General features: G+C 48.2%; 1 protein-coding gene and 1 pseudogene across 5 annotated transcripts in view; one reads left to right on the top strand and one right to left on the bottom strand.

Moving 5' to 3' along the window:
• Nucleotides 1–8,320, top strand: part of DAPK1 (death associated protein kinase 1) — a 177,018-nt gene extending 168,698 nt beyond the window's left edge. For 4 of the 5 annotated variants that reach the window (XM_040620163.1, XM_040620164.1, XM_040620162.1 and 1 more), the window contains exons 25-27: nucleotides 2,673–2,861; nucleotides 5,791–7,019; nucleotides 7,496–8,320. In XM_040620163.1, the coding sequence (XP_040476097.1) occupies nucleotides 2,673–2,861; nucleotides 5,791–7,019; nucleotides 7,496–7,529 (1,452 nt within the window). In that variant the 3' untranslated portion in view covers nucleotides 7,530–8,320. Of the gene's footprint in view, nucleotides 1–2,672; nucleotides 2,862–5,790 lie in introns of all 5 variants that reach the window. The other variant, XM_040620166.1, reaches the window with a different exon arrangement.
• A 23,528-nt stretch (nucleotides 8,321–31,848) lies between these two features.
• On the bottom strand, nucleotides 31,849–37,840 carry LOC103682228 (annotated as a pseudogene).
• Between the last annotated feature and the right edge of the window lie 33,605 nt (nucleotides 37,841–71,445).

The raw sequence follows: 71,445 nt of genomic DNA, 5'->3' as shown, positions 1-71,445 counted from the left end.
AACAAGGAGGTGGCCTGGAGATGAGGGGGGTTACGGGCACGGGGGCTGCTTAGTGTCGATGGGATTCTGACAGTTTTAGTGGCTGGTCTACGAGTAACAGGGCCTTTTACAAATCACAAAAGCTACCCAGAAGTGACTTATTGTGAAACATTTAGAAAATGCAGAGGGGCATCTGCATGGCTCAGTCAGTTAAGTGTCCGAACTAGGTTTTGGCTCAGGTCTTGATCTCGTGGGTCATGAGATCTAGCCCCACATCGAGCTCCACGCTCAGCCCGGAGTCCACTTGAGGATTCTCTCCCTCTGTCCCTCCCCCCACCCTCTCTTTCTCTCTCTCTACAATAAGTTTATTTTTTAAAAGATTTTATTTATTTATTTAAGACTGAGAGAGAGAGAGAGAGAGCTCGCACACTTCCGTGAGCGGGGGGAGGGGCAGAAGCACGCTCCCCACTGAGCAGGGACCCTGATGCCGGGCTTGGTCCAGAACCCATGACCTGAGCCGAAGTCGGTTGCTTAACCCACTGAGCCACCTAGGCGCCTCTATAAATAAATAAATTTAAAAAGAAAGAAGGGCTCCTCTTAGTACAGTTAGTACAGTTCTAGCATACATCTTATGGGAATGAGACAATTGGGTTGGGTTTTTTATCTTGAAATTTCAATGGAAGAATAAATAAAACATATTATAAAGGCTGTGTAATTAATAAATCCAAAATCAAAAAAATCAATAAGTGCAATAAGCGAGTGTATAAGTAAATCACAACATCTACAGAAATTTAGTAGAAAACAAAGGTGTTATTGCAATTTTGGGGAAAATGTGATTTCATCCATGATCTGACACAACTGGCAATTAGTCTAGAATGAAATGAGATTGAATTCTACTCACTGCGAATCCCAGAAATAAATTCGAGGTGGATTAAAACTATTAAATGTAAAAAAGAAAAAGTAGGAGAAAAAAACCCGCAATACCTTGAATGTGTTTTTAAAATAACTTGGTACTGCTTCTGAAAACCTTTTAGGCAATATAGAGAACCCTAGGAGTTTTCAAAGAAAGTATACCTATTTGACAACTTAAAAACTAAAATTTCTTTCCTGGCAAATATCATGAACAAAGTTAAAAGGTGAAATAGACTGGAAAAAATATTCTCAGTGCCTCTGACCTGTAAAAAGTTGCTACTCTTTAATATTCGAGAAGTTCTCCCGAGCTGCTGCAAAAGGGTAAACATCCCAAGGGCAGAATGCTCCCTGGAAAGTTCTTGCTGCCCGAGCCTGCGTGTGAATAAGGAAGCGTGTGTCTGTCCCTCCCCTGGTGGCGGGTGGGTGGCCCCTCCAGTTAGAGGTTCCTGCTTCCCCGCTGGGACACGCCCTCATTCACGACACCAGGCTCCAGTTCCAGATATGCTGTATGAATCTTCAGGAAAACTCTGGACTCTCCTGAAGGCCAGTGCTTGCCTTCTGATGGGGGTCCCAGGAAAGCACAGTCAGTGAGTGCGGAGTAGTCTGGCGGGGGGGTGGGGGAGGTGCTCAGAGGAACCCGGGTACAGAAACCAGTGGGCAGCAGTCGGGGAGTGTGGTCTGTGAAGGACCCGAGCACCTCCCCACCGGATGGCATTAGGGCCTCTGCTCCGGGCTCTAGAGAGTCCCCGAAGCATTTTGAACGGGGGTGTGGTGAGAGAGTCTGCTTCACATTCCCCAGCCGAGCAGTTGGAACCCTTCAAACAGACTGCCTTTTTGCCTGGGAACTTTATTTTACGAATAGGGAGTGGAATTTAGCCGAGATAAAGGCAGGATTCGAGAAGGGACTGCCTGATTAATGATGCAGGGCAGTGTATGGCTGGGGTTGTTTTTAATTAGGCTGGTGTGCGGATTATCTGAGTCTGTCACATAGATGATTCATCGAATCAAATTTAAAGATTAAAAACCTATTTCAAGGGGAGTGGGGGGATGGGCAAAGTGGGTGAAAGGGGGGTGGGAGATACAACTTCCCAGCTTTGGAGGGACTCAGTCACAGGAATAGAAGACACAGCACAGGGAATAGAATCAATAGTGTTGTAACAGTGTGTGGTGACAGTAGTAGTTACACTTGTGGTGAGCCTAGCATAACCATGGACTCGTCCAGTCCCTGTCGCACCCCTGAAACTCACATAACATTGCGTGTCAACTATGCTCAAATACAATGTTTGGAAATAATTTAAGAAAGAAATCTATTCCAAGCCCATTACCAAGAATCAGTCTAATTTAAATTGTACGTCCACAACAGTCCCACGAATACCTAATTTACTGATAAAAACCCACTGTAATATTGCTAATGACGGCAGTTCATCTTTTCCTCTCCCTTTCTCGTAATGTGACCATCTTCCAGCTGAAAGAGTGGCTCCAGGGGAGGGAGGGAACACACAGCATTCAGGGTTAGAGGAGCCCTATGATTCAGTCCCTATTTCAAAACCGTTGTTTAACCGGTAGCAATAGAAATGAAAGCATCCGTACCATTTTACGCTTGTAAATGGGTTTCCCGGGAGAGGCAACACTTTAAAAAAAAAAACTAACCCAGCAGGCCCCCAAAAAAGCACTAACTTCCTCCCGAGTGTTTCTTGCAACGGGGCGGAAAAGAGCACCGTCCTCTCCACCTGGGCTTCTCCTCGGCCACAGGTTGACCCGTCCTGCCCTGCGTGTTCTAGGTGTGCCCTCCAATGACGCACCTGTGTGAGAAAATCATCTCCACGCTGCCTTCGTGGAGGAAGCTCAACGGGCCCAACCAGCTCATGTCGCTGCAGCAGTTCGTGTACGACGTGCAAGACCAGCTGAACCCGCTGGCCAGAGAGGGAGACCTCAGGCACATCGCCCAGCAGCTCCACAGTGCTGGCGAGGTGGGGGCTGGAGCCCTGGCGGGGGTGTGGGAGGGGCTCCAGGGGCGTGTGTCTGTCCCCTCTCCCAGGGTGCTTTGAGCCTGGAGAGGCGGAGTGGGAACTGCCCGACCACCCATAACCTATCCAGACATGGGGCTGTCACGCAGAGGCGCAGGTGATTTTCTGACCTGCGGTTCTTGGCTCCCTCAGCGCCCCCCCCCCCCCGAATGCTGTCCTGTGGTTGTGTTCAGATTTGTTCGTTTTCCAGCTCGTGGGAGTTAGGGAGCACAGTTCCTGCTGCACCGGGCGGCTGGGCCTCTCTTCTCTCCTCCCGGGGCACCTGGTGCTCAGCTGTGATTCCTGCAGCCTCTGGATTCTGCTCGGCATGGGCTGTTATCTGCTCCAGACAGACCTTGGGGCGCACAGATGACCAAGAAAAGGCAGTGACGAGAAGATGTCCGGAGACACTACGACCCAACATACAGTGTCCCCAGAAATGACTGAGAAATGGGGATCTTTGCCCTGGCGTGTGTGGCATTCAGCATCAGGGTGCAGCTTGGGAATGCTGTTCTAGTTGCCTCCTCTGCCTGTCCCCAGAGAGGGGACATAGCCTTCGCTCTTCTCCATCCGGGGACATCAGGGGACAGTTAGGCTAGGCTGGGCCACGAAGAGCAATTCTGAACACGAAAACCCAAAGGCAGTTCTGAGAATTTTAGACCCCAGGAGCTTCCTGTCCAGTCCCGGTGTCCCCCTGACTCGAGGCCAATTTGTGTGGATCAGGGGGGCTTGACATTACCACTGAATCCAGTGACCCTGAAAGCTAGCGCGTCAAGCAGTGAGAGCGGGAGCCGCTGAACTCCGCTGCACTACCGGTAATCTACAGGCCCCTCCAGCTGCACTTGAAAGTGATTGAATCCAAGGACTGGAATCCAAGCTAAGATTAACCATAATAATAAACTCATTCCATTGGCCCAGTATTTTCTTGCCTTCTGGTATTTGACCAGCAATTTCTAGAGCAAGGATATAATCCACTTTATTCTGCATCACACCCCTCCTTGCCCTTGAGTAAGTGAGTAAGTGAGGATCTGATGGTAGGGGTAAGGAAGGGGAATCGGCCACTCTGCTCGGCCACCAGCCCCTCCCCCGGTGCTGTTACTGCCGCTGGTGAGGAAGCTCTTAGGCACATGTCACCTGTTGTCCTGATGCCGGTTTCTGCTCCAGGACCCCTCACTGCACAAAGCCGTCTGTCCCCTTAGTCTTCTCCGGTGTGGCCAGTGTCTCCGTCTGTCTTCCCTGACCCTTAGGGGACAGCAGTGTCCCAGGGCTGATCTGCAGATGGTGTCCCCCATCCCCCATATGCCTTATCAAGGAATAGATGTGCTCTGCCCTCCTGGAATTGTCAATCTGAGGATTGGTTGGAACAGACTCGTAGGCAGAGGGGGTCTCAAAGCTGTAGCTGGAGTGTGGACTAGACAGGAGTCCTGGTACCAACAGTCAGGAGCCTCAGCCTCCGTGTGAGAAGGGAACCCCCCGTGGGTCCGCAGAATGTGCAGGACTGGCCCGGAGTGTGGAGGGAGGAGAGGAGGGGAGCGCTGCGCCCAGACCACAGCTGCCTCTGCGTGTGGTCACGTTTCTTTCTTGCAGACTTTTGCTTTTTAAAGAAATACAGGTAATAGGTAACACTCCAGGTCCCCCGCAGCCTCGTTCCTCCCTCCTCCTCCCCAGCATCACTTTTCCTACGGGCAAAACTTTCCAGACCTTTTCTTCTGTGTGTGTTAAACTTTTACATGATGGAATAATATAAGAGTTGGAATCTTTTTTGAAAAATGTGAAGCCTTCAGAGAAGTGGTAAGAATAGCTCAAAGTCATCATCTGCTTCACACTTAAGTTGACCAAGTGTTTACATTTTGCTCCATTGGTTTTTCTCTCTCTTCTATTTATTTGCTTATTTATTTTGCAGATATGACATTTCACCCCTAAATAATATAACCTCTAGCTCCTAAGCCATGGGGTATTCTCCCACTGGTACAGGGTGGAGGGACAGTAAAGTAGCCCCAAACTGAGACCAAAACACGAAGCAGGCGTCTCCTTGTCGTTTGCACAGTTTTTGGGGGACAGCCTACAAGCAGGGGAGATGGGGCGGGCAACGACCCAGCCATGCTGCTGTTCTCCACAAAGCCTGGATGGTTGTCTACAGATCTTATGGAGCGAGGGGATGCACGGAAGGGCAGTGAGAGCAAAGGGTCCGCATGCCCCTCACTGACATCTAACATTGAACTGGGTCCCATGGCAACACGTGTGTGTCAGGAAAGGGAGAGACTTTGTTCTTTGACAAATTCATGAAGGACCAAAGCAAGCTTCCCCCACTCCAGGCCGTGGTGGGTGCTTCTCAGGTTGGTATATTACTCTGCAAGAGTCCCCGGCCCACGTAGCTGAGGGCGTCAGCGAGCGGATGTGAACAAGACAGAGGGCTAAGGATGGAGTCCCGCACGTTACCACAATATAATTATGTTCTAGCAACACAGCAATGATGTAATACTACGAGTGACTAAGTAGTCCTCGTTTGAGTGTTTGCCGCTTGTCCCAGTCATTTCTTTCGTAGCTGTTTTTATTCATTTGTGTGTTTATTTGGGGATGTGGTACCCAGTCAAACCTTACTCCTTGCGTTTGGCTGCCATTTCTCTCTCTTTTTTGTCTTTCATTCATTACGTTGACCTTTTTTTTTTTTAATGGTCAAAGGTAGGCTTTTCAGTGTCTCCCGTAACCTTCTCCAGCTGGTGTTTCAGGTCAGTGTTGGACTTCCAAGATCCGTCCACGTGGATGCCCTGGGTCAGTTTTTGCAACATGTGCAGAGATTTTATCATTGCTCGGGTCATCTAGCGCTCTGAACAGCTGGCGCGTCTGGCCGTCTCGGTCCCCATGTGTGACCTCCTGTTGTCCCTCCTGGCAGATCAACATCATGCAGAGTGAAACCGTCCAGGACGTGTTGCTCCTGGACCCCCGCTGGCTCTGCACCAACGTCCTGGGGAAGCTGCTCTCCGTGGAGACGCCACGGGCCCTGCACCACTACCGGGGCCGCTACACCGTGGAGGACGTCCAGCGCCTGGTGCCCGACAGTGACGTGGAGGAGCTGCTGCAGATCCTGGATGCTATGGACATCTGCGCCCGGGACCTGAGCAGCGGGACCATGGTGGACATCCCTGCCCTGATCAAGACGGACAACCTCCACCGCTCCTGGACGGACGAGGAGGACGAGGGGAGGGTGTACGGTGGCGTGCGCATCGTCCCCGTGGAGTACCTCACCCCCTTCCCGTGCGGCATCTTTCACAAAGTCCAGGTGAACCTCTGCCGTTGGATCCACCAGCAGAGCGCCGAGGGGGACGCGGACATCCGCCTGTGGGTGAACGGCTGCAAGATTGCCAACCGTGGGGCCGAGCTGCTGGTGCTTCTGGTCAACCACGGCCAGGGCATCGAGGTGCAGGTGCGAGGGCTGGAGACGGAGAAAATAAAGTGCTGCCTCCTGCTGGACTCCGTGTGCAGCACCATGGAGAACGTCATGGCCACCACGCTCCCGGGGTTGCTGACAGTGAAGCATTACCTGAGCCCCCAGCAGCTGCGGGAGCACCACGAGCCCGTCATGATCTACCAGCCGCGGGACTTCTTCCGGGCACAGACCCTGAAGGAGACCTCGCTGACGAACACCATGGGGGGCTACAAGGAGAGCTTCAGCAGCATCATGTGCTTCGGCTGCCACGACGTGTACTCGCAGGCCAGCCTGGGCATGGACATCCATGCCTCGGATCTGAACCTCCTGACCCGGAGGAAACTATGTCGTCTCCTGGACCCACCCGATCCCATGGGGAAGGACTGGTGCCTTCTCGCCATGAACTTGGGTCTCCCCGACCTTGTGGCAAAGTACAACACCAATAACGGGGCTCCCAAGGAGTTCCTCCCAAGCCCGGTCCACGCTCTGCTCCGGGAATGGGCCTCCTACCCCGAGAGCACGGTGGGCATCCTCATGTCCAAACTGCGGGAGCTGGGGCGTCGGGATGCGGCAGACTTTCTCCTGAAGGCGTCCTCTGTGTTCAAGATCAACCTCGACGGCAATGGCCAGGAGGCCTATGACTCAAGCTGCAACAGCGGCACATCTTATAATTCCATTAGCTCCGTCGTGTCCCGGTGAGGGCAGCCTTTGGCTTGGGCAGGGTCTCCTTGGACTGCAGAACGGGGGACGCGGCCCCTCTTTCCCATTGGAAATTCCGGGTGCATCCCTCCCCGCGCCCACATACTGAAGGACGCCACCCTCCCTCCTGCTTTACCAATTTCTCTGCCACTACCTCCCTCCCGCTCACACACTCCACTGTATGTGAATGGTCTTTCTAGTTTCAGAGCAGACCATGCATACCCTGTCCTTTGGCCATTTGAGAAACTAGCGTCCCTCTTCTCTGTGTTCTGGATCCATCTCCCATCCTCCAGCACCTTGCTTCTTGCTGATAATTTTACTGGAATTCCTAACTTTCAATGAAATTTTTTAAACTACTGTATGGATTGTCCTTTAAAGAAAAAAAAAAGCACACATTTATCCAAAATGTGTATTTCTTATACTCTTTTCCTTGTTAGACCATGTCCTTAACCTCTCTCTATGATATTTGTAGGAAAGACTCCCATGGATGGAATCCCACTGTCTGACTGATGAACAGACAACATGTGAGTGCCTTTGCAGAAGGGGGTGTGTCTGAGACCATCCAGGTCAGCCAGGAGCTGTCGCGACGGACACGCTCCCTCTCTGTCCCTTGCTGTCTGCTGATCAAAGCCAGACGTGCTTTACCCTGAGTTTTTTTTCCCCAGTAATTTCTGTGTTTCACTTGGCAAGGAAAGGGGAGGAAGGAATCCTCTTCTAGAGTCATTTTTTGGCCAGTGTTGTTTTCATGGAAAGACGTGTCTTTGTTGCTCTTGTTTAAACGTCAACGTGCTCGTCCCCGTGGCACCTGCGGACGGTCCCCCTGCATCGTTCCTGCGCATCTCAGGTAGAAGGTGCCGCAGCTGCAGGTGAGGAAGGCCTGTGGGGAACTCGGAAGACCCCTGACCCATGATTTGTGGCAGTCCGTTGTCATTGGTGCATAGCAGGTGATTTTCCCATGTAGATCCTGGTTCCATAAGTCGGTATACTTGAAGTCCACCAAGATAAAGGAAGCCAGTTTCCTCGCAGTGATTTTAAATTGTGATAGAGTTTTAAGTTGATATGAGGGAACGTGTCCTAATTCTTCTGTCCTGAGGAGCATGTAATTTAAATGTTACATTACACGTGTGTATATGTGTGTATATATATATATATATATATGCGGTATGTATATACATATATATGAATACAAGTATTTTTACTTAATCTATACAATGTAGTAAAAAGATGTTGGGTTTTCTTTTCTGTTCTCTTTTTTCTTTTCCCTTTTTTTAATATAAATAAACTATTGCTTGTTGCATTCGATTGTTGGTCTTTCATTCAAAAGGGATCCTTTATCTCTGTTTCGTTTTCACCCAGCAGCACCCACAGAGCAGGACAGACCACACTGAAGTCCAGAAAGTCCATGAACCTGAACCCGGGTATGGAAACACCCAGCTTATTTGGGGGAGGGGTGTTATTACTAAAAGTGGGAAGGGTACAGGGAAATGCGAAGAGCCCAGATGGTTTCCACGTTTGTTCTCACTTGAAGAAGGAAGCCCCTTCCGTTGTCCTTGTGTGACCCAAACACACATGGAATCCTGGAGTCCCGGCGCGGGCACACGGGGAGCTTTCTCTGTACAGACGTGCGGGGAACGGCCCGCAGGAGTGAGAAAAACCTACCATTGAAGACGCATGCTCCTGCCCTTCCTTCCGCACAGAGCCCACGGCCCCGGGCTGGAAATGCCAGCTTGACCTGCATGGTAGCGCTAAGTGACAAAACCTGCATTTAGGGGGCGCCTGGGTAGCTCAGATGGTTAAGCATCTGACTTCTGCTCCAGTCATGATCTCCCGGGCCTGGGATCAATGCTCAGGGATCAGCCTGCTTCTTCCTCTCCTTCTGCCCCTCCCTCTGCTTGTGCTCGCCATCTCTCTCTGTCAAATGAATAAATAAATATAAATAAATATATTAAAAATGAATAAATAAAATATATTTTTAAAAAAACCCTGCCTTCAGTAAAATCTCAAGACAGTTTTAAATGAAAGAAAAAAGATTTGAAGGAAAAGACTAAAATGGTAACGATTTTCTCTGTGGGGCTGGGAATACAGTCCACTTCTGTTTTCCCCAAATTGCCCACAATAAACATGATCTATGTTACAATGAGAAAAAGAAATATAAATGAAACAAAATCAAAGCTACATGGAGACATGCTGGAAAAAACAGCACTGAGATTGAAGCTGTGGTCGCCTCACAAGAGGGGACACTGTTGTCTTGTGTCACCTCCGTCCTGATGGTCACTTCGCTCTCTCCTGCTTCAAAGAGAGCGTCACGGGGAGGGATGCGGCACAAGGACGCTGGGACCCAGAGGGTTGGTCTCTGGCAGCCTCTGTATGTAAATCCCAGAGAAGGCTCTGGTCCCGCATGGGCTCCGGAACAGCCCTGCACGGAACATGGAGGGCGGGGAGGTGGAGTCCGTGATGGTCTGGGCCCGGGGAGCCTGGGTTGAGGTTGAGAAAGGAGCCGTTCTTCCCAAGAAGGATGTTCTGTTCACAGGGTAAAGGGGCGGAGGGAGGATGCTGGGCAAAGAAAAGCGAAGGACCGCAAGAGTCTATACTTGTCTTTGATGCAAGTGCTGGGATGGGCACATGTTCCGAAGGATGTGGGCCACCTGGGCTCCTGAAATGTTGAAGCCATAATGGGAATCATTACAACCCAAATCTGAATTGCTTAAGGACCACAGAGCTCCCTGCCCCATCCTGGTAAAGGCCATGGGGGGCATCCCAGGGGGGTTATGGGGTCTCAAGAGCATGAACTCAGATGAGGAAGGAAGTGTCTGGCAAAGTCCACCAGGGGCAGCCAGCCCCACCTCTTGCAGGAGGGAAGAAACCAGAACACAGCTCCCCTCCTGCGGCCACAGTGAGACTCAGATGGCACAAGGTCCTGGGAGCCACAAAGACAAGCCTCATGGGATTTTTGTCTTGGTGTTGCAGGGAAGGGCACTGGGGAACAGGCTTCTCATCCCCTCTGGGCAGCGCTGCCCTTGGTACAAAGCCCGCTTCTGGGCTGCCCTGTGGTGCCTGACGTCTCCATGTGGACAGGAGCGTCCCAGGGCCCGAGGCCTCTGTGGGCTGAGCTGGAGGCCACTGTGGGGGTTCTGCTTGGTTCAGAAATCCAGATTTCCCACCTTGGAAAAGGAATCAGAGCCGTGGGTGGGAATCCGGGCGGACAGTTTGCAGAGCGGGGTAGAATTACAGCTGCAGGATTCCCCGAACTGATGAAATGGGTCGTCCTCACCATGTCCTGAGTCCCCGCAGGTCTAACTGAACCCCGAGGGGAGGAAAAATTCTTCTCTACCCTCGAGGTCTTCCAGCTGGACTAAGAACTAAATTGACATGAGACAGATGAACAGGAGAGAAAACCAAAGTTCTCTTCTGTGCGCACCGAGGCCCAGTAATGAGAGGGAGCCTACGGAGGTGACCGAGGGGGCAGTTTTTATACTTTTTAGACAGAGACCCACTGGATCTGGGAGGAATTGACAGGACCAGGAAAACCTAACTCCGGGAGCTTCACTCAGGAAGGAATTCTGCAGAGTGTGGGCGGGGAGGGAATGAGGAGCAAGGAGCAGGGCTGTTTACCCAGCCTTCTGGGCTCGGATTCTCCCGTCTCTGGTGACGAGAGTGTCTCTGTCTCCGGGTCCAGGGAGGCCACCTTCCACAGGGACAGTTCTTTCCTGCTCTTGGGGGACGGGGGGAGGGCCTGAGGGTCTTAGTGTCTCTTGAGCAACTTTATTTATCACAATCAGTATGCCAAAGAGGCAGCTTTCGGGGCAGCCGCCCTTGGCCCCTGCGCCCTCCTGCCGTGCCCTGGACAAGCCACCCCAGAGGGAAGGGCTGGCCTGGTTGCTCCCCCGTAACCGGCCACTGCTGGCAGCCAGGCTGTACCCAGGGGGACATGAGGACATCCGCGTCTGAGAGTGGAAGGCCTTCCTGAACAGTGAAACGACAGTTCCAGTCTGGAAGATGGAAACGCTCTGGGGACGGATGGCGGTGACGGTGCCCAGCGCCGTGTGTGCTCGCTGCCCCGCGCCCTGCAGGGAGACGCGGCTCCAGGGAGCGGTCTCGTGCTAGGCCTCTCTTGCCGCAATTTTAAGGAGTTAGTGTTTCACAGAGTTCAGTTTGAGATGAGGAACATTCTGGAGATGAATGGTGGTGAGGGTTTCACAGCAATGTGAATGCACTAAATGAAAGTGGTTAAAGGGGTCAATTTTGTTATGTGTCTTTTACCAAGAATTTTAGCAAGAATTCAGCTTGCTTCCCAGTGAGCAGGCGAGTGTGGAAAGCTGTCTCACCCCCTCCTAGAAAAAGAACAAGTTGGGCACAATGGCAGTAGGTGGTCTCAGGAGGGCAGTGCTGACCCCGCAGGAGACAAGTGGGAGAGCAAGGCGTGTCCAGCTCCCTGGGGAGTGTGACCAGCCAGCCGGGAGCTTCTGCCACCCTTCCTGTCTGGATCATGGGCTCTGAGCAAGCAGGGCTGGAGCGGGCCGTGTATCTTACCTGCAGCGGCGTATTTCCTGTCTGCCCCCTGCAAACACTTGTGCACTGTGTGCACTGCCCCAGGGGGCCTGGAGGAGGGGGATGGGGAGTCACGGTTCACCTGTGTTCAACCAACTGAGATTTTTTTTTTTAAAGATTTTATTTATTTATTTGACAGAGACAGAGACAGCCAGCGAGAGAGGGAACACAAGCAGGGGGAGTGGGAGAGGAAGAAGCAGGCTCATAGCGGAGGAGCCTGATGTGGGGCTCGATCCCATAACGCCGGGATCACGCCCTGAGCCGAAGGCAGATGCCTAACCGCTGTGCCACCCAGGCACCCCAACCCACTGAGATTTTAAGGCAACTGTTCATTCACGTTTGCTGGCAAGTCCAGTTCGCCAGGACCAAATGGAGAGTGAATCTACCTGAAGTCGAGAAAGTCGTGTTTCACTTTCCTGCTATTTTTCTGAGAACATGAAAGAGAAGAGGGGAAAGAACACCAGCTTCCTAGACGGATCTCCCATGAGCAAGGTTCCTAAGGCAAGTCCTGGGCTCAGTGGTACATTTTGTCAACATTCTGCCCACTGGTGACCTATTTTAATGCATCGTGCACATTTGGGGGCTGAACAAGCAAAGAAACGCGGGGCAGAAAGCCATGAAGATGGAAGCTGGTTTGGTTGAGGGTCTCCGAGGGCACCTTAATCCTTGAGTCTCCATCCAACCTGGAGCACAGAGCGCCCCTGAGGCAGCGTGTTGGAATGGCCCCAGCTGAGAGTTGTGACCTTGTGACCCTAATCCCCTGTCTGTCTCTGCTGGTCCTCCTGTGCTCGGCCCTCCCCAGACCTCAAGGCCTTGTCATGTGTCCTATGATTTCTGGATTATCTGATTTTCCAAAATTTTCAGTGATATATCTTAAGCTACGCTCCAACAAGGGTGTCTTCACGATAAGGGCCCTGTTATATTCCAGAACATCATGAAGAATAATAGTAGCAGCCACATGATAGGGACTGTATGTAACCACCATATAATGCATCCTTTATAAGTCCTCACAATAGGCTCAGAAGTAGGTATTTTTAATCCCCTTTGACAGATGAGAAAACGGAGTCCTTGGGAGGTGAATATTCTTGCTCAAGATTATATCACTGTTAAGAAGCAGGATCAAGTTTTTTTTGTTGTTTTTTGTTTGTTTGTTTTTTTAAGATTTTATTTATTTATTTATTTGACAGAGAGAGACAGCCAGCAAGAGAGGGAACACAAGCAGGGGGAGTGGGAGAGGAAGAAGCAGGCTTCCAGCGGAGGAGCCCGATGTGGGGCTCAATCCCAGGACCCTGGGATCACGCCCTGAGCCGAAGGCAGACGCTTAACGACTGAGCCACCCAGGCGCCCCCAGGATCAAGATTTGAACCATGAAACCGTTCAGTTCCAAAATTAGTGGCCTCCATTACTACACATTTGTTCATTGGATTCGTGTCTGCCTTTGCCCAGCAACCATCGTGTCCACCGCTCACCTGACCTATGATGGGTCCTAAATAAGTATTTGTCGAATGAATGGATGCTGTCTCTCGTCCACACCTCAGGAACAGGGCATATGGTGGAATGGCAGGTCATTGTTTGATAGGTCCTTCAAATATCAGGGCCAGTTTCCCATGGCCAGTTTCCAGCCAACCCCGTGACCCCTGCTGCAGACATAGAAATCGTCCTTGCCCTGAAGAAACAGTCCACGTCGAAACTTTTGTATAATTTCTTATTTCCTTTTTTTAATATCTGTACATGCTAGATCAATGAGCTCAAGTCGTTATAAAGGTGGAAAATCTGTATTTAGAAGTAAACATGTCCAAACAGCTTTCAGAAGGTGAAAACATACTCTAGCCTCAAATGGGAAATCTCTTGCCTCAAATAGCAAAGTCTTTGAAAAATATGGCCAGCATTGCTTCTCCTACAGAAAACTAAAACCACTTGTCTTTTTCAGAGACGTTGTGACAAGCCTCAACCACCAGTGGTACGTGAACTTTTCTCTTTGATCTTGTCCTTTCTTTTCAGTTTAGAAAGGTTTTCTGGACAACGCCCTTCCCAACAGCTCCCTCCTGTCCTCTGCCCACCACTCGCCTTTGTCCTCTGTGCTTCCGGTACATTTTCTCTGGGACACTGTGGCCACACCGAGCAGAGGTCGGAAGTCAGACTGCTTCTCCTCTCCCAGAAGCACTTTGCTGTGGAATACGTCCTCTGTGAAACAGCAAAGCCACTTGGTATCCTTTGAACATACTCATGAAAAGGAGATACTAAGTCTTTTTTCTTTTATTTATTATTTTTTTTAGAAAGAGAGAGAGAGAGCAAAAGGGGTTGGGGGGAAGAATCATAAACAAGCTCCACCCCCAGCACGGAGCCCTATGCCAGGCTCTGTCTCATGACTCTGAGATCATGACCTGAGCTGAAATCAAGAGTCAGACGCATAACCCACTGAGCCACCAGGTGCCTCTCTGAAGGTCTCTTTAATAGTGAAAAATTCATTGTCGTCCATGAATCAGTGATCAGTTTCTGGAAAGGTTTTTGAATCTTTCTATTACCCACTCAGGACAGAACTGCTGAAGCACTCGGGAGAGTAAATGAGATGGTCAGATGGAGGAGGCTGGTGGCTGTGGGAAGGCTCAGCAGTGGCCCTTCGGGGCTGTGTCAGTGTGAGGAGAAGGCCCCACCCCCACCCCCCAGGCAGGAGGGAGCAGCAGGGCCTTTCCCTCAGATCCCATGTCACCAGAGAGAGGACTTGACCTTCCTCCCACAGGTCCAAGCTGTTATTAATCAAGTGAGAAGGACGGGATTCATTTCTGCCCCTCACTCCACCCGCTCCCCCACGAAGAGAACCCCAGAGTGGTGTTGGATGGTCCTGAAGCTCAGAGGCATTTCAGGCAAATGTTTTACCCATTTCAACCTTTGCTGAATATTCTCCAACAAATTCTCCAACAAATGAGGGTAGGGATCCTGTGGAAATGGGGCCATATGTGAAGGTACCTGAAGGGACACGATGGGACATGATGGTGTGGTGAGTGTCCTAGTGACTGTTCTCGGCAAATTTAGGCTGGCGGGGTGGGTTTCCGTTCCTGTACCTAAGTAAGGAAAGCCTTCTCATCACTGACTTTAGCGGGAACACTTACCAACCAGAAGGGGCTCTTCAGTCAACAGGATGATTCTAGTAGAGGAGGAAGCGATCAGCATTACTGTTCACGTGAGCTCAGCGCTCCAGGGCTGTACTGTTGCTAGGAGTTTACAGCAGCTCCCCCAAGAGTTGGCCATCTTATCCAAAGCAGGCAAGGCCAAGGTGGTAAGAAATAAAGTATGTCAACACGACTGCCTTTGTGGGAGGAGGTGGGAGAAGCAGGAGGAACCCCCACAGGCGAGAGCCCCAGCACGTGGAGGAGTCTGTCTGGTCGGTCAGAGGGAGCTCCATTTCTTCAAGCTCCGGGTTTGGATGATGTCCTTGATTCTTGCCCTCAGGGTCAGCCCAGGTCCCACTATGCCCACTGCGTCACTGAGCTCTTCAGTCAATGCTGACAAGCACCAAAGGGCTGACTTTGCCAGGTGGCACGTGGCAGAAGAGCTCACAGCTCACAGCAGGTGTTTGTAGCCAGGGCCTAGTAACATGTCCCTGGTGCCTCACCTGGTGCCAGAGGCTGTGACAGCCACTCTCACCAAGGCCCAGCCTAGTGACCAATTCAGACCCACAGGGTGGGGCACCCAGTTCTTCCAGCTCTGCAGCCAACATCCCCAAGGCTCCTTTTCCTATTCCTCCATGAGTAACAGGGTCATGTGCCACCATGATGGCTGAGGAGTGTGTTCCGGCAGCTGGAGGGCCAGAGTCCAGCTTCCTGGCCTCTTCAGCCAGGCCGGCACTACAGGCATGCTGCCTCTGCCTCCCTCTCCTCTCTCTGCCTCTCTGTGCTGGGAAAGGAGGGAAGCATCAGTATTTCTCTCAGACTCCCCATTAAGGAGATCCTGATGGACCAGGCAAGGTCAAAGCCCCCAATGGAAAATCTGAGCTGTTCAAAGGAGCACCTCCAAACCCTGCACCCTTCAAAGCTAGAACCCAGGCCAATGTTGGTATCAATAGCCAGTAAGTAAGTACTAAACAGGGACAATCTTCCAGGCGAGGGAAGCAATTAATAAGGCATAGAGGGAGGTAGGAATGAGAAACCAGAGATTAGAGACCAGAAAGTTCCACAGTATTAGCTTCTTTTTTTTTTTTAAGATTTTATTTATTTATTTGACAGAGAGAGAGACAGCCAGGGAGAGAGGGAACACAAGCAGGGGGAGTGGGAGAGGAAAAAGCAGGCTCCCAGCGGAGGAGCCTGATGTGGGGCTCGATCCCAGGACCCTGGGATCATGACCTGAGCCAAAGGCAGATGCTTAACGACTGAGCCACCCAGGTGCCCCTCCACAGTATTAGCTTCTTGTCTTTTACTCCAGTCAGAAGAGTGTGACAGGATTTCTCCAATTATAGAAACCCTCCTGGGGCACCGGGGTGGCTCAGTCAGTTAAGTGTCTGACTTTGACTCAGGTCATGATCCCAGGGTCCTGGGATGGAGCTCAGTGGGGAGTCTGCTCACCCCTCTCCCTCTGCCTCTGCCCCACTCCCTGCTTGTGCTCTCTCTGTCTTTCTCTCAAATAAATAAATAAAATTTAAAAAAGAAAGAAAGAAAACCTGTGTCCCTCAATTCCCCTGAATCCCAGGAACACGTCCTACTCTGGAGGTTCTCCTCGCTTTTGGTCCCCGTCTCATTTCTGGCCCAAAAGGCCAAAGACAATGGAAGGGGTTCCTGGGGCAGCAGGTGGAGCGAGAAGGGTGTGGTCACGGGGATTTGGGCCACTGACACCACACCTTCCTGGCACTTCAGGATTTCATGGTCAAGACCTCTGTTTTGCTTTTGTGCCCCCCAGCTTGTACGTCATCTATCACAGAACACCCCAAAGTTATAGGAGCACAAATTCAAATATCATATCGAACTGTGTTCTATATGTTCTGACTTCTTCTCCAGGGAAAGGACGCGTGAAGAGCAGAAGAATCACCAACCAGTACTTTCCTGCAGCTTTTTGTTTTGGAAATCTCCTCTCCGATAAGCTAATGCACCATATTCATTGTTCATCTCTCAAAGGGAAGTAATATACCTCATCCAATATATTTCCCCAAATACATGTGAGAGAGGGAGAGGATATATTAATTTTATTTCCAGAGCAGAAAACGGAATTATGAGAAATGTTCCCAAAGATTTTCCATATGGGAGAATCTAGGTTCCATCTTCTTTTCCTGGTGGTACACTTTCGATTGAAGTAGAATGTTTATACCTCACACATAGATGAGTCTTGACAAATCTATTCACATGTGTGAAATACACCAAACTCAGCACAGAAAATTTCAATCCAGGCAAAGCGCACCCACCGCACCTTCGGAGCCAAGCACTGCTCGGATCTCTTTCACCACATCACTGGTGCCTGTTTATTCATTCGTATCAGTGGAGTCACACTGCAGGCACTCTTTTGTGTGTCTTGCTCTTTCACTCGACATAATGTCGGTGAGATTCATCCACAGTGTTGCCCCGTCCTTATTTAATAATTGGCTTCTGAGCGCAGGTAATAAAACTTACGTTTTTTTTCTCCTGCTAATCTGTCTTCTATAAATGTAATTCTTAATCCATCTGGAAGACACCGAGGGTACAGTTTTCCCTTCCCTTTTCCAGCTATAGCTTCAGCAGCAGATTTTGTAATAATATTAAAGGCAAGTTTTTGATCTTGGCCTCGTTCACATCAATCCCTAACCTGGGAAATGGGGATGGGCCAAAAGGCATGAATCCTGATGGGGCGAGCCACCCGGTGGGTCCTCGTTAACTCATGATACAAGGTCAGGGGAGACAACCAATGAGATGTTGCATTTTGCTTGTGCAAAGTTCTGGTGCAGTTAGATTTTTCCCTAGCTTGGGATAAAAGAGGTTACCCCCCTTCCCCTAGCCATGGCCTGGGAGACTCAGGAAGAGGACCCCATCCTTCAAGGCCAAGAGCAGAGCCAAGGCAAGGAAAGCAGCACAGAGGGCTTGTTTAGGTTCAGTGACAGTATGAAGTGTTCCGCTGTCCTGGGCGGAAGCAGGGGACCCTCTGTGTCTCCCCTTCTCTTCCCGGGGGGCCTGACTCAGATGTCTCCAGCATCCTTGAGTTCCACAATAGTGTCCGAGTCAGGAGTACTTCGTAAGGTCCCGTTCAAGGCGGGAGGCCTTTACAACACTCTGTCACCTACTCTGACAGTGACTGCCGGGTCCTTTGACTTCAAATCTACGAAGGCTTCTTTCCCCTGTTGATGATGGGTGTGAGCATCAGACATTAGACTGACAGCAGCTGGTCCCCAGCCCGAGACAGCAAGGGTCAGCAGAAGGTGTGTCCGGACAGGATTCTGAGACATTGGTAGGGTTCTTGTGAAGGCTCCTAGGACTCGTCCAGTAAAGCGGGTGCCTTGATCCCTGGAGAGAGTGGAACGTGCACCCCAAGTGGGAAACACATTTTAATAGTTTATTTGGTTACCGGGAAAGCATCAGCCTTGTGACAAGGACAGGCTCTAACCCCTCTGGAAATGAGCGTACAAGACCAAGAAAAATACGGATCACACATCCTAAGTGGCGGCGGTTCAATGAAGTCCCGTGGCAGGTGTTACACTTTCCTAGAAGTCCCTACACCTATGTCTGTTTCTAATTTGAGTCAGGGTCGACGTTCTTGGAGGCTGAAGGAAGGCAAACAGCCGAAGAAAGGGGCTTGTCAGGGAGCCAGAAAGAGCCAAGCGGCTGTCTTGGGCTTCCAACAGCCTGACTGTTTATTGAATTTACTTCTTTGTCCATTTTTTGTCCAAATTAAGGTTTTTTCCAAAAGCTGACTGTGGGTATGTCACGAGGACATCAGATGGCTAACGTCTGGCAATGAAGGGGCATTTTCCCAGAAGCAAAATTGACTTTGTCTACAAGTGACACAATCTGACAGATATAATAGAATAGCTTAGTATTATTTCACAATATTTCCCGTGTAATTTGTATATTAAATCGGCCTATTTACTGTAACAAATCTTTTGGAATATTTCCATCCAAACGAGGCTGTAAAGCACTTCCCAGACCAGGATCACAGATCTTTATGAAACTTAGACAATCTCAGACTAAAGGCCAAGAAATCTTTGTCTTTTTAACAGAGAAAAAACTGAATTGCAATGCAACAGATTAATTTCATATTTACATTTACTTTTTACTAAATTTATTTTAAACTTAGCCAGCTTGATCACACATTTAAAAAAAATTTTTTACTTACCTCTAATTGTTCCACATTCTGATATTGTTTAATGTTTCCTCTTCCAACCATACTTATTTTAGGACAAAATTACTTTTTTTTTTCTTAACAGAAAAGTGTATCTCTATTTCTCATGTCTTTTTTTTTTCTGAAAACATATCAGTTTTCTTGGCGGATGAGGATATTTCTCTTATCATTTTTAGTAGTCTTAATTACTTATATTAATTAGAATTTTTACCTTTAGAAACCTTGACTTCTAATGAAAACTAAGCAGCAAACAGTGGTGATCAATCTATCATCTCAACATTTTCGAATTTGCAAACTTAGGGAATATTTAAAATTTTCTGGAGGCGTGTGCTTTTTAAAATTTTCTTAATGTAACATGAACTTTTCCAAATATTTTTAGTTTCTCTGTAAAAAGAAGCCAAAAGTAGATACACCTATGTTTAGTAATTAATATTCTAGTATTTTGTCTTATTTGGAAATGATCTAGATTTTTAAAGAATGTAAATTAACTCATTAGTTAAGTTAGTAAAACTTAAAAGGTTTTAAGTCATCAAAAAGACTGAGGGAAACTACTATGTTTTTTAAAGAAGCCTCAAATTTTCTCACTTTGACTGAATTCCCAATCTGGTGCCTAAGACAGGTCCCAAGCGCAGTTTCCGCCTCCCCACTGGTGTATTTTTAACCCGTGAGCCAGGAAGTTTTCAGTCTAGTTCAGTGAGTCTGCCCCTTGGGCTCTCTCCATCCCCCCCAAGGAGGCGAGGTAGTGTGCTAGATAAGCAACCTTGCTTCTCCCCCAGAAAGACGCATTGCCAGAAACAATCCTTTTCCTTTGTTAATAACCCTTTGGCTACCACCTTCTTCTAGAAAAACCTTCCATTTTGTACAACTCCTGGGAGCAGCTCTCTACCTGCCTGATGGGCCCTGCCTGATTCATGGAGAATTTCATAAAGCCACTTAGATCACCAAACTTACTTGGTTGGATTTTGTTATTTACCAGGAGGAAGAATTTCTTCTGTTCTAAACATTTCTTTTTTTTTTTTTAAGATTTATTTATTTATTTATTTGAGAGAGAGAGAGAGAGAGCTTGAGCGTGAACATGGGGAGGGGCAGAGGGAGAGGAAGACAAGCAGACTCTCCACTGAGTGGGGAGCCTAACCTGGGTCTCAATCCCAGGACCCTGAGATCATGACCTGAGCCAAAATCAAGAGTCAGATGCTTAACTGACTGGGCTACCCAGGTGCCCTCCTCTGTTCTTTAAGATCCTTCAAGTTGAGCTAAGAATCTAATCTGAGGCAGATTGACAGGAGAAAATAAAATTTGGTTTCCTACATATAGGGAATGCCCATAGGCCTGGGCTTCTAAGGACGGGCAAGCAACACAGGGCTCATATGACATTCAGAGGAGGATGGGCTGGGGATCCCAAGGGAGAGGGGTCAGGGCTGGCGATACAAACAGGTGGGAGACCATTAGCAGGCAGGAGAGCGGAGATGTTTGGAAAACAAAGGTTGTCCTGTTGTGCACGTTAGTTTCTCAGGTAAGGAGGAATCTGTGAATGATCTCTTCCTGCTAAGGCAGGCAGGGGAGGGACAGGGAAAGAGTTTTTCCTGAATCTGCTGGGTTTTGATTGCTTTATCTCAAAAATAACTTCTACACCAATGTGGCCCATCTTGGGGCAGCTTGTCCTTGGCCCCTGCACTATTTAAAAAATTTACCCCCAAATCTGCTACTTAATCTACCTGTCTTAAGCAATGATGTGTAGATTGTTTACAAAAGGGTTATTAAGCACTAGACAAAGTCAGTCCTTATTCTAAGCTATTATGTTTTTATAGTTGATGATAGATTTTATAAGAAATAACAAATTTATTTGGCTAGTCATCTCACATAGAATAAAAGTCTTTATACTGGCTGTTGATAACTCTAAGGGCAAGCTTGGGTTAATTAAGCCATCAACCTTCAAGCACTTTTAGTATCAAATAATTTCTTAGATCACATGAACTTGAAAAGCACTTGGGTTCAATTCTACCTATTGGAGTTTTAGAATGCTCAGTGCTTCCTGTCACCTGGAATTCCTAGAGGGTGTAAACGGTGCAACTTTTACAAGAGCAAGAGCGACTCCCAAAGATAGCCCAAGAGAGAGCTGAAGCAGGTGGAAAGCCAAGCCACGTTCTTACGATGTAAAACCAGAGAGACCAGAGGAAATAGTAATTCCAGGACAAAAGGATCCATAACCAATGGGTCTGGACTTGGAAAGGAAGGGATAATGTGAATTCTTATCTCCCTCTCTCACCTGGGCTCAGGAGGAATTGATTTAAAAATGAGACAATCAAACAAACTCTGGGGACCCTGCCCAGGTTGGAGAAATGTTTTCCTGTGGTCCTCAGTTCAGTCCTTGGTCAAGGATGCCAGGCATCTGGGGAGGATCCCCTGTCCCCTCAGGTGGTTTCCTGTGAAAAGGTGAGTGTCTCTGCAGGTGGAAAGGCACGTGAGGTGGGAAAGTAGCAGACGGAGCCCTCAAGGAAGAGAGGATGGAGGAGCCCTAGGAGACAAGTCACTCTTACAGTCTTTTGTCTCAGGTAACTCTCCTGTTTTTAATTGTTCAGTAGCCTTTTGTAATGAACCTTTCAATGTGACTATTCTGGAATCTTGAAGCCTTTTGGAGGCTTCTGCATTTGAATTAAAGTAGGCATCCCATTCTGTGTGTTTAGATTGGGAACCCTGACTGGGGTTCTTAAACGAACAATCCTGTCTAACTAGAATGTTCCCCTTAATGGCCACTGTAACTCTAGGTTGTTTTTTAATTATTCTTTTCCGTCTTTCTAGATATGCTTACCTTCTGTGATTACAATTCTCAGACTTAAATAAGCACGTGTACAGTAGGTATTGCACTTGACTACATAGCCACCCAGCTAAGGCTTCGGGTTTCTAGGAGCCCAGCTCATATTTAGAAGGGAGGGGCCACAGGGTTGGGGACTGGGTGCCAAGTCACAGGGTACCTAGTGGCAGGAAGATTTTCTTGACGCTGGTGGGTGACCTAGTTTCCATGTAACCTGCTCCGTGACCAACTTATCCTGTTATGGGAGACTCCTTGAGGTGGCAGGCCATCTAACAGCCTTTAAATGCTGGAATCGTGCCAGCCAACTTTTGTGGCTTTCTGGCCTCCGAGACCCTGCTAGCAATAGCCTGTATGTACACGAAACCAGACAAACTAGCATGTGCCTTCACGTGGCAGCAGAGCTGCGTCCTGCCCCTGGGAAGGCCCTGTGAGCGCCAGCACCCTGTCTGGGACCCGTGGATTTCTTCCTCACAGCCCTCACAAGAAGCAGTATGACATGAGCCCTGCTCTGTGCTAATGCCTGACATGTGTTAGTGCATTCAGTCTCACAGAATCCTCTGAGGAAACTCTAATCACTGCCCACGTCCTCCATGAGGAAACTGAGGCTGAGGGCCCTGGGGAGCCTGCCAGGGGGCCCCCAGCCGAGAGCTGCAGAATGCCCATCCCGGCCCTGCCCTGACTCCCAGCCCCTGCGCGGAATCCCTTGGACACCGCCCTCCCCGAGCAGAGAAGGGCTGGAGACGAGGTGTGAGCAGGATCACTGGGGGTCTCAGGGACATGAGGACAGCCGCTCTTCCTGTGTTCTCCTTTGCAGATAGCACAGGGCCGTGGGGGCATTTGGGGACATTCTCGTTTGAAGTGCCCGATTTGCCCACATTTGTAACAGGCACCTGGGTTCCTCAGGTTGACTGGACGGCTTGTCCTTTTAGGGCCGCCACGAGAAAAACAGCTTTCTCTTGTTGTCTCCTTTCCTTTTCCTGGGCCTGCTGTGGATCTCTATTAAAGAAGATGGAATTAGCAAGTCTTCGGGAGGCCATCTAGGGAGCTGTCAGACCGATGGCCATCTTTTGCAATTTCCTCCAAATATTAGGAGCCCATTGAGTTACAAACTTAGGTTTTAATATTATTTCTCCCTCTGGAGTATCCGGGACCAGAGAGGTATGTTGTATCAGAGCCTCTCTCAGTCTCAGAAGGTAGAAGAGGGCTCGAAGGGCCCCTGAACTACACGGGCCATCTTGGAATAGTTTAAAGGCTTCGCCCTAGCCCAAACCTTCTAAAACACATGCCTTTTGTTTCCAGATTCCCAAGGAATGATCATAGTCATGGGGTGTTTTAGAAACCGCCTGTTTACCAGTTGGGCAAGTCTCTTCACCTACTCGTGTTCCTCCCCATACATGGGTTCATCCCCGAGGGGGCCAGCAGCCTGTAGGGCAGCTTGCTTTTCTGTAAAAATCGACATTCATCTTTCCAGTCTAATTCAAACATTTGAGTCAAATTTTGAAATGCTTCAATATATTGGTCAGGGTTATGGGCAAATTTTCCCAAATCCCTTTTAATCTGTTTAAAATCTTGGAGACAGAATGGCACACGTACCTTAACTGGGCCAAATTCACTAGGCACGTCAGTTAATGGACATAACGAGCGCAGCTTTTTTCATCGGGGAGACTTTGGTCCCCAGCATCCCGGAGTAAGGAGGGCAAGAAGGCTTAGAGGGTGATACAACGGGGAAGGAACCTCAGGGACTGAGTTACTAGGTATTTGCTTTTCTTGGTCATTTATGGAGGCCAGGAGAGTGGGGCCCAATTTATAGGTCTTCCATAAATCTGTCTGCTCTCCCAGAACAAAAAAAGCCTTCACGCGAGGAACTTCTGCTCATTTACCCTCTCTTTTAACAGTAAGATAGTATTATATTTAATACTTCCCCCTGGGGGCCAAATTTCACCATGCTCCAGGCAACATTGAGGCCAGGCCTGGGAACAGAAAAAATTCATGCATTTCCTTTTAAGCGTCTGTGGATCAAACCTTTCCCAGGCTTTCAGGATGCATTCCAGAGGAGTCCCTGCGGAGGATGGTGTGTTTCCCATCTCTCCATCCCAGTAGGAGTGTCACCCTGGACCTGTTACAGAGAGGGGACTGTGAATGTGTCCCTGCATAGCAGCTCTCTCTTGAAAGCCAAGGCGCCCCTTAGCTTGCCTACCCAAGGTGAGAGCACGGCCTAACGTCTTGGGGTGAGGAAGTGATCAGGCCAGCAGGAGCAGCCATCCTTACCTGCTCTGGTCACCTGATCCCCCTGGTCTCCTCTGGATTTCCCAAAAAGTCTGGCCTGATCATGATGGGTTTAACAAGGTCAACAGTTTAAACTCTGATATTCTTTTAGAAGGCTAAGAATGCCGGCGAAACAGCTAAGGTCTCTTAATGGAACGTGTGTGCTGCTTATGGATGAAGCTTCCCTGGGGTGTGACCCCCAGGGCCGGTCTCCATCCTTTTATGTGTCATGGAAACCCCAAGGTCACCAGTGGTGACCAAAGGTCAGGTTCAGAGCACTAGATTAAACAATCCTGTTGTGTGCTCCCTGGATGAACCTTAAACAAAGTAAGGAATCCTTTTTAATGGCCTCATTCTTCAGAGCTCTCTTGATTGAGCTCTCGGTGTTTGGTCACAGAAATTCACTTGCATCCCAGCCTAATGGTGCCTGATCAGTCAGGCTAATTATAAGCCAGTTTCAATTACGTGTCCTCACCTGACCCCTTGAGCACTTTTTCTGTCCGTATACCTGATGTCTCATTTGCAAGTGTGGCCCTGTTGAGGGGTGCAGGCCCTGAGACTGCCATCATCATAGTTCCATAGTCTTTGTTGTTGTCACAAGAAAGTCTCAACTCTATGACCCATTAAAGCCCCAGCCACTAATGCAACCAATCGAGCAGCTGGCCGGGGGGTTTGTAATTCCTGCCTGAATGCCCAAAGAATTCCAAGGAGAGTAAACGCCCAGGAGACACCGGGCTGCCTCCAACTTGTCCCGTAAAGAGATAGCTCTTACCCTGCTTGCCGATAATTTGGGTTTTAATTCCTGGCTGTGACTGAACCTAAATTGTACCTAACAGAAAAACATATGTCTTACCGTGCAGCCAAAAATGAGGGAAAGGTTGTTCTTCCTAAACTGAGTTCTCATGAGAGACACTTGAAGAGAGAAAGTCTTATATCTACACAGGCAACACCTTCCCCCAGACGACAAAGTCGGCGGGACCACTTTCGGAACCGTTGAACACATGATATTCCCAGGTGCTTAGAGAAGGAATTGCCGAGAATAAAAAGTGATTCAAAATCCTGAAATGAATCCCTGATTAGAAGGGCGCACTGATCACTGGGGGTTGGAAGGGCCCTACTGTAGGCAAAGTCCCTGAGGTGGGAGAAAGCCAGTTCAGAGATGGCAATGAACAGAAGGCAGAACTGGGTAGGGCTGGGCCAACATTCCCTTCTTTTGAGGAAGGGGGATTGACCAAACCTTTGTCCAGAAGCCTGTGCCCTGGGACTGAAGACCGGCGGCCAGGCTGTTCGCCTTTAACCAGCGAACAGGTGCCGGGTTTGTTGCTTATTAAAAGGAGACTTTATCCAAGGGAGAAACGTCTCCCAGGAAAGAAAATAAATTACTCACCCTTCAGTGGGAGTGTTCCTGGGTTTTGGCACCAAAATCAGCCCTGGCGGCAGTATTTACGCCACAGGAGTCAGCAGGCACTGCAAATCGGGGTGGGTGGGTTTTTGTTTTTGTTTTTGCCCCCAGTGAGCTGGGTAACCAGCACACATTGCTTTGGGGTGTGGGGGAGCCCCATGGGGCTCAGCTTGGGTGGTAGGAGCCGCCTTCTTACAACAAGGAGCGGCCCCTCCAACTCTGCCTGGCTCACCCCACCACGGAGCAGGCCCAGTGCAGCTGTCCACACCGGCCCAAGAACTGTGCTTCCCCAGGAAAAGGAGGGGTGCTTGTTAGGACGGCGGGGAGGGGGCGCAGGGAGATTTCGCCTCTGCATCTGTGTTTACTCTCACTGCAGGTCCCCTCTGCTCTGACCTTAGCATCCTAGCTGGGGAGGGGGAGTAGGATGTTAGCTTATTTTTATTTTGTTTGATTATCCTCCTAATCAGATTGTTTGTAAGCTGATGTTAAAGTACTTGCTTTTTCTAAGCCTAAGGCAGCACAGTGAAGAAAGGTGCCCAGGAATATTTGGAAAATAGGACAAAGTGTAGAGTTTTCCCCAAATTGAAAATTCAGCCCAAAGAAGCTGCGTTTGCGTGTTGCTGCTCCCGTGCTGAGTCTCCGAGCATCCCGCCAGGTGGGGAAAGCAGCGTAAGCCCTCCGCGCTCTAGCCGGGCTTTCCCAGAGCTGAAGGTCTTCCCTGTCAATCTGTGGACACCTTTGCTAATGAGAAAGTGGAGCTAAATTGCCAGTGGGAAAAAGCACTGGAAAAAAAGAAAGGAAAGTAGAAACCGAGACTCGTCAAGGCTTCAAAGACGAATGCAGTCACTAAATAATATTCCCTTAAGTACACTGTGTCTACAATATGGCAAGAATTGTTCTAAGCACAGGAGAGACCACAGTGAACAAAAGAGGTGAGACTCAGGCTATAAACAAATAGGAAAAACACCTGATAGGGTAAATCAGGGGTTGGCAGACAATGGCCTACAAAAGCCAAAGCTGGCCCACAGCTTGTTTTTATAAATAAAGCTTTATTGGAACACAATGACCCCTTTCATTTACTACTGTCTATGACTGGTTTCTGGGTATATGGCAGTCACAATAGAGACCAGCAGTATCTTTACAGACTGTTTTGCTGCCTCTAGTGGAAGTGCAGGGATTCAAACAGGGTGAAATGAGAGAAACGGGGGTGGGGGCTACTTTCCAATGACTACTCAGGGGACACCTTTTCAATGGTGACATTTATTTTTATTTTATTTTTTTAAAGATTTATTTATTTTAGAGCAAGAAAGGGCGAGTGAGCGAGGGAGTACACACATGAGCATGAGGGGAGGGGCAGAGGGAGAGGGAGAGAGAGAATCCCAAGCTGACTCCCTGCTGAGCATAGAGCCAGACATGGGGTTTGATCTTATGAAATCAAGAGTTGAAGGCTTAACTGACTGAACCACCCAGGTGCCCCTCCAATGGTGACATTTAAACCAACTTGTGAAGGACAAGAAAGAAGAGAAGATGCAGGGGGGGGGGAGCCGGGAAGACAGAATAGTGAGTGCAAAGAGCCTGGGGCGCTGGAGAGTTGGGTGTGTCCCAGGGAACAAACCAAAAGGAGGGTTGATGGGGGCTGGCACCAGGGCTTGCGCATGGTGGTCTGGGGGAGAACGGTGCCTGAGGGGATCTGATCAGAGAGGTAGGGGCTTTGTACACCCAAGTCAGGAGACTGGGTTTGGCCCAGCTGTGTTCGGCAGGTGGGAGCAAGATCTGACCCCTGTTTGGGGACTTTGCCTCTGACTGCCCAGAGAGACCAGGGCGAAGGTGGTCTTGGCGGCCAGGTGAATTCTGACAGCACTTGGACAGGCTGTGCAGGCTCAGTTACTTTGTGAGCGGTGGGCAGGAGGCAAACGGAGGCCCCCATCCCTGGGTAAATACTTAGAAGTACAAGGTTAAAGGGAGTAAACAGGGAAATAGTACATAACCTGCCTCCACTTACACAAATACACTTTCTGACCCCCTGGAAGGCGGGACTGGTTTAGAATTCTGATTCCTCAGGTTCACCGCTGCTTTCCTGTCCTCTTCCTAAGCCCGCAGCCCCGCCTGCAAGAGCCCCACAGCCATGGACTCTCCAGGCCTCACTCTGCAGCCAGCCACACCGGCCTGCCTGGGGAGCAGGGGACACACAGGAGGATGGTTCAGTGCAGGAGCTGGAATTTAGGAAACACCATGGTCCCAGCTCCTCACTGCTGGGAGGGTCTGACCAGTGGGGCTTTGTGGCCAGCCAGGGCGCAGGTGCTCTTGGAACTCCGGTAGATAGAGACCCCGGATGGACTTCTGTGCTCCCTCCTAAGAAATCGGTATTCTACCGCCTTCAGAGCAAGCCAGGAGCCACTCACTGTCCTCCTCAGACCTTCTCTGCATCAAAACCCCACTCAGGTTGCTGGCAGCCCCTTCCCCAGACACTGGTCTGGGCCCCCACCTGTCCCTGTGCCGCCACCTAGTGGTAACGAGAGAAAACACGCCGCCCATGCTTCAAAATTGGCTGTGTTCAGATTCTCCAAGGCTCTCAGTGAGCAGGAGGAGGGATCATCCTGCAGGACCAGGTTAGGTCTCCTCAGATGAAGAATACTCATGTTTTGCTTTCTTGCCTTCAACATTATGGCAGATCTGTCCATCTTGATGGAGAGAGACTTTTCCACGCTTATCTTCCCAAAGACAAGGCGAAGGGTGGATGAGTCTGCCCCAGGCTAGGCCAGCAGCCCCTGATGGAGGGGAAGGGTAGCCCAGAGGATGAGGGGAGGCCCTGCAAAGAGGGGCAGGAGGGAGGGTGGATGGATGGCAGCCCCTTTACCCCTTTAGCCTGGAGTTCCTTCTCGCCCCTGATTCCCTTTGTCCCACTGGGAAGGTGAGAGTGTGTGTGTGTGTGTGTGTGTGTGTGTGTGTGTGTGTGTGTTTTATGATCACCCAGAACTGAGGACATCATAAGAGCTGAATGGTATGTCCAGTAGAGCAGTGTTTTCTTGGACAAACAAGGTTCCTTAAGGACGGTTATTACTAGGGGAACGACAGGTGAGCTTGTAACTGGTCCTGAGATGAACACAGCCCCTCCTCATGAGGTACAAACTGTGTCTCTGATAAGGAACTGAGCTCCCCAACCCCCTGCAGCTCCCCAGGGACCCTGGGGATTTCTAACCCAGGCCAGTGATCCCTGCATTTGGTTTGGGAAACCTCGTACTATAGTGAGATGTGCCCTTTGTCTGCAGGGATCCAGAGTAGAGAGGGTCCTTGTCCTTCTGCTTGCCTTCTGGGTAGCAGGGACAGAAAGCTTACTTTCCATGGAGATGTCCCCGTGGCCACCCAGCCCTGGAGACCTGGCAATGCCTGGGAGGGGACTTCGGTAGAGAGGAAGTGGAAATACCATCAGCTTGGCTTGGACCCCAGCAAGGACAAGTGGGGATGTGGAGTCACGGAGCAGGTGGGTCCGTGGATGCAAATTGCTAAAAGGAAACACCAAGGTGCAGGCTTTTTGCCGGACCCACTGCTTTGCCTTCTTCTCTGAGCTGCTCAGCCAGGTGCGGCCCCAGGAGCCGGCCGAGGGGGGGGCGCACGGAGTTTCTTACCCTCACAGGCTCAGAGAGTGGGACCAGACGGTGCTCACAGGGCGGGATTCCATCCAAGCGGGGGAAGCAGGGAGGACCCCTGGCAAGGGATCTTATTGGAGATCAGGTAGGGTACAGCAGGAAAGGCGTGAGGGGAATTCACTGGTCTGTTTGAATGTCACCGGGTCTCAGCTGTGGGGTATGTAGGAAGCTTGCCTAGGGCCCCCCTTATCACACTGGTTGTTGGGATAGTGACTCAAACATGGCAGGAACATGGTGACATGATTTTCCAAAGCAAGGGACAGAGCTCAGTAAAGCTATATATATATATATATATATAAATTTTTCCAATTTATAAAAAAGTTAGCTTTTGTAAATACGAGTATGTATTAAACCATATTTTCCCCCAAACCTGCTGAGTTCTCTGTAATATGCGTTGTCCTAAGCTCAGATAATCAGATAATCATACAGTTTTTCTCCTGTATAAATGCTCAGCAGACAGAAAACAGGCAGCCCCAGGAGATTCCAAGTGCTGGGACATTGTGTGAACACAGGGGCACATGCCCCATGGGTGGAGAAAGCTGCTACCCATTTCCAGCATACCCACTAGGGGGCAGTGTTGCCGCGTGGAGAAGGAGGGTCAGGGTCCCACACAGAAATGGGGGAGGGCAGGGAGCCTTCAGCAGAGCTGTCTACAGGTGAGCTTGCTGGGTGGTCAGTGCAGGAAGCCACAGTGGCTGCGCGGGGAGAGAGCAGCAGCAAATCCCCCGTCCAGGGTTTAGAAGTGGACACAGTGTCCGCCAGGCCTGAGGTCACAGGAGACTAAGAGCAGGCAGTTCCCTCTGAGAGGCTCCTGTGGGGTCCCCCGAGTCCTGTCATTTGTAGCGCACCTCTTTACTGAGCACCTCCCTGCCAGGTGCTGGGGACACCGTCCCTCCCCTCAAGTTGGCTCCCAGTTGGGAGGGAAGAGTGTCCCACATCACTCTACAGTCTGGCGGGGGCACAATGGGGAACCCCACCTGGACCAGAGCCTCCTGGGGAGGAATGTTCCTGGAGAGATCCGAGCAGGAGGGGTCCCCTGGATGCGTGGAAGTCAATAGGTTAGAGCAGTGGGACCATCCTGGGTCAGGGAAGGAAACCCCACAGCTCCAAGGGGCCCCTGTTCTGGAGCCGGGAGTAAGCTGGGGGTGGATAACGAGGCTGCCTGTGGGGCTGGATGGAGCCAGGGGCCACGGCAGCGATGCGTCCCTATGCAGCCTCGCGGGGGGATCTCTGGCTGCACAGAGCACCTGCCCGCACCGTCCCGAGCGCTCTTGTTATGTTCAGTGTCAGTGTCCACACGTCTGTGTCTCCCCAGGACATGGGTCTGCCCGGATCTAGACCTTCTTGTTCCCTGCACTGTGTTTAGCCCATGGGCTGCTCCAGAATGTCTGCTGATGAGTGAGCGTGTGAGTCTGTGAATTCTCCTGCTTCTCCCTACAGGGCCGAGAGGGAGGACAGTGGGAAGGCTATCGGCCCCCCAGCCCTGTCCCAGCATTTGTGTTGGTATCTGGTGAGGCCCTGTTTCTGGGCATCCGGTACCATCATGGAGTCGTGAGGGAACCAGACCCCTCCACACAGAGGAGCTGGTGCCCATGGCTGCTCTCACAGGCTGACCCTGTTTCCCTTTTAAATTGATGGCCTCATGGGAGTTTCTCCACCCCATACCTGTGCACCAAATGCTGTGGGCATGGGCACATCCTTGGCGACGGAGAGCAGACTGGGGGTTGTCAGGGGCTGGCAGGGAGGGGTGTGACTGCTGATGGCTGTGGAACTTCCTTAGGGGATGGAAATGCTCTGGACCACAGAGCAGGGCTGGGTGCATGCATCGTACATGTAGTAAGGCCTCGGAGCTTCGGTCCACTTTGAAATGTTTAAAATGGGGAATTTAATGATATGTGCACTTCATATGAATTTTTAAAAAGATTTTATTTCTCACTTATTTGACAGAGAGGGAGCACAAGCAGGGGGAGCAGCAGAGGGAGGGGGAGAAGCAGACTCTCCACTGAGCAGGGAGCCTGAGGCAGAGCTCGATCCCAGGACCCTGGGATCATGACCCGAGCCGAAGGCAGACACTTAACCCACTGAGCCACCCAGGCGCCCCCATATGAATTATTTTTTGATTCAATGGGACATATCTGCAACATGGATAACAATCTCAGACCTGGGTACAAACTTCCAGAAACAAAACAAATCAATCCTGGAGATGTGATGTACAGCGTGGGGACGACTGTTAATGATACGGTACCATGTGTTTGAAGGTTGCAGAGCATCGACCTTAAAAGGTCTTATCACAAAAGAAGAAGAGTTTGTCGTATGTGTGGTGACAGATGTGAACTACACTTATCAGGGGATCATTTCACAATATATACAAATACGGAATCATTACACTGCGTGCCTGAAACTAACATAATGTTCTATGTCAATTATACCGCCAAAAAAAAAAAAAAAAGGCAGGAAGAATTGGAGAGCAGGAAGGAAGCAGCCAGGATCCCGAACATGAGAACGAGCATCGGCAGCTTGCTCAGGGCCTGCTCTCTCCCTGCGAGGAACACACCCTCTTTCATCTGCGTTCAGGATACGCAGCGAACACGCCTCCTCCAGCAGCTGTGACCCACGCAGACCCTGCAATCCAGAATCCAAGTGAAGCTGTTCAGCCCTTTGGGCTCTGGGAAGACCACGCTGGTGGCATCTTTCAAGTGTGGGCTGCTGAGAAGCTTCTGCAGGAGACGCCGGCCCAGACTCTCCTCCACCAACTCCACCCGGTTCCCGCCCTCACCGCTGGCGTCCAAGCCGGCAGGTAGGCGCCTGCACCCCGGCCCCCGGCTCTCCGTTCGGTGCTTGCTTTTGTGCGTCTCGTGTCAAGGTCTAGGGTGAGTGGTGGCTTTGTGTTGGTTGCTTGGCTCCTGTTGACCGGATCCTGATGCCGTGGTGACTTTCGGTGTAGTCAGCCCAGCTGTGGGCCCTGTGTCCACCCTCTTCTTGGCCTGCACTCGCAGATGGCCCAGCAGTAGCAAGGACAGGGCCTCACTGAAATCACGGTCACAGTCACAAAGGTCCAAATTGCAAATGTGCAAATCCCAGAATGGTGCCGTGTTCTCCTTGAGGGAGCTGGGGGCGGGGGGAGGGGGTGGACTCAGCCCTTGGAGACACAACGAGCTTGGACGAGCGCAGGTTCCAGGTTGCAAGGATCCAGTATTGGCCCCAGGATGGGCCCTTCCCCTTAGCCTTTCTTCTTGGAAAAAAGAAGCTGGAAAGAAGCTGGGCACACGCAGTACCTTGAGAGCAGGGAGCAGCAAACTGGGTTCCCGCGCCTGCCCCGTCCCTGCACATCTCAGCGTTGGTTGGTGGTTTTGGAATGCTCCTAAATGAGGTTTCAGGATGGGACGGCCCACTCACATGGAGCCTCTTTGGGAGGGAGACTTTGCTGTTTTCCCCCTCCTTCTGCAGACAGGGTTATGTATGAATTCACAACCAAAACTGAGGGTGCCTGTCCCTCCCCAGGGAGAGCCACGTGCAGTGAGCATGAGGAAATTCTGCCATCTGGGATGTTGTTTCTCCGGAATCCCCCCCGAGTGAGAGAATTCCATTTTGGGAAAATAAGGATATCGCGTGTCAAAGATTTTCCTTAGCAGTTTCAATTTTATGGGTGAGATTCACTTCTGTTCATTTTACAATCCTGTCATATCTGTCCCCCACGTTGAAAACAATGGTATTATAGTTCGTGTTGCTAAGCGATCCCTCTCTCCGTGAGGAAGGATGTCTGGGAAACATTTGTCTGGGTTGGGGGACAGTCGACTGAGATTAACATGCCCCTTTCCACTTATTTTTTCTGAGCACAGGAGAAGAATTGATCCTTGGGGAAGAAATAATAACCGAAGTAGATTTATGACCATAGCGTTGCTCACACATATTGCTAATACTTACTGAGCCCTGGAGTGTGCCAGGAAGAGGACAAAATATGGTATGTGTGACGCCTCATTGAATCCACACGACAGCCTATAGGGTATTTTCTCCACCATTTTACTGAAGCCTTGAGGGACCCATGGGCTGCCCAGTGTCACACAGCTGGGAATTCATGACGTGCCTGGTTCTTCAGCCAGGGCTCAGTGATGACACTTAGAACTCCGTCCGACTAAAGGCATTTTCACGCACACGTGTTCCATTGTCTTCTGTAATTCTGGCTCAGTTTAGAGATGTACGATGGGCTGCACCTTCTCTGAAGGCCGTGGTTTTCCAGATTTAAGGATTAGGTTCAGCCTCTGCATATGGACCAGGCCAGTGTTTCTAATTCAGTGAAATTCCCCTGCAGTTCAGGGTATCCCCGCTAGAGGGAGCCAGCTCTCCCCTGCTGTATTTTAAGGTCTGTCCAGTCTGAACCACTGGGGCTGGGGGGCGGGGAATAAGACGTGTGTGTGTGTGTGTGTGTGTGTGTGTGTGTGTGTGTGTGTGCGCGCGCGCGCGCGCGCAGGCGCGCTCACGCGCGTGTGTGTATGTGACAGATTGACAAAGTAAGAGAAACAAGGAAATCTGTTTAGATCTGTGATAGGAATTTTTCTAAGTCCTCATGAATATGAAGAAGACTATGCCCCAGGAACTCAGGAGTTATACTGAACCAGCCACACATCAAGTGACACATGGCTCCCGGGAGGGAGAAATGTTATTTGCCGCTCAACCCTCACCCCCCTTCAGAAGTTTTGTCTCCATTCATCTTCCTTCTGGTCAATTTCCCCCAACTTGAAGATTCTGGAAGCAGATTCTTGATAAAACATGCCTGGGTGGGGGGCGGGATTATCCACACCTGAGACGGTGTGTAGCAGTGAACTACAGCCCTTGCTTAGAGAGACTTGGTCAGTGACAGAAGGTTCTGTCAGGAGGACGTCTGCTCTGGACCAAAGGAGCCGCCCCAGCAGCAGTCAGCACAGAGACGCAGTGGGTCTCCTGCGGAGGCGGCTGACCAGGGTTCGGGTCCTGCACACGTATCATCTCACCGGATTCTTACAATGTTGTGAGGTTGTGTCATAACCCACTTCAGAGAGAAGTAACCCGGGGCTCAGAGATATCATGTGTGGGGGGGAGGGGGGAAGAAAATTGGATTGGCTGCCAACATTCAAAACTCAATAGTTTTCCCCCACATGGTTGGATATTTGGCTTCTTGTTTGAAATTGAGACTCTGGCCACACTGGGGTCACGTTGCTGCCTGAGGCTGGTTGGGGGAGAGAGTGGCTGCCCCAGCCAGAGGGGCACGGGCTCTGCATGTCACCGCCTCTCCCCCCAGCCCCTCACCCAGAGTGCACAGACCAGGACAGAGGGCTCAGAAGCAGGCTGCCCCCCACCCGCATGTGTGAAATTTAGCCCTGCGACAGAAATGATCTGTGCTCTAAAAGGAAAGTGAATCAAATCTGATTGATTTGGAAAAAACGAGTAGCAAACTTCTAGGCTCAGCTGTGAGGAGCTGAGTTGGGGTCGGGGGGAGGAGAGGAGGCATTCTTCATTCTTTCCCCGACCTTCATCTGGGGTTCTGACTTCACAGCAAAGCCTTCAGGGATGAGGGAGAATTCCGGACAACCCTGGGGCTGGCTCTGGACCCTAACATCACTGTGGACGGCAGATGGGACAGGAGCTCGGAAGGAGGTGAATGGGCAGACTCCAATCAACTCTTTTCAAATCAGAAGGTCCAGGTGGATTCAGCTCCACAGACCATGACAAATAGCTATGACGAATGTGACAAGTTGCGGCTCCAAACTCACTTTCCCGTAGCTCACTTTCCAAGGAGCGTGGAGCTCAGTGTGCAAGGGTTAAATACAAACTGTTGGCCTCGCTGCTTCAGAGCCATTCGATTCCCCACTCTCTGTTTTCTAGGACTGATACCTCTGCTGTTTAATTAGATGCTCTGTTCTCTCTAGATGCCAGTGGATTTTGGCTAAAAGGCCAGTCCAGAAATATCACCTGGAGATTCCCTGCTGAGCAGAAAACTCCAGAGAATTGCAAAGTGGTGGAGGTGAAGGAAATACCATTAAAATTATGAAGAGACACTGTGATTATGTAAAGAGGGCTCAGATCAATGTCCTTCTCAACATTGTCACGGAATATGGGGCCAGTCTGCCCTTTGTGAGTAATATCCTAGCAACTTCGCTGTAAAACCAAACGTTACCCTTCTTTAAAAGTGTCATGTTCCCTCTAATAATTTTTCTTTATTTTCACAGTCTTGCATGGTTTCTAATAGCTTTTTTTTGCAACTAATTACATTTTTATTTGACTTGGATGGGTTCAATAAATTGGGCTTATTTCTAATTCCTGGCCACATATGGATTCTGAGAACCAGGCCCTGGAGCACACTCTCAAAGTGGACCAGCAGCATCAGCATCCCCTGGGACCTTGTTAGAAGGACAAACACTCGTCCCCCCACCGCTCCCCCAACCAGGCCTATGGAGTTGGAAACTCTGGGCCTCCAGAAAGCTTCCAGATGAGTCTGAGGCATGCTAGTTTGGGAACCACAACTCTAAAGCATGAGTTCTTAAAAATCTTCAGAAAAGTAGAAGGTTTTTTGCTAAAATCTTTAGTCTTCACCATTGAAGCTTCTGAAACAGCTTCATTCGGTCACCAAAAGGGCCACATTTTCTGTGTATGAAACCAGAGCTCTGTCCTGCTGATTTCTCCCTGCCCAGAGGCTGTCCTTCCTCTGAGCTGTGGTCCTGCAGCCCCCACGCAGCCTAGCACACTCTCCGTGGCCTCTGGGCTCTGCGCTGGGGCTTGAAGAGAACCACTCCTTCCCCACTGGCTTCACTGGCTTCTAATAACAGGTGGAACTTTTTGGCCTAAAGAAATAAGAAAAAATACTTTCTAGATCACAAGACTTCCCTCTAGCCATTGCCCTATCTCCGTCTTCATCTAGATCCTGGCGTCTAGAATGTCTGTGTACACTAGCTATCTTTCTTCTCCTGCCCCCACTGCAGGCTGCCAGATATGACCCCATCTACCATCAAGGGGGAGCAACTGTCCAGTCCTCCTTACCCTACCTTTGGGCAACGTTGGGTCCCTTAGCTACTGTCTTCATCTTGACATGGGTCTCTCCTGAGTTCCGATTTGGGACTCTGCTACTTATAATACCTTGCGGTAGCCTCCTTAAGCCGGCTCCCTCCCCTCCGCCATATTCTCTGATATATACCACCCTGGATTCGTGTCTGTGTCTCCGAGCCTCCTACCTTGCAAACAGTGGTCGCTTTTCTGCCTGTAGACCTGCATCATTTGTCTTCTCAGATCTCCGATTGAGTTCTTGGGTCTTCAGAATAATATAACTAACTAGTTGTATTCGAGAGATGAGACAAACTTAGAGTCCCCCTACTCCTCTGCCACCTTAACTCCCCTCCCCTCACAGGCTTCTATTTAAATAAAAAATTCTTGGTCTACCTGTCTCTGAGAAATGTTTCCATCTGGAGACATTGGTACCATATATAGGACAGTCCGCATATCAGCGCGTATTGTAGATGTGGGAACAGCCACGTGGTAATGATCTAAGCAGAGAACTGTGCAAGGCTAATACCTCTTAATGACAGTTCTCAAAGTTTGCAGATACAAAGACTACAATCTAAACTGTGAGTAGTAAGTATGTTATGTCGTTCCCCTGAAAATGTTCAACTTTGATAAGAGAAGGAGCTCCGTTGACCAGTGCATGGTACGGATCGGATTGCTCCGAGTCCAGGCTTCTGCTGTCCTTCCCATACTGGAAGGCATAGTTGATCAGGCCACCACGGCGGCCCTCATGGCCTTTAGACAGACAGCAGTCCACCAGGTTCTGCTCACTCCGTGCAACAACGTCTGCCAGTTTTCCAGAACATCTGTCCTTCAAGGGCACCTGTTGCATGAAAAGCCCAACCAACACAAGCCACGAAAACCCTGAAACCAAATTAAAAAGCTCTCAGTCTACAAAAGCAATAGCAAGATTTGACAACAGTGCACACATCTGAAAACTTTTTTAAAACATAGAGAACCTATACATGTTTCTCAGCCGACCATAGCAAAGACACGGATTCCTTTCACCTTTACTCCTGAGGGTGACCTGCTGAATCCTGTCTCACCTGATCCTTCACAGGGGTTACGTAGTCTTTCTCCCTCCAGTCCACAGATGAGGGGGTCTCAGCAAAGAGAGGTGCTTGGATCACGCTCCCCTCCTCATGCTTCCACATTTGAAGACATTCATCACCTGCCTGAGTTCTTCACTGGTCTTCAAAGAAAAGCAAATAGAATGCTGACAAGCAGGAGATTTTTTTTGTAAAGTAACGGGGAGAGGAAGCACAAAGGTTCAGTAATCCACGCCACACTCACCAGGTCACCAAAGGCGTTCATTGCCAGCATGAAGCTGTGTTGCCCTTGGCTGTATTCCTCATTGTGCTGGTCAATCATTTTCATATTCTTCTCCCACACTGCTCTCCTCTGTCCTTTGTTCTGCAGAAAAACAAACTATCGTTTACTTTTATGTAAAGCCAACTCACCTGCACCAAGTGCATGTACTGACAGAGAGGAGGAGAAACTTGACCAGGGATGGGCTGGTGCTCTGGGAGCTGTTCTCCAGCGACCACACAGGACATATGCCCACATCATGTGCGGTCACGGTGCACTGTTACTACCTTGGTCAGAGCAGCCTCAGGAAGCTACTCTCTGCTGGGAACTCCCACCAGCATAGAACATTCCCCGGGGGGCTCACTGGACAGCTCAGATGTTACCAACCTTGTCATACAGTTTCCCATGTGCCGCCTTCCAGTGGGACCAGTGCACATCTAAGCTCTGATCAAGTCGTGAAGCCGCTGAGGCCATTCCCAGGCAAAGGGCAGCCAGGAAGAGAGAAGGATGCATGTTCCAAAACTTAGGAAAGGAAAACACATGAGTTTCTGATTAAACCAAACTGTATGAAAGAGCCATCCTTGTTTCTTCCGTGATGTTAGAGCCACTAAGGTGGAATACAAATATAGAATTTATCCTCCAGGGACTGTGGAGGAAGGCTGAGGGTGTGGGATGTGCAGGGGACTTGCAGCCTTGTTCCCCGCCCTGCATCCCGCCTGCAGCTTCCGGGGCATGTGAACAGGAGCGCGTGGCACCACCATCTTGTAGCCTGGCAGGTGGGGTGTATGATGGGGCCAGGCCCAAGGGCAGCACTTCCAGCCAGCCCTGAACCTCGACCCAAAAGGTGGTGGCCAAGCTGGTTTGGGGGAATGGCTCTGCCTCTCGGGACCGGCCTTGGCCTCACCTGTGGCAGCTGCAGCTACACTGACCTAGTCACAGGTGCAGGTCTACGGGTCTCCCAGGTTGGGTGAGGGTCCCAGGCTTTGCATGGAAGGTTTTTCCAGGGCCAGCCCCAGCCCCCCGTGTGCCTACACTATGATTGACTCTCCCTGTCTGTGTGCAGAACTTCTGACCCTGGGCCTACTGGCAGGTGACAAGGCACCTGGACAAGTGGTGAGTGAGTCAGTTGACCTGGAAGAAGGGAAGCTGGGGGACCAGGGACAGTGCTGAGGGGAGGTCCATAGCTTCTCTGGGGACCCACATCAATTAATTACCCTGAATTCATGTGCTGGCAGGTGGTTCATGAATAGAAGTCACAGGGAGCCCCAAGTGCGTTTGCGGCCTCAGCCTGCATGTCCTTCTGTCCTAGAATTATGGGCTAAAATTTCTCTGAGGATTGAGAACACCATAATCTAGTCTAGTGGTCCCTGATTATTCCAGGTAAAGGTGGGGGCAAGTGGAGGAAACCAAGCCCACAGATTTATTAGCGCTGTTTCAGGATGGGTTACCTCTGGGTTTTGGGCAAATCTGGAATGGACTGGCAATCCCCAGCACTTGCCCAAATTCCTGGAAGGAAGGGGGACACACGGAGGAGTGTGCGAGGAAGGCATGGTGCTCTGCAATTCTCCTTTTTTTTTTTTTAAAGATTTTATTTTATTTATTTGACAGAGATAGAGACAGCCAGCGAGAGAGGGAACACAAGCAGGGGGAGTGGGAGAGGAAGAAGCAGGCTCCTAGCGGAGGAGCCTGACGTGGGGCTCGATCGCAGAACGCCGGGATCACGCCCTGAGCCGAAGGCAGATGCTTAATGCCTGCGCCACCCAGACACCCCTGTAATTCTCCTTTCCTCTCTCCATTAGACAGGGATTCTTCCTCCCTCTCACGCTTTTCTCAAAGCCAACAGAAATGTTTTATTTCCAGAAAAATAGGGTTTAATAAAACAAGGAAAGGTGAAATGTAGAAATTGCTTCTTCCTCCCCACTCTCTGCATTATGGATTATTATGTTCCTCAGTATCCAATGTGCTTTTCTTGAGATTTAATTTCACAAAGTTAAGAAAAACAGCTATTTCAAACAAAAAAAAAATTGTTCATCACAAGACCATGAATTTGCCCTCTGAACAGTTTTGCTCTCCTTAGAAACACGATTCCACACTTCTAGACAGTGGGTCATGCCCCCTTCTCCGGACCTACACCTGTGAGACCCCCCAGTGATCCTGCTCACACCTCGTCTCCAGCCCTTCTCTGCTCGGGGAGGGCGGTGTCCAAGGGATTCCGCGCAGGGGCTGGGAGTCAGGGCAGGGCTGGGAGGGGCATTCTGCAGCTCTCGGCTGGGGGCCCCCTGGCAGGCTCCCCAGGGCCCTCAGCCTCAGTTTCCTCATGGAGGACGTGGGCAGTGATGAGATTTTCCTCAGAGGATTCTGTGAGACTGAATGCACTAACACATGTCAGGCATTAGCGCAGAGCAGGGCTCATGTCATACTGCTTCTTGTGAGGGCTGTGAGGAAGAACTCCACGGGCCCCAGACAGGGTGCTGGCGCTCACAGGGCCTTCCCAGGGGCAGGACGCAGCTCTGCTGCCACTTGAAGGCACATGCTAGTTTGTCTGGTTTCATGTACATGGAGCCTATTGCTAGCAGGGTCTCAGAGGCCAGAAAGCCACAAAAGTTGGCTGGCACGATTCCAGCATTTAAAGGCTGTTAGATGGCCTGCCACCTCAAGGAGTCTCCCATAACAGGATAAGTTGGTCACGGAGCAGGTTGCATGGAAACTAGGTCCCCCACCAGCGTCAAGAAAATCTTCCTGCCACTAGGTACCCTGTGACTTGACACCCAGTCCCCAACCCTGTGGCCCCTCCCTTCTAAATATGAGTCGGGCTCCTAGAAACCCGAAGCCTTAGCTGGGTGGATATATAGTCAAGTGCAATACCTACTGTACACGTGCTTATTTAAGTCTGAGAATTGTAATCACAGAAGGTAAGCATATCTAGAAAGATGGAAAAGAATAATTAAAAAATAACCTAGAGTTACAGTGGCCATTAAGGGGAACATTCTAGTTAGACAGGATTGTTCGTTTAAGAACCCCAGTCAGGGTTCCCAATCTAAATACACAGAATGGGATGCCTACTTTAATTCAAATGCAGAAGCCTCCAAAAGGCTTCAAGATTCCAGAATAGTCACATTGAAAGGTTCATTACAAAAGGCTACTGAACAATTAAAAACAGGAGAGTTACCTGAGACACAAGACTGTACGATTGACTTGTCTCCTAGGGCTCCTCCATCGTCCCTTCCCTGAGCGCTCCGTCTGCTACTTTCCCACCTCATGTGCCTTTCCACCTGCAGAGACACTCACCTTTTCACAGGAAACCACCTGAGGGGACAGGGGATCCTCCCCAGATGCCTGGCATCCTTGACCAAGGACTGAACTGAGGGCCACAGGAAAACATTTCTCCAACCTGGGCAGGGTCCCCAGAGTTTGTTTGATTGCCTCATTTTTAAATCAACTCCTCCTGAGTCCAGGTGAGAGAGGGAGATAAGAATTCACATTATCTTCCTTTCCAAGTCCAGACCCATTGGTTATGGATCCTTTTTTTCCTGGAATTACTATTTCCTCTGGTCTCTCTGGTTTTACATCGTAAGAACGTGGCTTGGCTTTCCAGCTGCCTCGGCTCTCTCTTGGGCAATCTTTGGGAGTCGCTCTAGGTCTTGTAAAAGTTGCACCGTTTACACCCTCTTGAAGGATGTCTTTTGGGACCATGATGTTGTGTAATATTGCCATAAAGTGTTACTGTTTTTCCTGGCTAAGATCTGACAATATAGTTTTAGAATTTTAATGACTCATACTAAAAAATTTGGCCAAATGAAAAGCTGATAATCAGAGCCTGATTGAATTTTTTAGTTTTTAATTTTCTTTCTTTTTTTACTTTTTAGGCCTTTTCTGTTAAGCAAAATTTACTCAGAGGAAGACTTTCTCACAGGTGGATGGGCGCATCAGTCCTTTGATATTATTAAAGAAACAAGTCCATTCTTTGATAAACTAAAAACCGGTGTCCTTGTTTTACAAATCTAGCCTTTACAGCACACAAGGTGTGGTTCCAAAAACAATTCAAAGAACACCAATCTTTTTTACCAACCCCCAAACCTCCATTATTTATCTCAATAGGCTTATAAGTATTATAAAAGTCTTTCTAGAAAGTGCTTGTATTTTTTCTTGTGCCTTCAAAATATAAACATTCAGTGTTCTGCTCATCTTCCCCAGGAACCCCTTATGTTGCTCATCTCTTCACAATTCCAGGGAGATTATTCGTACCAACCAAACATGGAAGGCAAGGCACTTAAAACTTGATTTGCTGGGGTGCCTGGGTGGCTCAGTTGGTTAAGCGGCTGCCTGTGGCTCAGGTCATGATCTCAGCATCCTGGGATAGAGTCTGCATTGAGCCCCACATTGGGCTCCTTGCTCAGTGGGGAGCCTGATTCTCCCCTGCCTGCAGCTCCCCCTGCTTATGCTTGCTCTCTCCCTCTCTCTCTCTCTGTGTCAAATAAATAAAAAATCTTAATAAAAATAAAACTTGATTTGTCAACAAGAAATACAAATTTTAAGTGTCTTCTCCACAAATATTAAAAACAAAAATATCGGGGCGCCTGGGTAGCGCAGTCGTTAAAGCGTCTGCCTTCGGCTCAGGGCGTGATCCCGGCGTACCGGGATCGAGTCCCACATCGGGCTCCTCCGCTATGAGCCTGCTTCTTCCTCTCCCACTCCCCCTGCTGTGTTCCCTCTCTCGCTGGCTGTCTCTCTGTTAAATAAATAAATAAAATCTTTAAAAAAAAAAAAATATCTTGGGGCACCTGGGTGGCACAGCGGTTAAGCGCCTGCCTTCAGCTCAGGGCGTGATCCTGGTGTTATGGGATCAAGCCCCATATCAGGCTCCTCCGCTATGAGCCTGCTTCTTCCTCTCCCACTCCCCCTGCTGTGTCCCCTCTCGCTGGCTGTCTCTATCTCTGTCGAATAAATAAATAAAATCTTTAAAAAAAATATCTTTAGCCCTCTAGACCAATAACCTTAAGTTATTCCATCTACCAGAGAAATAAAAACAGATCCAAACTTAAAAGTTGGTTTTTTTAAGCTTTTATTTTTTAAGTAATCTCTATACCCATCATGGGGCTGGAACCAACAACCCCGAGATCGAGAGCCACATGCTCTACCAACTGAGCCAGGAGGTGCCCCCAAACTAGGAAGTTTTGTGCCTATTCATGACAGTAATTTTACAATAGAAGCTATAACATCTGCAACTCTCTGTATGGTCATGGGCATCTGTAGACGTGTTGTAAATGCTTCTACCTTCGGATGACATTGCCAAAATTAATTTGTGGAAGACCTCTATTTAGTTGGTTTGAAGGCGAGTGACTGTAAGCATTGGGCATTCTAAAACTCCAAAAGGGAGAAACTAACCCAAGTGCTTTTCAAGTTCACATGATCTAGAAAATTATATGATATAAATGCTACTTTAAGACTGATGGCTTAACTAACACAAACACGTCTTTAGAGTTATCAACGGTAAGCATAAAGACTTTTATTCTACCTGAGTTTACTAGCCAAATAAATTATCTCTTATAAGCTCTATCATCAATAAGAAAAACATAATAGCTAAAGATAAAATTGACTTTGTCTAATGCTTAATAAAGTTTTTGTAAGTAATCTGCACATAATTGTTAATACAAGTAGATTAAATATCAAATTTTGGAGTAGATTTTTTAACTGTGTAGGGGCCAAGGGCAGGTGCCCCAAGATGGGCCACTTTGGCATAAAGATTGTTTTTGAGTTAAAAGCAACCAAAACCCAGCTGATTCAGGAAAAACTCTTTCCCTGTCCCTCCCCTGCCTGCCTTAGCAGGAAGACGGCATTCACAAATTCCTCCTTACCTGAGAAACTAACCTGCACAACAGGACAACCTTTGCTTTCCAAACATCTCCTCTCCCCTGCCTGCTAACAGTCTCCCTCCTCTTTGTATCCCCAGCCCATCCCCTTCTGGATGTCCTGTGAGCCCTGTGTTGCCTGCCTGTCTTTACAATTTCATGCCTACACGGATTCCCTGTACGTAGGAAATTAAATTTGATTTTCTCCTGTAAACTGCCTCGGATCTATTAGATTCTTAGTTCAACTTGAAGGATCTTAAAGGACAGAGAAATCCTTCATCCTGGTAAATAATAAAATTCAACCAAGTAAATTTGGAGATCTAAGTGGCTTTATGAAATGTTTCATGAATCAGGCAGGGGCCATGGAGCAGGTAGAGAGGTGCTCCCAGGAGATGTACAACACGGGAGGTTTTTATAGAAGAAGGTGGAGACCAGAGCGTTATTAGCCAAAGCAAAAGATTCTTCCTGGGCGCCTGGGTGGCACAGCAGTTAAGCATCTGCCTTCGGCTCAGGGCGTGATCCCGGCGTTATGGGATCGAGTCCCACATCAGGCTCCTCCGCTATGAGTCTGCTTCTTCCTCTCCCACTCCCCCTCCTTGTGTTCCCTCTCTCACTGGCTGTCTCTATCTTTGTCGAATAAATAAATAAATAAAATCTTAAAAAAAAAAGATTCTTCTTGGCAATGCCTCTTTCTAGGGGACATAGCAAGGTTTCTACTTCACCTCTTTGAGCGATCAGAGGACCCAAGTGCCAGACTCATTGGACCAGATTGAAAACTTCCTGGCTGACAGGTTAATATTACCTTTGTGGGGTAGGTTGAAAGTGCAATTAGGTCCTGTGTTAACCAGCTTGGGTACTCAGCTGAAGTAACATTTTGGCTTTAATATGATTACTTCTGAAAGTATTGCAAAGATTATAGAGGATAAATTACATGGTGGTCAGCATATAATCTCTAGCATGAAGCTGCTACTATTATTCTTAATGACGTTCTGGAATTTAAGAGGGCCCTTATCATCAAAACACCCTTGTTGGGATCCTATCTTCAGATATGTTATTGAAGATTTTAGAACTGTCAGACAATCCAGAAATAATAGGACACAGGACAAGCCCTTGAGGTTTGGTGAGGGAAGAGCACCTGAGGTCATAGCAGTCAGCAGAGATGGACAGAGGATTAGGGTCACAAGGCCACGACTCTCAGCTGGAGCCATTCCAACATGCTCTCACAGGGGCTCTGTGCTCAGTGTGGGTTGAGGGTAAAGGACAAAGGTGACCTTGGAGTCTCTGAACCAAACCAGCTTCCATCATCATGGCTTTCTGCTCTGCGGTTCCTTGATTGTTGAACCCCCAAATGTGCGTGATGCACTGTGGGGAGATTTTTAGGCAAAATGCAATGTTGCCTCCTGGACTCGCCTTAGTGAGCCTTGCTCATGGGCATTCCAGCTGGGAAGCCGGTGCTCTTCCCCCTCTTCTCTTGCATGTTCTCGGAAAAATAACGAGCAAGTCAAAAACAACTTTCTCCACTTCTAGTGGATTCACTCTCCAATTGGTCCAGCCAAATGGGACTTGCCAGCAAACATGAGGAACAGTTACCTGGTTCGTGAGCAATCATGTCACATGTTCCTTATGTTGTGTCCCTGGGGATGGGGCAGTAATGCATCGTTGCCCTGGCTGGTCTCCTCCCATTAGAGCTTTCATGAAACCACTTGGTAGTGGCTGTTTTTAAAGATTCTTAGAGGGATCTTGGCCATTGTTTTTCAGCAATTTCTTCTGTTACTCCTTTTTCTTTTTAATTAAAAAAAACTAATCATTATGAAGATTTTACAAAGTTCTGGTAAGCAAAATTAGAGGAAAAAAAAAAAGACAGTATCCAAAATCCCAATCTGCTCCCTTGTGCCTTCTTAAAACCAATAGACAACTGGGATTTTTGGCTCACTCAGGAACACTACGCTTTGATTGATGGCCTTTGATCACCATAATAGCCCTTATCTCATCTTACTGATGAATGAACTGAAGCTTAGAGAGGTTTGGGAACTTCCTTAGCCAGTAAGCAGGGAGCCAGGAGCTGGTCTCAGGAGCTGTGACTCCAGACAAGGCAGCACGTCGAGTTGCAGAGTTGGGCTGGACCCAGGGTTGAAGACTGGCTGTCTGTGAAGATAATGGAAGAGACTTGCACAGGACAATAGTTAATGTTTTGTACTGCGGTCCAAGGGACTACAGGCCCACCCAAAGTCCTCCCCAAGGTCAATACCCCAGGCACAGTCCCTACCCTCTGCCTCTGTGTCTATTTAAACGTTTCTGGAAAGCTTTTCCTTATCTGCGACTGTGCACTGACTTCTGGGGAGGTCCTTTCTTCTCTCTACAGGAACCACCACCCTCTTCCCCAGCAGAAGGCCCTGTCCACCCTCCACCACTCTTGACTTGTTTCTTCTAGGGTAGGTCCCGGGGTTGGGGGGATGCTCAGGGAGGAGAGACTTTCAGATGCCAAGGGGAGTCCTGTAGCCACCTGCTGACCTGTGTCATGTGTGACACAAGGGAACTGATACTTAATGAAAATCTTAGTGTTCTTTTCCCCTTTGTGTTCCTTTTCTAGGGACTTGTTCCCTCTACAGTCAGAGGCTTCCTTGTCTTAAAGAAGATCAGAATTAAATAGATGCAAAGAGGAAAGAATTACCATTCAGCGCTTGATATCGCAAACTGAATTCCTGAGTCCACAAGGTTCCTGAGGGCCAAGCTTTGAAGAGAGAAGATAGGGTTTCCTAATCTCAGGGTCCAATCTGAAAACCTCCCATAAGGTTGCTGTCATCAAGGAATGAAGTGTCCATTGCCTATGGAGTGTGAGGAAAAGGGGAGAAGAATGTCCCAACCCTGGGAAAGGGGCAGGGTTTCTCAAAAGCTGAGGGCAGTAGCACTCATGCTGTGCAAGGCTGGTCTAGAGAAGGTGGGCTCTGGAAGATTCTCAGGCACAGCTTTAGTAAGGAGGGGAGCAGGTCACAGATTCTGGGATGACCAAGGGCCACAAACACAGACTGTTCATAAGACCTCAGGACCCTTGCACAGCCATGGGGAGAGGCTCCCTGAAGAATGCAAGAGACTAGATTCAGCAGGGTGGCTCCCAGTCAGACTTATTTTAAGAAGAATAAAGGGATATGATAGTTCTGGGCAGTGTGGACAATAATTATTCCCAAGGGCAGGGTCATAATCATTGTTGAATCTGAAAGGGGCTAATTAGGTCCCAGAACTGGAAAGAAATGCAGAGGGTTGCTGAAAACTGGGGAATGGACGTTTACAGTTTCTCCTTAGGCTCATCCTTCAGTTCCAGGGGACTCACTTAACTTTTAACCCTACTCAGCCACTAACATGGATGAAGGTTAAGACACACAAAAAAGAAAATACTACAGTCTCTCAAATGGGTTAGGACATTTTTTCCACATCAGCCATGTGTGCTCAGCTTCGGGTTCCTGCGTCCTCGCTGGGGAACTCCTTCCCTACGCCCCACTCCCCTCCACCCGAGTTTTGTGCACTCCTGTTGCAAAGGGGAACTGTTCTCATTTGATGCCCCATAATTGCATAGTGGAGTGCTCGGTGAGCTCAGAGGAATCCAAGCAGTTGCGCAGAAATCCGATCCAGGCTGTGCCAAATACTGTTGCTAGAACGGTCAGGGCTTGCTGTCAATGATCGGGAGGAGAGCCCGACCCCAGGAGCACAGGGCTTTGGTTGAATGCAGGTGAAACATGACCCCACAGCCCCCTCCTCCAGGCACCCTGGGGCAGTGCACACAGTGCACAAGCGTTTCCAGGGGGCAGACAGGGAATATGCCACTGCAGATAAGATACACAGCCCACTCCATGCCTGCCGGCTCAGAGCCCATGATCCAGACAGGCGGGTGGCAGAAGCTCCCGGCTAGCTGGTCACACTCACACGACAGCCAGGGAGCCGGACACGCCTTGCTCTCCCAGTAGTCTCCCAGGGGTCAGCACTGACCTCCTGAGACTACCTACTGCCATTTTGCCCAACTTGTTCTTTTTCCAGGAAGGGGTGAGACAGCTTCCCACACTCATCTGCTCACTGGCAAGCAAGCTGAATTTCATTTCACCATGGCAAATTACACATCACAAAATTGACCATTTTAACCATTTTCATTTAGTGCGTTCACATTGCTGTGCAACTGTCACCACCATTCATCTCCAGAATGTTCCTCATCTCAAACTGAACTCTGTCCCCATGAAACACTAATTCCCCACTCCCCTCTCCTCCCAGCCCCTCAAATTCAACTATGATGAGGTTGATATTTTTGGAGGGTTTATGTTCATTTTTTATTGACCTTTTTATATGCAACCCACCCTTGATTCATCCAGAAGCATCCATTGCCTTGGGAAGGTCAGGAGTAGTAAAGGAGAAATGAAAATACAAGAGTCAAATGTTCAGTATTTAACTTGCAAAATCAGATTCTTGAGCTCCTGGCTTTCAATAGAAATTCAAGCTTTGTAGGGAAACATAGTGTCTTTCCAAATGCCAGAAACTCCTGGGAAGCTGTGGGCATCTAGGATGCCCCGACTCACGCTCATCTGTCTTCCTTGTGCTCTTTTTCAGGAGACGAAGGAATCCGCAAGCAGCATCATAACTGTGTTAACACATGTTTACATGGTGACTGTGGACGAGGAATCCGGGTTTCTATATATTGACCTGGAGGCAGGACAGGGATGGGAAGTTCAGGTCCAAGTGTTAGCACACGTATGAATTAAAACCTGCTCTTCCCATTCTCTGTCCCTGGGTCTGTTGGAGCAGAGACCACTTCCCCCTGTGTTTCACGACAAAACCATGGTCACATGTGTGTGACTCCAGCTTTCCTCCTAACGCTGAGATCTGTGACCATGTTTCCAGAGCAGCCAGAATCACGGTGCTTCCCAAAGTGACACCCTGCCTGTGGAACATGGGTGAGTTTTACAGTGTCAGAGGATGGAATCCACAGGGCCAAGAAAGATTTCATGGGAAGGGGCCTGTGGGGCTTGCCCCCCAATTCTATACACAGAACACAGCAAATGCTTCTGGACAATCAAAATAGCAATAACTTTAAAGCCATATTGCCCACAATGAACTAGTTATTACTCTAGAAAAATTGAGAAATAAGGATTAATGGATGATTTTTTTCTAAGATTAAATTACTCAATTGAAATAATGTCCATTGTTCTGAGACTCAAAACTTTCTTAATTTTTTTTTAACTTTCTTTCTGTCCTTTTTTCTTTTTTTTCCCTCTTTTTGGGATTTTTTTTTTGGCATTATAAAAAATTGTTTAAATTTTTTTTTTTTGTAATGACTGGTGATAGTGTTGGGCAGTTTTTGCTGTTTCTAAGTGGCCTTACTTTGCAAAACAAAGTGTCAGTCCCCCATGTTCTTCAAGAAATCTTACTATTCTATGAACATCCCAAAGTGTGGGAACCACTGGCACACAGTAGGACTCTCAGGATTCAGGCAGCAGTAAAATGAAAAGCTGCTTTTCTTTGGATTGCAGCTTTAAGCTACAGCCTTTGGGGGCAGAGACAGTAAAATTTATTTTTATTTCTTATCTTCAGGATAATGTTCTTGCCAAAATGATGAATGAAAATCTAATCAAGCTTTTATTCCACGTTTCTCTGCTTTGTGGAGGAATAAATTAAATGCCACCAGGAGAAAGCAATTAGATAAAGCCACAAATCAGAACATTCCACAAGATAACCTGTTTTGCATGTCTTCCCTGGGGCTGAGTGTTCTCAACATGAAAGAGTTTTTAGTGAGGTCCTCACTATTTACAGCCTGTGTTGACTGATAAGGCCCCCCAGTAGTTTCCTAGTGCCAAGGTGGGCAAGGCTGGACAGGGGGCTCCCAGGGGCAGGGATGCGAGGAGGTTGGACAAGTGGGAACCTGAGCTGGGATGCAGGGGAGCCTCACACAGAGAAGAGCCCAGAGCCGTAGTGAGGCAATGTCTTCAGTGAGGGGAGCCTGCACAGAAATCAGACCCTCAAACCAGACAAAGAAGAACATTGACCACGAGAAACTGATTAATGAGTTTGTTAATTCAATAAGCATTTTTAAAAGACTTTATTTATTTATTTATTTATTTATTTATTTATTGGAGAGAGAGAGCAGGAGAGCACAAGCAGGGGGAGTGACAGAGAGAGAGGGAGAAGCAGGCTCCCCACTGAGCAGGGAGCCCCATGTGGGGCTCCATCCCAGGACCCTGGGATCATGACCTGAGCCAAAGGCCGATGCTTAACCGACTGAGCCCCCCCAGCGCCTCTCAATGAGCATTTAAGGTAAGTCGGTAGATGAAAAAACTTGACATGTCACAAAATTCTACAGCTTGTACTTGTAAAAAAAAAAAAAAACTCAATAAAGTAGGTTTAGAGGGAACATACCCCATCATAGTAAAGGCCGTAGATGACACACCCACAGCTAACATCACACTCAATGTTTAAGTACTGAAAGATTTTCCTTTAAGATGCGGAACAAGACAAAAATGTCCAATCTTGCCACTTTACGCAACATTGTACTGGCAGTCCTAGGCATAGCAATCAGATAAGAAAAAGAAATAGAAGGCATTAAAATCAGTAAGGAAGAAATAAAACTGCACTATTTGCAAATGACATGATACTATATATAGAAAACCCACCCAAAAACTATTGGAACTAATAAACAAATTCAGTAAAGTCACAGGATACAAAATTAATATAGACAAATCTGTGACATTTCTGTGCACTAATAATGAAGTAGTAGAAAAGAAATTAAGGAAACAATCCCACTTACAACTGTACCAAAAAAGAAAATGAAATATCAAGGAATAAATTTAACCAAGGAGGTGAAAGACCTGTACTCTGAAAACTATTAAGACACTGATGAAAGAAGTTGAAGACAACACAATCTAGTGGAAGGGTACACCATGTTCATGCATTGAAGAATTAATATTGTTAAAATGTTCATAGTACCCAAAGCAATCTGGACATGCAATCCCTATCAAAATGCCAATGATATTTTTCACAGAACTAAAGGAAACAATTGTAAAATTTATATGGAAGCACAAAAGACCCTACATAGCCAAAGCAATCTTGAGAAAGAACAAAGCCGGAGGCATCACAATCCCAGATTTCAAGATACGCTACAAATGTATAGTAATGACAGTAATACTTTACTGGCACAAAAATAGTCACATAGATCGGTGAAATCAGATAGAAAGCATAGAAATAAATTTACACTAACACAGTCGATTAATGTGGGGCAAAGAAGGCAAGATATACAATGGAGAAAAGACAGTCTCTTCAATAAATTGTGTCAAGAAAACTGGACAGCTACATGCAGAAGAACAAAACTGGACCATTTTCTTACACCATATACAAAAATACACTCCAGATGAAAGACCCAAACGTGACATGTGAAACCATAAAACTTCTAAAAGAACACAAGGGCAGTAATCTCTTGAATATCAGCCTTAGCAACAATTTTCTGGATATGTCTCCTCAGGCAAGAAAAACAAAAGCAAAAATAAGTTGCTGGGACCACACCAAAGTAAAAAGCTTTTGCACAGTGCAGGGAACCATAAACAAAATGAAAAGGCAACCTACTGATGGGGAGAAGACCTTTGCAGATTGCATATCTGGTAAGGAGTTAATACTCAAAATATATAATGAACTAATAGAACGCAACATCAAAAAAAATCAGAATAAAAAAAGGACACAGGACCTGAATAGACATTTTTGCAAAGAAAACATACCGATGGCCAACAAACACATAAAAATATGCTCCACATCCCTCCTCATCAGGGAAATGCAAATCAAAACCACAATGAGATATCACCTCATACCTGTCAAGAGGGCTAGTATCGAAAAGACAAGAAAAAACAAGTGTTGGCGAGGATGTGGAGAAAAGGAACCCTCAAGCATTATGGGTGGAATTGAAATTGGTGGAACCACTCTGGAAAACAGTATGGATGTTCCTCAAAAAGTTAAAAATAGAAATACCGTACAATCCAGTCATTCCACCATGAGTATTTACCCAACGAGAATGAAAACACCAATTTGAAAAGTTATATGCACCCTATGTGTCTTGCAGCATTATTTACAATCGCCAGGATATGGAAGCAGCCCAAAAGTCCAATGATAGATGAATGGTTTGGTGTATATATATGCAATGGAATCTTAGTTACTTAGCTATAAACAGGAGTAAGATCTTGTCATTTGTGACAAGATCAATGGACCTACAGATATTATGCTAGACAAATTAAGTCAGACAGAGAAAGGTAAATACCGCATGATTTCATGTTTACGTGGAATCTCAAAAACAAAACAAAAGAACAAAGAAAAAACAGGAATAGACTCCTAAAATAGAAAACAAACCAGTTGTTGCCACTGAACAGGGGGGTGTGGGGATGGGCGAAGTAGATGAAGGAGATTGAGGGGGACAAACTTCCAGTTATAAAATAAATAAATCACAGGGACGGAAGGACAGCATGGGAAATACAGTCGATAATACTGTGATAGCATTGTGCGGTCACAGGCGAAGTACGCTTACGGTGGTGAACACTGTATAACGTATAGAGTTGTCCAATTACTATGTTACACACCTGAAACTAACATAACATTGTATGTTAAGATTATAAATTTTTAAAAAAACTGGATAGACATTCCTGATTTAAAAATAATCTTTAATATTTATACGGCATTACCAATGCTGAGCTTTGAAGCGGGAAGTTTTCAAAACTATCAAAAACTATATATTAACTCATGATTTTCATCTCTCATGATGGTGGAAAGATTGAATTTTCATTCCGTTCGTGCTCAAATAGTGATATTCTCAAAGCTGTGTTATTAGCAAAATCTGTAGTAAATAAAGTATTAACAGACTGGTCCGAAGGCTAATAAAATAATGTTTTCTCCAGGAAAAAAGAAAACCAGACCCAGAGCAACACACATGTGATGTGCTCAGCAATAAAGGTTTGTCTCCTTGCATTTTAATTGTCTTGTGACAGAAGCCAAAGAAAAAGGAGTTCGATGTTCAGTCAAAAATACAAAAACAGAAAATGTGCATAAAAATGTTCATGCCAACTTTACTCATGATGGGGAAATACGCTTCAGTGTCTCAGGGTCGGGAACAGGGACGGGCATCGGGACATGGCCACACCCTGAAGTATGGGTGGTTAGCACTGATGTTTCCAAAGAGCTTCTAATACCATTGAAAGTCAGCGGTCATAGTGTTAGGTTTTTTAAAAAGCAGTGTATGCAATTGTACATTTTGCATGATTTCAGTTACATTAAAATATGTCTAGAAAAAAAGGCAAAGGGATAAAACTTCCATTGCATCAAATTGCTGCGAAAGCCAAGGGGGTTGTCCGAGCCCCAGTGAGGCCTGGCCCGGAAGGCCCTGGGTTTGCTGACTCCAGCACAGACGCAGCGTCCCTGTCTGTGAGGGAGACGACAGTCCTCACCCCACTCTGCGGGAAACACAGTCATGTCCCAGTCATGCATCGGTCAGGTCAGGGATCTGGGCCAAGAGAACAGGTCTTCAGGGCCAGAGAATCTGTTATCTCCGGAAACACACACATACGTACACACATTTATACACAACACACACATATACACACAACAACAGCAACGTCTGTGTATATACACACAGACAGTTACACATAGGCACACATACACTGTTCATACACGCACACGCACACAGATGACACGCGTACACTTACGCACATACACGTATGCACTTAGACACACGCACACGTATGCATACACACTTCCACAGTACACACATATACGTGTACACTCGTGACACACACGTACACACACACTACATTCTCATGTAAATACTTAGCACAGAAAAATAACGGGCCCCCAGGTGTGGGCAGATGGCCTGATCCTAAATTGTTAATAATGTGATAGAAAGATTTTGTCTAAATCTCTTAAACCCTTTGTTTCCACACCCCAAAGAGTGAGGTTGAAGGAAACCATCTGGAACTATCTCTTAGGTGGAAAATTCTGATTTCAGGGCACGAGGCACATTATCCACCAAGAACTGAATTCAGATCCTGCTCTGTGCTCCTGACAGGAACCCCACGGGCTAGAGTCACAGCCGTGGGCCTCTGGCCAGGCCGCCTCACCAAACATCAGCCCCGAGGCTGAGGGCACATCAGAGCCCCATCCCGGGGGACCTCTGCTGTAGATCCTTGTGGAACTTCTTTCCTGCCCGTCTTCCCCGCGCCCAGTCTTCTTCATCGTTTCAGAGCAGAGACTGGGGCCTGTGAACAATAGTCGCCACCAGCCAGCGTCTGAGGCTGGGGTTCTGGAAGATTAGCGGCCGTCCCCTGGGGCATCTCCCACTCTGCCACACGCACATTTCCAGGGGAGCCCATCGGAGGGGGCTGACTGCCCCCTTAAAATCCCCTTTCAGGGGCTTCTCCCTGGCCCTCCCTCCTTTGGGGTGTTCAGCGGGGACCTGCCCTCCATCCCTGGCCCACTTCTGGAAGCTTCTGAGCCCCAGGCCTGAGGGGTTTGAGGTTTCAGCGGCAAGGCAGCGCATGACCTCTGGTTGCAAAGATAAAGTCTGACCTCACCTCAGGAGGTCGCCCAAAGCACAGCGCAGTCTCTGGAAATAGCCCCCAGGAGCCGATTCTTCAGGCAGCTGCTGACCTGAGCCCCGTGACCAGCCCGGTGAGTGGATGCATGGTCACCTGTCTCCGTGTCCCTGTCGTGAGCCCGGGGCTGGTGTCCATAACAGGTGCTCAGCAAGCGTCTGGAGATGCTGAGTCAGATAACTGCACTCCTAGTACACGGTGTGGCCTGATGGCGTCCTGGAGAACCCAGAGCTCTGACAAGACTATGGCGCCATTCCCTACGTGGACTCAAACTGGGACACAAACCTGGACAGCATACTAAAGAGAAAAGAGCCACACAAAATTCTGAACTCCTTTCCCTGTGATAGCCCCTTTAAGATTCTTCTTTTGAAATAACAAATACCAAATTCTTCCAAGCAGCCATCTATTGTTTCCCTCTCTCCGTGCTTTCTGGAAGCCTCTACACGCAGCGGGTACTCCTGGGCCTTCCTCCGCAAGCTTTCTGTCACCTGGCTATTCCTAGGTTTCAGGTTTATGGATTTTTACCTCCTTTTGAAGAAACTGTGGCAAGAGAGGCCTAGCACGAGACCGCTCCCTGGAGCCGCGTCTCCCTGCAGGGCGCGGGGGCAGCGAGCACACACGGCGCTGGGCACCGTCACCGCCATCCGTCCCCAGGGCGTTTCCATCTTCCAGACTGGAACTGTCATTTCACTCTTCATGAAGGCCTTCCACTCTCAGACGTGGATGTCCTCACGTCCCCCTGGGTACAGCCTGGCTGCCAGCAGTGGCCGGTTACGGGGGAGCAGCCAGGCCGGCCCTTCCCTCTGGGGTGGCTTGTCCAGGGCACGGCAGGAGGGCGCAGGGGCCAAGGGCGGCTGCCCCGAAAGCTGCCTCTTTGGCATACTGATTGTGATAAATAAAGTTGCTCAAGAGACACTAAGACCCTCAGGCCCTCCCCCCGTCCCCCAAGAGCAGGAAAGAACTGTCCCTGTGGAAGGTGGCCTCCCTGGACCCGGAGACAGAGACACTCTCGTCACCAGAGACGGGAGAATCGGAGCCCAGAAGGCTGGGTAAACAGCCCTGCTCCTTGCTCCTCATTCCCTCCCAGCCGACACTCTGCAGAATTCCTTCCTGAGCAAAGCTCCCAAAGTTAGATTTTCCTGGTCCTGTCAATTCCTCCCAGATCCAGTGGGTCTCTGTCTAAAAAGTATAAAAACTGCCCCCTCGGTCACCTCCGTAGGCTCCCTCTCATTACTGGGCCTCGGTGCGCACAGAAGAGAACTTTGGTTTTCTCTCCTGTTCATCTGTCTCATGTCAATTTAGTTCTTAGTCCAGCTGGAAGACCTTGAGGGTAGAGAGGAATTTTTCCTCCCCTCGGGGTTCAGTTAGACCCGCGGGGACTCAGGACATGGTGGGGACGACCCATTTCATCAGTTCGGGGAATCCTGCAGCTGTAATTCTACCCCGCTCTGCAAACTGTCCGCCCGGATTCCCACCCACGGCTCTGATTCCTTTTCCAAGGTGGGGAATCTGGATTTCTGAACCAAGCAGAACCCCCACAGTGGCCTCCAGCTCAGCCCACAGTGGCCTCGGGCCCTGGGACGCTCCTGTCCACATGGAGACGTCAGGCACCACAGGGCAGCCCAGGAGCGGGCTTTGTACCAAGGGCAGCGCCGCCCAGAGGGGATGAGGAGCCTGCTCCCCGGTGCCCTTCCCTGCAACACCAAGACAAAGATCCCAAGAGCCTCGTCTTTGTGGCTCCCAGGACCTTGTGCCATCTGAGTCTCACTGTGGCCGCAGGAGGGGAGCTGTGTTGAGTTTCTAAGTCTCGGGGGTTTTACGGGCTTGTTGGTGGGCTGTTTTTTCTGATTAACCCTCCATGTGCTTGTCACCCAATCAGATTACTGTCACCTATCTATCACATGGGAAAGGGTGGAGGGCTCCTTCCAGGGTGGTGTAAAATCCTTTTAAGGATGGTTTCCTCTTAGGGGGGGGGGGGGGGGGCTTGTCCCTGCCTGCCTGCCAACTATCCTTCATCAGTGGGCCTTTGTCTGACAGTTCCAGCCTCACCCAAGTTCATGTACTCAAGACCCCAAAGCCCCCCTTGGATGCCCCCCTTGGCCTTTCCCAGGATGGGGCAGGGAGCTCCGTGGTCCTTACGTTCTTCAGATTTGGGTCATTCTATTCCTACTATGGCTTCAACATTTCAGGAGCCCAGGTGGGAACTCATCCTTTTGAATAGTTGTCCATCCTGGCATAGCCATAAAAAAGAAGTACAAAAACTCTTGCAGTCCTTTGCTTTTCTTTGCCCAGCATCCTCCCTCTGCCCCTTTCCATTGTCAACAGAACTCACTTCGTGGAGAGAATGACTACTTCCCCAACCTCCCCTCAGGATCCCCAGGGCCAGACCATCACAGACTCCAACACCACTTCCTCCACTTTGTATGCAGGGCTGCTCCATGATTCTCTTGGGTATTCTTATGAATTTTGCCCATGACTCTGCCTATCCATTGATGTCCCCACCTGGACCCTGACTGATGCGGGTTAGGCAGGTACCACTCTGCTACTCGAGATTCTTTTAACTTGAGGGCAAAACCATTGTAATGGTAGCAGGCCATGGAATTTGATGATGCTGAATCCCACAGTGAGAAAGTTATTCCTGTTGGGGGCAAGAATTCCTGTCCCCGCCAAGGTCCTGCTAGCCAGATTAAGAATCCAATTGGGGGTTAAGACTGATTACTAGGAAAAAATCAAATTTTACAGTGGATGTATGAGGAATCCACACAGACATGGAAATCAAAGAGAGTCAGGCAAAATGAGGCACATATATCATCCTGAACTAAGGAGAAGGAGGTGGGGGTCTTGAAATTCCGAGGAAAGGAGTGCAATTTACAGGAAAATGAAAAAGAGTAAATGTTTGGTAAACAAATATTGGCTGGGCCACTCAGAAACAATGGGACAGAGACAGGACCCTGATCAAAGCGGCTTGCTAGCTTCCTCCTGTCTATCACAGCTAGTTCACGTCCTAATGCAGTTCTCCACAGTGATGGCTCTCTTCCTGGAGCAGGTCCTCCGTCTAAATTCTTTTTAGGGGGTTGAGGGAGAGGTAAAGAGTTTTCCCTGAATTGGCTGGGTTGGATTGCGTTTTAACTCCAAATAGTCTTCATGTCAGAGTGGCCCATCTTGGAGTAGCCTGCCATTGGTCCCTACGGTTCCCTCCTCGGAAACTTCCCTGAAGTTTCACATGTTAAAAGTTGAGCTGGTCGATGATTCCATCTCTTAGTCCTGACAATAGATTCGGTTCATTCTATTAAACTCATTTCAAGAGCTGATGATGTGGGTGTGCTCTCAAAGTCAGGCCCGTGGTTCAAACAAGCAGGTATAAATAAGAGGCATTTCTATGGAAACAAAAGGAAAATAATGATAGGATCAAGTTATAAACCAGTTTTGAGGGCTGAGGGTAGCCAGTCGAGATTTCTGGATGTCAGTCTGGAAGCATCCTCAGAGTGAGAGCGGGCAGTGACCGTCTGACCGATGTTCCTGGTTTGCAGGTCAAATGTCTCTGGTGACCGTTTTTAGTGGCCCACAGAGCAACGGGCATGAGGATGGTCCGTACGTGAGCTGTTGTGGAGATTTCTCTGACGTGTACCTCATGTCATTTATGTTCAGTTTGCAAGGCCTCAGGGAAAAGGGCAGTTTTTGTTCTCAAATGATTCCAAGTCTGAAAAGTGAAAAAAAAATTTAAAAATATTAGTTTGGAGAACTGTTGCCGGGCACGGAGGGACACGTGTAGAAATCAGAGTCTCGTTCAGCTTATGATGAACAGAACTAGAATCTGCCGTCCCCAAAGGCGTGTTACCGAAACACATTTTCTATAATCACTCTCATTTTTACCAACGATATTCAAATTAACATTAATTTACTTGCAAAATAAGTCTAGTTTTAAAAAATAACTGGGCCTGATTATTTACGTAAGTGCAGCAAGAATAGTGATTGATCATAGAGGCCCTTTAAAACCTGCTTTGAGGGGCGCCTGGGTGGCACAGCGGTTAAGCGTCTGCCTTCGGCTCAGGGCGTGATCCCGGCGTTCTGGGATCGAGCCCCACATCAGGCTCCTCCGCTATGAGCCTGCTTCTTCCTCTCCCACTCCCCCTGCTTGTGTTCCCTCTCTCGCTGGCTGTCTCTATCTCTGTCGAATAAATAAATAAAATCTTTAAAAAATAAATAAATAAATAAATAAAACCTGCTTTGATGGAACTTTTCATAAGGAATTTCTAGACTGAACGTTTAATAGCCTCTCAAGGCCAGGAGCCAAGCTAAATACTTGTTGTCAGAGTTCTCCTGCAATACCTCTGGATTGGGGAATTCCTCTCTTCTCACGGTTCCCCAGATATCCTGAGGTTCCTGTACTCGTCAAGAAGTGACCTTCCTTACTCACCCAGTAAGGCTGCTGGGAACTCTGTCGGCAAGGTACCAGGCTGATATCGTCAAGGATTCCTGTTATAGGCCCCATAAAATCAACCTTAGTTGCTTAAAGCTGTCTGGTCATATCTGAGTCTGTGCATGTCTTTCTCAGATAGGACAGTGCAGTCAAAACCTTGGTAATATAACCAATGTTTCCAATGTGTCCTGTTGCAAGGAAAACAAATTCTTATTGAACTTATGTAAGTAAATATATTGCCATGAAAAATATAAGAATACTCACTGAGTTTCTGAATTTTGGAGGGTTCAGGTGGGGAGAAAAGGTAAACATTTCCATCCTGCTTACAACAGTATAATGCATCAAATTGCTATAAGTCAGTCTGCTTAAAAGAAAAGTTTCCTTAAATCTGGAAACACAAAACATTTTTTTTTAGTGAGCATAGAGTCATAAAAATGATACTAGTCCTCCTCGGTTCATTCAGTCCCATGCTATGAAGTCTTGTTTGCTTGAATCCAGTTTTCCCCCTGGTTCTGGGTATTTTTACATAGCTCGGTTTCAGGATCTTAGGATTATCATAAACATACGCTCAGAGGTTTGCTTCTGGTTTTGTTCTTATGTTTTTCATGAGCCTCACAGAAGACGAAGCACATTGGCAGAAAGCTTTTATGAAAGTATCTGAGTAAAAGTATAAATGTCTGTAAATGATAAAAGGCTGAAAAGGGCCATGATTACAGAGCTGGTTATTTCTGTGACACACAACACTTCAAGACAATAATATACCAGGACATCAGATCTCTGTGGGCTTTATACAATTTTTGGAACACTCATTTTTTTTAATACACATTTTTTAAAGGTTTTATTTATTTATTTAACAGAGGGAGAGAGAGAGAGCAAGGATGACCAGGGGAGCAGTAGGCAGGGTTAAAGCAGGCTCCCCGCTGAGCAGGGAGCCTGATGCAGGACTCGATTCCAGGACTCTGGGATCATGACCTGAGCCAAAGGTAGACGCTTAATGACTGAGCCACCCAGGCGCCCCTGGAACACTTATTTAATAATATCTGTACCCAAATATAATCTAACAGGATTTAGCATCACTCACTTGACAATGCTTTAATTTATGCCATTTTTAACACAGCAAGAAAGTCTAATTAGTTTAATTTCTCATAAAATCCTTTTATTTTTGTGAGAGTTTTCTGGAAGATTTCAGTTAGATCGTGGTCAAAAGATTTGATTTCAGAATTTTATTTGGGGAAGTTTGTAAAACTTTAACCATTTGATTAAGTGGGATCACAGACCATTATGTAACAAAAGTCATCCATTTAACCGAAGTAATGGTAAGAGATGTCAAAGGCATTTATGCCAAAGGTTAATAGTTGTGAGCAAAATTTAGCTCTTTTAGTAGGAAGAGTCAGTTCTTAAGTAATCAAAGACCTGATACACATAGAAAATTATTTTCACAAAATATAGAATCCTTTTTTGGGGGGGCAGATAACTTTAAAGGTAAAGAAAAATGTTGGCTTGTAATTTTTAATTAATAGTCAACCAATTGTTCAAGAAAACTTTGTTCTTTTAACAAAGAGAAAGCAAATTTTGCACCAGGCTACTTTTACTATTAAAATTCATTTCTTACTTAAATTTATCTTAGTTTTAGCTAGTACTGATCACACCATTCCTTTTCCATAAAACTTTTACAGCTCTCCTTCTTAGATTCAGAAGTTGTCCTAAGTTTTGGGGTTTTTTTTTCCCCAAAACAAACAGCCTCACGTTAAAACAAATAGTACTTTTCTTTCTTCTAAGTAAAAAATATATCTCCATTCATCATACCTTTTTTTTTGACAAATTTTGCAACAGAGCTAGCTTGAACTTCTTTGACTTTTATTAAACACACACGCATAATAAAAGTCTCATATTTAATGCTGATAATTCTAAAGACATGTGTATTTTAATTAAACCAACAATGTTAAATTACCTTTAGTACCAAATATTTTCCCAGATCACATGAACTTGAAAAACATTTCAGTTAGTTTTTATCTTTCTGAGTTTTAGAATGCCCAATTTTTATAAGCACTTACCTTCAACGAAATAGTCTCACAACTTAACAGAAGGGATACATCTGGGGGAAGGGAAAACGTCTCACATTTATGACACATACGTGAGACACGCACACAGACAAGATAGTAAAGACAATACTGATATTTGTGGAGAGGACATTAAAGGCACATGTTTCAAATATCTCCCTCTATCTTTTTTTTTTTTTTCTGATGACACTCTTTTCCCTACAGTTTGCATTTCACAGAATGGCTTTTAGATCTTGGAGAAGATGGGGTAGAAAATTTAAATCAGAAAAGTGCAGAGACTATCTTAAGTTTTCTCCAAGGTAGAAATTTAGAGCATATCTTTCTGTTATCAGAGGTGCTAGAGTCTGGGCACAAGGGCCCTTTTAGCAGTTTGTATTTTTAAAAGGTCTCTAAATAAATGAATGAATGGATAAATAAATAAATAAATTTCTTTGAAAGGCTACTTTCCCTTTTTTTTCCCCCAGTCTCGGGTGATTGTGGTCTCTCTTTACATTTTAAAGACAAGATTTATCATCGTCAGGACAGAGAAAGAATGTACATTTTTCCCCCTAGAGTTTCAGAGTAATTGTTATTTAAAATGGATTTCTTTTCTTTTTTCTACAGAATTCTTTTAACAATTTATTTATTTATTTATTTATTTATTTATTTATTTATTTATTTATTTTACAGGGGCTGGAGGGGCAGAGGGAGAGGGAGGAAGAGTCTTAAGCAGACTCTTCACTGAGCCAGAAACCCAACACAGGGCTCGATCTCACGACCCTGAGATCCTGACCTGAGTTAAAACCCACAGTCCGACCCTTAATCAACTGTGCCACTCCGGCACCTCGGATCTCTCTTTTCTTAAGTACAGGACAATTTGTTCCAATATTCTGATCTTTTATAATATCCACAAACATTTTGAGAGGAGGAGGTGAGTTTGGGGGATTAGTAAGTGTATGTGGACTTTGACTTGTTTTTAGGGCTGCGTTTCTGTCTTGCCAAGATTGGGAAGACAGAGATAGTTGTTTTTAATTTCCCAAAGAACAGGATTTCAGCTTCAATATCAAGGGATTGGCCCATCTTTTTAACTAAATTTGTTTTTGTTTTTGCTTTTTTTATATCACAAAGACTGTTAACTGAAATGAGAATCAAAAGATTTATCCCTTTGTGAAGTCTGTATAAAGCATTTTAACAAAAGCCGTCTTTCTGGGCACACAGCTGAACCTTGGCTTCTATTAGCCCCTGAATATTGGCCTTTTTCTGATCATTTGTAGGAGGCCCCAGGGACGTTTTTGGTCCTATTTCTCTGTGAAGGGGGTGTTAGTTTCTAATTTCTCTCTAAATCTGGTATGGTATCTTAAAAGCAGAGGCAAAGGGCTTTATAATTTAAAAGATCTGTTGGTGTCCAGAGGACATCAATTCCTTTGTGGTGGGGCTGCAGAATACACCTGCAAAGGACATTGCATAGGAAAGTCTGGAGCGGGCAGAGTCTGATCGTAGAGCCCTGGAAGGTGGGTGAAAAGTGGGCCTTATTGCCAGTCTCAGGTGCTTTTGTTAAATGCATTTTCTAGCTTTCAGCATTTACAAACTACCTGTATAATTTGAACCTGGAGATTGGGTCCGAGGGCTCCTTGTAAACTTTTTAGGGACAGGGAAGTCATAACAGGCAAATGAGGCCAAACTTGAAGCAAGTCAGGCCCTCCCAGCCATAACACCTGGAGAGTCAGGAGCTGGGATCACGGTGTTTCCTAAATTCTGGCTCCTGCCTTGCAAGAGTCTCCTGTGTGTCCCCTGCTCCGCAGACAGGCAGTTGTCGCTGGCTGCAGAGTGAGGCCTGGGGTGTCCATGGCTGTGGGCCTCTCACAGGTAGGGCCGCAGGCTTGGGAAGAGGACAGGAAGGAGCAATGAACCTGAGGAATGGGAATTCTAAACCAGTCCTGCCTTCCAGGGGTCAGGAAGGTGTATTTGTGTAAGTGGGAGGCAGAACATGACCATTTCCCCACTTGTTTGCTTTAACTTCACACTTTAAATATTTACCAGGGATCGGGGCCTCTGTTTGCATGCCTGGCCATGGCTCACAAAGTGACTGAGCCAGGACAACCCGTCCAAGCGCCCTCAAATCTTGCCTGGCCGATCACCTTCTGTCTGATGTCTCCGGGAAGCTGGAGGGAAAGTCCCAAAACTGAGTCAGATTTTGCTCCCACCTGCTGAACACACCTGGACCAAAACCAATCACCTGCCCTAGGTTTGTAAAGCCGCCTACCTCTCTGATGGGGCACCGTTCTCCCCAGACCACCCGTGCTCAAGCCCCAGTGCCAGACCCCTCCCCGCCTTTTTGGTCTGGTTCCTGGGACACACCCAGTTCCCTTCTGCCCCAGGCCCTTCGCACTCACTATTCCCTCTGCTTTCCCCCTGCCCCACATCTGGCTGCCTCCCCTCTCCAGTCTTTCACACGCTGATCTAAATGTCACCATTAGAGAGGAGCCCCCTGAGCACTCAATGGAAAGTGGCCATGCCCCACACCCCTTTCTCTCATATGACCCTGTGTGAATCCCTGCACTTACACCAGGGGCACGTGGTCTCTCTTGAGACTGCCATGTGTCCCTAAAGCAGGCATAGACAGTAGGAAATGAAAGGGGCGATTATGTTCCAATAAAAGTTTATTTACAAAAACAGGTGTTGGGCTGGCTGTGGCTCCCAGGCCATTGTCTGCCAACCCCTGACTTACCCCACCTGGCATTTTTCTTATTTGTTTCTAGCCAGAGTCTTGCCTCTCCTTCACTGTGCTCTCTCCCATGCCTACAACAGTTCTTGGCATATCAATTCAGCCTCCTTGTCTCATCCCACAACTGACTGACTTAGCAGGTTCCCAGGGAAGACCAACGGGTCTGGGGGAGAGGGCTAGGCTTTCTGCACCAGGCAGGATGCAGGAGACCCAGCGGGGAAGGAGCTGCAACTCTTAATCACGCGAATGCACTGTTTGTGGTGATTTTTAAATTCTGGGCGAACTCCCAACTTTGTCCAATTTTCCAATATGTGTCTGGGCATCTTTCTTCACTGTGTTGTCTTAGGCTTAGAAAAATTACTGCTTTAATATCGGCTTCTAAATCATCTGATGAGAAGGACAGTCAAAATAAACATAAGCTAACGTCCTGCCCCCGCCCGCCGCCAAGCTAGGATGCTAAGGTAAGAGCAGAGGAGAACTGCAGTGATAGGAAACACAGATGCAGAGGCAAAATCTCCCCGCACCCCCTCCCTGCTGTCCTAATAATCACCCCTCCTTTTCCCTGGGAAGCAGAATCGGGCTGGCTAAGCAACCGCACAGTTCTTGGACGGGTGTGGACAGCTGCACTGGGCCTGCTCGGTGGTGGGGTGAGCCAGGCAGAGTCGGAGGCGCCGCTCCTTGTAAGAAGGTGGCTCCTACCACCCAAGCTGAGCCCCGTGGGGCTCCGCTACACCCCAAAGCAATGTGTGCTGGTTACCCAGCTCGCTGGGGGCAAAAACAAAAACAAAAACCCACTGATTCGCAGTGCCTGCTGACTCCTGTGGTGTAAATACTGCCTCTTGGGCTGATGTCAAGCCCCAGTGTGAGAGCTCCAAGCACGCTGTTGGAAAGAGACACTGTGGTGGGCTCCGAGGGACAGCGCAGGGGCTCCAGCCCACCCCTGCCCCCACTCACTTCCCAGGGAACTGGGGGAACAGACCTCGCCCAGCTCAGACCTGCCCCGTGTTCTTCCCGCCCCCACAGTCTCTGGCCTTGGCCGCCCTTACCCCCACCCTGCCCAGATGCACTGGGGGCAAGGTGTCCTCTCCCCAGGGTCAGCCCCCTGCACTAAGGACCCAGAGAGCTGCTCACTCTGCTCCGGCCGGCGCTCTGCTGCCCCCTGCAGGCCAACAAGATGACTGTGGTTGTATTTCTGGAACAGGGAGTCAGCCCCATGGCTTCCCTAGGGGACCTTCTTAGACTTGTCAACTGATTCGAGGTGCAGACAAGGAGGCGTTTCTGTTGCTAATCGGGCCCACTTGGAAGCCTATGGAATGGCAAGGCAAGGTAAGGCCACCCCCGGCTGTGTAAAGACAGACTTCTCCCCAGGAATGTGTTCAGGATCCACATGAGGGGGTCTTACGGAGGGCGGCTCCCCCCAGGGCGTGTCAGGAAATGGGGAGAGGTGTTTTTTTTAATTTCGCAATAAATGGGGGAGGGGAAGCAATGACATGAGCTGCTTGGGGTCCTCATGTCTCAAAGGTACAGGAAGTCCTACCTGCCCCAGAACATGAATTTTACTCTGGTGACACGAGTTATAATTACGCATAATTACGCACAAACCCATTATCTTGGCCTTCTCTGCAGGTCCCCCTGCTCCTTGTGACAAGCTCCCAGGGAGTCAGCGCCTGGCTCAGGGGCACAGGGTAGGGCAAGGCCAGAATGCAAACACCCAGCTCCTACCCTGTTCCCTCTGGACAGAAGCCAGGGAGTTCTGGGACATTCTGAGCCCTCTAGTCATAATTACGGCCACTTGCTTTCTCTGCGCCTGGCACTCTGCGGGCTCTTGTCACTTGGTTTTCTCCAATCTGCTCAAGTCCCTGTGTGGTGAGGGTGCCCGTTTCCGCCTTGCAGGTGAAGAAGCCCAGGTTCCAGGAGGCCCAGGGACTGACCGCACAACTGGCGAGGGGCAGATGCAGGACGTAAACCTCGTCCTTCTGACTCCAAAGGTCAAACTCTCCACGACACTGGCAGGTCTCTCTTTTGGGAGCCTGAACAGCGTCTCCTTGGGCAAAGTGTTTTGCAAACTGTAAAGTGCGAGCATTTGGTTGTTGGTGGTTTTCTTGTCCCTGTGGAGGCTCCATGATGGACAGTAACCTTTGTCACTAAAGGTCCTCTGCCTGTGTAACGTGCCGATCCCGGGCCTCCAAGAGAAATGCTGTGGCCACAAGACACCAAAAGACGGACAGCTTCAGTCAAGGCTCGGATTTCTCCCAACTAGGACAGTGGTCCCCACGCTTGCCTGCACGTCGGAGTCCCTGGAAGTGCTTACAACTGCTGTGTCCAGGTTGCCCCCAGGCTGAGGGAAGCATAGTGTCCAGAAGGGAGTGGGCGTGTGCAGCCAGTGGGGGTTCTTAAAGACCCCGGGGTTCCAGTGTGCAGTGAGGTTTGGGAACTGCTAACCTGAGGCCTTTTCTTGTCGTGTTAGTAAGGATCTAGGCAGTTTGGCAGGAATCCCTGGTTGGGGTGTGGTGTCTGATAAGATCCCTGATTTACCCCAAAGCAAGAGCCTTCCCCTGCTCACTGGAGACATCTGGGGACCCTAAGGGAGAGCAAGACATGGGCAGGCTAGGAAGGCCACCTGGGGGAGACCGTGTTGGAGGAGGGGGACAGACTCCTTGGATTGACTGTATAGGCTCCAGGGAAGGGGGTCTGTTTAATGGACATAGCAGCTCTGTCATTGCAGAGAGGCTCTGCTGTGCCTGGGGGGCCGTGCTGTGCTCCCTCCCAGGCCACAGCTCTGGTCCCCTGAGCCCTGCGAGAATGGCCAGGCCTGTTGCCTTTCCCCGGGACAGATGCCCCCGTGGCACATTGATATCACCAGACAGCAGGTGATGGGTTCCCCATAGACACCTGGCTCCTCCAGCTGGCCTGCCACTTTCCACCACCAGGGGTCAGCACTTAGCAAAAGTTAATGTTTTCCCTCTCTGACTTCGTTTCCCCATGAAATCATTGCTTTCACGATGCTGTACACAAAGTCCGTTCTAACCTTTAGTGTCCCAATTAAAACTCGGTGCGGTGTAGGAATACCTGTCGTGGAGCGGTCTGGTCCGTTCTCGGCCAGCACGCGGCGCACTAGGCAAGTCTGTTCCTGACTACCGTCCTTCCGACACGGGTTTCACCGCAGAGGGAGTAACTCATTCGAAACCCCATAGCCTCTGTCAGGCTTGGACTAACAGTCTGCAAAGAAATACACGGAACAGCGCACTACATTGACATTCAGAGTTGAGTCATTTTGCTTTCTTACATTTCGATTTGCCAAGTGTCCCACTTTTATACTGAGAAACAGGTATATTCAAGAGTAAGCGTTCCTGCTTTTCTCCTTCCGCTTGGATATTCCCGTTGTCCGCGTCCTCAGTCTGTGGGTGTGACCAGCCCGCCAGGACCTTCTGCCGGCCCCTCCTGTCTTCCCTCCTGCGCTCTAAGCAAGCAGGGGTGGAGCGGGCTGTGCATCTTACCTGCCGCAGCTTGTGCGCAGTGTAGACTGCCCTAAGATGCCTGGAGGACGGGGCCGTGGGCTCACCTCTCACCTGCGTTCAACCCAAGCCCTGTGCTCCTGGGGCCGGGCTTCCCTCCTGTACAAGTGATTGTTGGCACCACGCCTGAGCATTCTAGTAACAGCATTTGGCTCCGCCTGGGTTGGATGTGTGCCCAGACGGCTTGGGTTTTGAGTTCAGTGAACTCTGTACTAAGCTAATCGTGGGGCCTCGACCTAGAACAGTTGCCCTGTGCCGCAGGAACGCACACAGCTCAGGGGAGGAGAAGGGGTTCCCCAGCCAGGACTGAGACACTACAATCTGAGCGCATGGGGCAGATGCGGCCAAAATGTCCGAACCTATTACAGAGACTCCAGCATTTTCTTTTAATGTTTGCTAGCCCTAATGTTGTTAGTATCTGAGTGGAAGTGGAAGTTAAGGTGATTCCACTGGAATCACAGGAGAAGACTAAGGAGAATGTATACAGCTCAGTCCCCACAATGCATCAACCATCTGCCACTTCCTGCCATTTTCTGTGAGCTCATCAGCCGTTTTCATACTCAACCACGACCCTAACCCAGACTGTCAGCATATTTACTCTCCACACTATCAAGAACTGTCATATTCCTTTATTCTTCTTAAAGTAAACGTGACTTAGAGCCCCCAGTACAGAATCTAGGCTCCTTCATGCATGAGACCTCCCCTTCTACCCACGGCTGTGCAAGGTTCTCTGGGGTTTTACAACAATTTGTGCATGTGCAGCCCTTCGTCATCCCAGGATGTGTGATCTGGGCCCTCCCTGCCAATGGTTATGCCTGGGGAGCCTCCGGAGCCCCCCCTCTCTAGACCAGCCTCGCACAGCATGAGTGAGAGCAGACTGTGGCCCTCAGCCTTTGAGATGACCCTCTCCCAGTGTCGGGCAGACTCTTCTCCTCTCTTCCTCCCACCCCACTAGGCAATGGGCACTTCATTCCTTGATGACGGCGACCTTATCAGAGGAATTCTCTCTCCCTGGGATTCAGAAATCCTTTTTTTTTTTTTTCTTCCACGTTTGGCTTTCAGGGTCCTTGTGGACTCAGGAATTTTAATTGGGTTGTCAGGTGCTGAACAGTGACTCTTACTCCAATTTGCATTCCTGCTGTTGAAATCCTGATTGTCCGTGAGACAAGGATGTCCCTGGCAGAGGAGGGGACATGTCCCTAGAAATGGAGCACAGACAGGAAAAGAACACTGACATATTCAGAAAGAATCATTCCCCCTTGCCTCACACGTGGCACAGGGTGCAGATGTCTACAGGGCCCCTCAGCATCTAAATACAGTCTCCCTGCAGCCCTGACAACTGCACCCCAGGACCCGCTCTAGAGGAAATAACTCAGGAGTGGGAGGTCTTCTGCTAGGGCTAGAGAGTGCTGGTTCCTGCAGCGAGAAGAGAGGATCTCCCCAGGGTCGTGCACAGTCACAGAGCACAGGACGCACTTTCCAGAAATGTTTAAGTGGACACAGTGGCAGAGGGTCAGGGATTGTGCCTGGGGTAATGACATGGGGCTCCAGGGAGGAGTGTGGTCCCTTAGCTGCTGTCCCCAGGACAGTAGCATGAAACAGTAACTCTTGTCCTCTGCAATTCTCTTTAATGATCTTGACTGATGGTCAGCCTTCAATCCCAGGTCTGGCCCAGCCCTGGGTGCTGCCTTGTCTGGAGTAACAGCTCCTGAGATCAAACCCTGACTCCCCGCTTACCAGCGGGGAAGCTGCCAGACCTCTCCAAGCTTCAGTTCATTCATCTGGAGCATGGGATAGGGATGTTATGGTGCACAAAGGCCATCATCCAAGCAGAGTATCTGTGACTATGTCCCAGGTGTCCACTGAATTTAAGGGGCCACAAGGAGGTTGGCTGGGATTTTCATTGCATGTTTCTCCCATTTTGCTTATCTATACTTCCTAAAGTTTTCATAATGATTACTTGTTTTGTTTTTTAACTAAAAAATAAGAAAAAGTAACAGAAGAAACTGCTGGAAGGACAATGGCCAATGTCCCTCTGCAAATCCATGAACACAGCTACTACTAAGTGGGTCATGAAAGCTCTAATGGGAGGAGACAAGCCAGGGCAATTATGCTTTATTGTCCCATCCCCAGCAGCACGACATGGGAACAGGTGACACTGTTGCTCATGACCCAGGCAATTGGTTTGGTTAATTGTTGCCCTTGGTAGTGAAACATTCACACTCTTTACTTTTACAACAAACCACCGCATTTCCATTAGATGATGGACAGGTCCAGGACATAGAGACTGATTTAGTCATGTTTTCTGGCAAGTCCAATTTGCCAGGACCATTCAGAGAGTGAACCCACTGGAAGTGTCCAAAGTTGCTTTTCGCTTGGTTTATGAGAACACGCAAGAGAAGAGGGGGAAGAACACCAGCTTCCCAGATGGATCACAGATCAGCAAAGCTCACCGAGGCAAGGCCTGGACACAGCATTGCATTTTGTCACCATTCTGCCCACAGATGACCTACTTCAGGGCATCATGCACATTTGGGGGCTCGACAAGCAGGGAACACAGGGCAGAAGGCCATGGTGATGGAAGCTGGTTTGGTGGAGAGACTCCAGTTCATCTTAGCTCTTGAGTCTCCATCCAACTTTGAGCACAGAGCACCCGTGAGGCAGCGTGTTGGAATGGCTCAAGCTGAGTATCTGTGGTCTCGTGTTCCTAATCCTCTGTCCATCTCTGCTGGTCCTATGACCTCACGTGCTCAGTCATCCCTAGACCTTAAGGCCTTGTCACATGTTCTATGATTTTTCTCTGTTGTCTGATAATTCTATCATCTTCAGTGATATATCTAAAAGTCTGACACCAACAAGGGTATTTGATGGTTTAAGGGCCCTCATAAATTCCAGAGCATCATTAAGAATAATAGTAGTAGCTACATGCTAAGCACTGTATGCTAACCCCCGTATAATGTATCCTAAGAGATAGGCGTTTTTAATCTTCCTTGACAAGGAAAAATGGAGTCTCTGGGAGGGTTTTGACCAAGGTTATATGGCTGTTAAGAAGCAGAATCAAGATTTGAACTCAGAATTATTTAATTCCACAATCAGTGGCCTGAATTACTACAGATTTGTTCATTTGATTATTGTCTGCCTTTGCCTGGAACCATCGTGTTCACCACTCACCTGGAATATGATGGGTCCTAAATAAATATTTGTTGAATGAATGAATGAACGCTATCTCCCATCCACACCTAAGGAACAAGGCATAATGGCGGAATGGCAGATCATCGTTTTATTTTATAGTTTATTGAAATATCAGAGTTGCCTGTGGCCCCAGCCAACTCTGTGGCTCCCTGGTACAGAAGTGTGAATTTCTCATTGCATTCCAGAAACACTTCATGTTGAGACTTTTATAGGATTCCATTATTCTTTTAAAAATATTTTATATGTTAAATCAGTCAGCTTTAGTTGTTCTAAAGCTGGGAAGGCTAAATTAAGAAGAAACATGATCAGAACATTTTTCTGTAGGGGAAAATAACTCTCGCCTCAAAGAGGAAATATCGTGGGCAAAATATAAGTCTGAAAAATATGGCTAGCACAATTTCTCCTACAGGAAACGAATGCCAGTTCTCATTTTCAGCAACATAGAGCGACTTCTTTCTGACACATCTCAACAACCTTTCATACATCAGCATGTGTCCTCCTTGATTTGATCCTTTCTCCTAAGTTGGGGCAGGTTTCCTGGAGAACGCCCCTTCCACCTGCATTCCTCCCTTCCTCCACTGAGCCCTGTCTTTTCCACTTGTGTCCATCAGGCACAGTTTCTGGGCTGACACTCTGGCCACACTGACCAGATAGACACGTCTTTTATTATGCATGTATATTAATCCTAATTTTACGGAGACAAAAAAATTTGGCATGAGAAATGTTTCCATACGTTTACCATATGGGAGAATCCAGGTCCCACTTTGTTTTAATTGTGGTATACGTGTAATTGAGGTAAAGTGCTCCTATCTTGCACATGGATGAGTCTTGATAAACATATTCACTTGTGTGAAAAACGTCGAGCTCAGAAGGTAGAACATTCAATCCAACCAGCACCATCCATTGTGCTGCTTTTCCAGGCAATGCCCCTCCAGTGCACCTTCTGAGGCAAGCACTGCTCAGATCTCTTTCACCACATCACTGGTGCCTGTTTATTCATTCGTATCAGTGGAGTGACACTGTAGGTACTCTTTTGTGTGTCTTGCTCTTTCACTCAACATAATGTCAGTGAGATTCATCCACGATATTACCCCCGTTAGCAGTTCCCTCCTCTCATGGCTGGCTAGTACTCCAGGGCAGGGATATCCACAGTCATCTGGGCGTTCTCCTGTTGACAGCCGTTGGGAGTCTTTCCTCCTTTTGGTCATTACAAATAAAGCTGCTCGTATCATTCTAGAGCAAGCTGTTCCATGGCCACCTGCTTTCATTTCTCTTGGGGAAACACCTAGGAATAAATCGCTCAGTCATGAGGGAGACCTATAATTTAATTTTCTAAGAAACAGCCTATTTTCCAAAGTGGATGCATCATTTTTAACTCCCACCTGCAATGTAAGATTTTCAGTTTCTCCGTATCCTCACCATCTGGTCTTGTCAGGCATTTTAATGTTAGCTATCTTAGTAGGTAGAATGAGGGATCTCAGTGTGGTTTTAGTCTGTATTTTTTTAAAGACTAATGATGTTGGGTAGCTTTTCATGTGGCCACTTTTGAGAAGTGTCTGTTCAAAAGAGGGAACGTTTTAAACTTTGGCTCACAATCCAGAAAATAACCACTTGTTTATTTTAGGACAAGTTTCCATTAACGTGAGATCAGTGTAAAACAATGCCACAAAGCATAGTTCTATTAGAAAAGGTGGTTGCTAATAATTCTAGCTAAAGTTTGGTCAATCTCACCCTTATTTTTAAGGCTTCAATAACCCTCAACATAGTTGCAGAGTTTTGGCCA

Source organism: Ursus maritimus, unplaced genomic scaffold (genome assembly GCF_017311325.1).
Source record: "Ursus maritimus isolate PB19 unplaced genomic scaffold, ASM1731132v1 scaffold_34, whole genome shotgun sequence".
Lineage (NCBI taxonomy): Eukaryota > Metazoa > Chordata > Mammalia > Carnivora > Ursidae > Ursus > Ursus maritimus.
This window is presented reverse-complemented; position numbering and strand designations above follow the sequence as displayed.